Below are 72089 nucleotides of genomic sequence, written 5' to 3'. Positions count from 1 at the left end.
TTCTCTTAGTTGCCTCATGTATGATTTGATCGATGGAAAGGAGATTGTTTGTTAAATGGGGTACACACAACACATCATTGAAGGAGTTATCCCCAATGGAAATAGATCATTTCCCAATCACATCCATGTATGTATGATTGCCCATCAAAATCTGCGGCATGGTGCCAGGCTCAAATGTAGAGAACATAGACTGCGAAGATGTGATATGATGAGAAGCCCCTGAATCTAGAAGCCATCTCCCTAAATCGTGACTTGTAGTAGCACAAAGAGATTTTCCTTTTCTTGTCCCAAAAGAGTGAGTCTTCCCACTTGTTGAAGCCATGAATGCTTTCCCTTTCCCTTTTGAATGTGAGGAAGTGGAAGTTGATGAATCATCCTTCTTGTAGACATTAGGCAAATCAATGTTATGCATTTTGAGGATGTGAATGAGCTCATCAATCTTCTTCGAATGGAAACGATGCTCCTTATGACCAAAATATTTACAATAGGCACAAGTAGGTCTCTCTCTTTGGTGAATTGTCCTTCTTGGAAGAGGATGAATCTCCTTGTTGTGGAGAAGGTGATTCTTTGTCCTTAGGCTTTGATTGCCATTTCTTCTTGTTTGAGTTGTTCTTTCCTTGATTTCCTTTGTTCCCTTGATTTTCCACTAATGATTGAGACTTAGAAGCCTTAATAATTCCCATGCTTATCAACTTAGTTTGTTCCATCATCAAAATTTCAGTGAAAGCATCAAATGTAGGCATTGTGTAGCTTGCACCCGTTGTCATCCTATGGGTTTGGAAACTAGAAACAAATGTTGCATATTCTTATGGAAGCTTGCCCATCAAATTGAAGATCAATTGAGTATCCTTCTTATCAATGCCACAATCCTTGAGTTGTGCCCTCAACTCTTTTACCTTAGTGACATAATCTTGTATAGTATCAAAGTTCTTGGGATCTAACATGGTAAGATCACTATCAATTTGATATCCTGTAATCTCATCAACTTGACCATAAAAATCTTGAAACTTTTGCCAAGCATCCTTGATTAGAGTATATTTCTCAATATGAAAAATGAGATCCTTTGATACATACTTTCTTAAGGTACCAATTGCCATGATATTTTTAGTGAGCCAGTCCAAGTGACCAACAGGATCAGCCTTAGGATCAGCAGGAGCAACAATAGTTCCATCAATATAATGAGTTAGTCCTTTTTCCATAAGTTTACTCCATGTATTAATTTTCCAAGTAGCATAATTATCAGGAGTTAAGAGAGGAAACTTAGAAGAACCCATAGCAGAAAAAAGGAAAGAACACAAGAGCACAAAAGCACAAGAGACACTCCCCAAATTCACTCAATCAAAGTACCCCCCCAAAATGAAGATTTTGGCACTTTATATGTAGTGCGTGTACAATAGGCCACTTGCAAACAATGACAAGGTGGACTTCTGATTTTATTTTACAACTTCCCCAATAGGTTGAGAACTACAATGCAAAAGGCCAACAAGATAGATCTATGCAATACAAGTGCCAAATTGGCCAAAAAAGACCATATGCTAAAAGTTCAATTTTTACCAAAAATTATTACAAACTAATAGCATATTATGAGAGTAGACAAAAAATTATGCACTTTCAAAAAAATGACACCTAAAAAGGAGTTCGTATGAGCCCAAACGGAGTCCCAGAAGTTGTAAAAATGGGGATTCGATAGGCATAGTCACCAAAAACTAAGATTTCTGAAAAATATGTCCATCAAAATAAGAAAATAATTCCACCACGAGAAAGTATACAAAAAATTAGCCCATTTCAAAAAACATTGCACCAAAAAAGGAGCAAAAATGAGCAAGATATGGCCATTTGAAGTTGAAGTACAAAATCAAAAATCTCAATAGAGGGGGCCTGCCAAATTTTCAAAAAAATGATGACATTAGCAAACTACGAGCCTAAATTTGATGGTCATCTAATCTTTGCAAAAACTTCACCTCCCTTCTGATTGGGCATTCATACAGTACACACTGTTGATGTCACGTGATCTGGTTGGCTGAAATAGATGACGTGGCAGTGATGACGTGTCAACTGAGGTGGTGTGTACGATCGTACGGTATTGCCGATGTGGTGATATCCTCGTGGCAGGGCTACTGTTGATGTGGTGGTGCCCATGTGGCAAGCTGTGAGGTGCATGGTCTAGCAGTGGGGCTCGGATAGGGTTGTCGGGAAGCGGCAGTGGCAGCACTGATAGAACAAGCCACCGGGAGGGAGCCGATTGTCAATGCCAAGAAGCGGGGTTGGTGCCGGCAGGAACTCCGGGTTGTAGAACGGGTAGTGGAGAAGACACGGCCATGGACGACAGTGGGAGTTCCCGATAAGGAGGTGGTGGTGGCTATCGGAGAAGGACTCCGGAAGGATAGCGACGGCGGCGGGTACCACCCATACCACCCAAATTGGGCAAAAAATTTCCTCCAAGCCCGAAATTTGACTTTCACCAAAATAGGTTGAATTTATACTCAAAATTCATGGAAACACCCACCTGGACACAATGGCGAGGTCCGATCTAGTCTAGGATGCCTCCAAAAGATGCTACTCCTCAGATCTGTCTCTTGACATCACAATAATGCCTCTCAAAGATGAATCAATGACGCTCTAATGGCTCTGATACCATGTGAGATTTTGCCAAGATCAAGAGCTCAATGAAAAGTACAAAATAGAGAGACAAAATATAGGACAAGAATAAACTGTATTCTCATCAATAGATAAAAAATGGTTGTTCATACAATGTAGATGAGCCTTCTTATATAGGCAAGGCTATATGGATATCTGAGCACACAAATATGACATGTGGCTCAATAAGAAACAAGGGTAGGTAGGAAATAGGTGTGGTAGGTAGGAGAAATAATAAAATATTTCACATGAGGTGGATCACCCACCGAAGGTGGAATTATCACTCCACAATAAGTGGATATGATAAAGTAGTAACAAGATCAACACCATAAAAGGTGGAAATTATCCTGCACACACTATCCCAATGTGGCACAAACACCCAAGTGTCTCATACCCAAACTACTATGAAATGCATTACCTAAGTAAACAAGTAAAGTGTAATAATATCCAACATGAATAATTAATTACACCAACACTCATCAAGGTTTAATGCCTTTGGGTCTCATTTGGTCTTTCTTAGAGTCAAGGTCAACTTACCTCATCAAGAGATCTATCATCTCTTAGGAAGTCACGCCTACTCTACTACATACATATTTGGTTTTACACTTTGGACATTGCAAGTAAACCTCAGATTAATTTACATTCCATCCAACTCTTGGTCTTCCATACTTTTTCTATTTTCATCTAGTCCCTTACATCTTGGTCAAGACCTAGTTCATGGTTGAAACCCGTTCCCAAAAATCTAGGAGAGAAGCTAAAGAGGCTCAAGAGTCCGCAAATATGAGTGGCTATGAGTATGACAATGATATCTTTTTCAATTTTGATCATACCACATTACCTGACATGGACATCTATATAAACATTCAGAATGTTGAGAACCTAGATGATACAAACAACAAAGATGCACAAAATGACAATGTTGACAACATTTCAGTACACTTAGCAGAAGTGGAAGAAGATATCATTGATCCCCATTTTAATAGATTGGTTGCAGAGAATATGAGAAGAGATAGACAATATTTCCTACAAGTGATGGCACAAAGTGGAGCTAAGATACCTCATAATTTTGACATGTCCCAAATAGTGGAAAATTGACCTACTCAAGAAAGTCAACTCAACATGGAGTAAAGGAGACCTAATAGTGGAGGTAATAGAGGACCACGTTTTGTGCCTGAGTCACCATCATCCTTGTTTCAAAAACCTAAGGTCCCAAATACACATGGTCAAGCTTATGATACTCACGAAAGAACATCTCATGAACACTTTTGCCTACCCAGACCCTTATGGAAATCTTATGCCGATAAATATACTCAATTACATACCAACGTTAAGGACCAACCTCAAAACCAATTGGATATCCAAAGGCATGCTCAAAATTTGGACACAAGAACACCCCATGTCAAATTTGGGGGCAATACACAAGAGAAAACTCACGATATACCTTTTGACCCTATATCAAGTTGTCCCTACACACATTATCATTATAGACCTCCTCCATATGAACATGTTTACGATCAATACCATCCATATATGTAGTATCCTCCTCCTCCACCTAGTGGCTCGGGCATGGGATATGGTCCAAGAAGTCGGTCTCCACCCAAAAACAATTTGGAACAGCAAATAAAGGACTTACAAAAGAAGATGGAGGACATCAATACACCAAAACCAACTTACACAATGAGAGATATGTGTCCCTATACATTTGATAAAAGCATTCCAATGCCTCAATTTCCTACATACTTCATAACACCAAAGTTTGATAAATACAGAGGTAAAGGGGACCCTAAAGCACATATAAGATAATTTTTCACAGATTGCATTGAGGTAGCAGCAGAAGTAACATACTTGATGAGATTGTTCTCATAAAGCTTAGGTGAATGAGCTATGAAATGGTTCTCCCAACTTCCACCTGGAATTAAGTCATGGGATGATCTAGCAGAAGCTTTCATACAACATTTTTCATATAACATGGAGATAGATATATCAGTTACCACTTTGTGCAATACCAAACAGAAAGATGGGGATTCATTTTCATCATTCTTACAAATATGGAGGAATTTAGCTAGCAGATGCTCTTGTGAAATTCCACAAAAACAAATGGTAGAGATGTTTACACAGAATGTCAACAAAGAAATTGGTTGACTTGAGGAAAGCTTTTTTGTCCACTTTCAAGGACGTCATTGAGAAAGGCTTAGCAATAGAGAAGGTCTTAATTGAGAAAGTAATCATCAAGATATTCAAAGAAAATAAAGAGGATTTTAAAGGACAAGCCACGATTTAAGAACAAGAACAAGAACATAGTAAATGATGGCGTTGTTGATGCTAACATAGTGAGACCAAAAATCATTCTTTTAGGATCAAATTCTTCTACAAGCAACCAAGTAAATACTCAAGCAACTCCAAAACCACGAAGGAAATGCACCCCAATGGGAGAACCAATTCAGTCAGCTTTTAGGAAGCTAGTGGCAAACAAGATAATAACAATTCCAGACAATCCTCCATATGAGCCAAAAGTCAAACCAAATTGGTGGAATGATGATGAGTATTGTGAATATCACAAGAGAAAGGGACATAAAACAAGAAATTGCCATCGCTTGAAGAACATTATACAAGATCTTATTAATAGAGGTGGCATTGAGATCGAGGGACATACATCAAATCAAGAACATGAGATGTTTAAGGAACCATTCCCTAAACATGACAAGGGAAAATTCAAAGCCACAGATGAGAAAGATAACTATGTGTGTGAAAAAGTGGAATAAGTATATGTAAGTTGCAAGACACAACACTTCAATTAAGTCATTACATGTATGGTTAGACAGATATAAGCATGAATAATAAAACCATAACAAATCGACCAACTGCCTTCTAAAAGATGTGAGTATAGACTTGCTCTCATATTTGTATAAGCAATACGAGTGACTAGACTACACCAAGACGAAGGATTTAATCTATATGAGCATGATATTAAGCTAAATGGATGCAAGATTATGCTAGATGGATGAATAGTAAGCTATATGAATTCAAGCAATCATAAAATATGCAAAAAGAAATTAAACTAAGATGCAATAATCTCAAAAATCAAGCACAATATCTTCAATGACTCCAGAGCAAAAACTGTATAATAACAATAAATCTCTAGGGTGTTTTGAATGAGATATGAAGGCTGAATTTATAGAGAATCGCAAGAGAGATCAAGAAAAAGAACAATTTAGGATAATTGAAATAATTGAGAAATCAGATTTAGTTAACCTTGAGATAGATTCCAATTATAGTTTTATTGAAATGCATTCAGAAAATAAGTTTGAGTTTGCATTAGAGATATAATTCAATTAATTCCATGCACTTGAGATGAAAATAGGTAATTCCATGCAATTCTTTGATTTATTGAAGAAAAGAGTCTTTTCAATGCAATTGAACTTCTTTTCTTAAAAGCTTTGAGTTCCAATTTTAGAGAATGATTAAATTCCTTTTAATTACTTTTTTTATTTCAAGTTCTCAATTTAGAAGAAAGAAATAATATCTCAAGTTTGATTTCTCTTTCAATTCAATTATTTTATTTTATTTTCAATTTAACTCTTTCTTTGCATCTTGATTCCTCTTTTATGAAAAATTAATTCCTTTTTTATGATTAATGGCAAATTTATTAATTAATTAAATATGCTAATATATTTAATAAATTAAAATAGGATAATTGATCAAAATGATTTTCTTGGAATGATTTAATTAATTAAATAAATATGTAATCAATATAGAATGATTGGAACTTCTTTTGAATCTACCTCTAAATGTAATGTCACAACTCATTGAGGTAAGGTCACCTTGCAAGGTGCTCTAGCAAAAACTACCATTTCTTCATCGACCAAATCTGAGTATGACCTAGTAGAACAATTAGGGAAGACACCCACGCTTATCTCAATCCTAGAAGTGTTGCGTATCTCTCCTTCGTATAAAGCTATACCTGACAAAGTCCTAAGAGAAACCTTTGTACCCACTGATCTGAATGTGGACCAGTTTCAAGCCATGGTGGGATACCTTTCCATTCCACAGTCACTAAAGCTAACGACGCCTTTGTAAGCCAACCGCATAATGCACCTTTACACATTGATGCCTTCTTGCACAAACACCGAATAAAACAAGTCCTGATAGATGGAGGAGCCGGTCTCAATATATGTACTTTGAACACAATAATACAATTGGGATTTTTGGATAAAGCTGTGAATTCTACAAACAAAATTACCATCAAGGCATATGATGACGAAGAGCATTCATCTAAAGGCATAGTCACCTTACCTCTCAGAGTTGGGCCAGTTACAAAGGATGTGGTTTGTCAAGTCCTAGCCCTCGATCTCACATACAACATATTGCTAGGATGTCCATAGATACATAAGATGAGAGAAGTCCCATCTATGTACCATTAATGCATTAAGTTTCCTCATAATGGAGTTGAAGTGACAGTTAATGGTGATCCTAATCTATTTATATACTGCAATAATTTGAGGCCAAAAGATGAGACAATAATTCCAATTAATAGAGAGGCAATTCCATCATCTGCATATATTGATCCTGAGTCACTAAAACCTTCAACATCAAAACAAGGTGAGCTTAAAGGGAAATATCAGGATAAAGGCATGGGTGAATACAGTCTAAATCAAACCATGTGCTTGAGGCAAGTCATGGATTCACCAAAAGAATATGGACGACCACATCCTTCTAAATGGGTATCTATCATTACACTAAAATGGGATCTACTATATTCCAAAAGTGGGGTGAGATGGAAGAAGAGGACATACAAAATACTTCACAGAGACCCTAAAGAAGATATACAATATCACATGAAGATACCATGCAAAAAATATGCCAAAAGATTCAAAATCCTACAAAAGTTTGGGTATGATGGTAAAAGTCCTCTTAGCTTAAGAAAACAAGGTATCACTCAACCTTTGCAACTAGAACTGACATTTAAAAATTAGTGCTCAAAAGGGCTTGGTTTCATACCTTCTAGGATAAACACTCACAAAACTGAAGAAGCATTGCAAATAAGAAATTCCAATGATCAACAAGAAAGCCGCTATTCCACCGATTTCAATAAATGGGAATGGGGTTCAGACAAATCATCCAGTGATTATTATCTCACGAAAACATTCAGAGAACCAAAAGAACCCTCAAAACAAGAGGAATTTAATAGAAAATTCAAAGCTGGTCAAGGAAAAACCCCTCAGGATCCCAAACAATCTTTGTGTTTAGGTTCTAGGTTGAAATCATAAAGAGTGAGGACTCCCATTGCTGAATGGGCTTTTAGTAATGACAATTTGGACTCATTCATAATCAAGAAAGATGAGGAGAGTGATAGCAATGACCTCAACAATTACCTTGATATACCTGAAGATAACCGTATCTTCACCCTTACTCCCGCTAACTTTAAAAATATTGATAGCCTTCCCCTTGTTCACCGGCAACTTATAGATTGGGACCATGAAGGACCTTTACAACTCAACACATTCTAGAACGATGATGCTTTCATAGACTATTTGTGCATACAAGATGATCTTCCACTTGGGGACCATAAGGCAGGATATACTATAGAACTCAACAATGTGGCATATTTCAGTGAGGGTGTTGGGCCTTCTAGTCGCAAAAATGTAAAAATAAAAACAAATCATGGGTTTTACGGTGAAAACCACATTGTGGCATTGTATGACTCTAAAAAAGCAAAAAGAAAGGACGTATCTGAGGGTGAAAACCTCTCTGAGGTGTTCGAAGATGGAAGGCTTGACATTCTCCTGGCATCATATGAAGAAAAATCATCCATGTTGGTAGACAAGACTATCAAAATGAACATTGGTATAGAAGAGATTCCACATAACATATTCTTGGCACAATCTCTGATAGAAAGAGAATGACCAAAGTTCATAAGTTTATTCACAAAGTGACAAATCAATTTTGCATGGTCATATGCCAATATGCCTGGACTGGATCCTGATCTAGTAATGCATCATTTGATAGTTAAACTAGGAGCAAAGCCAGTGAAACAAAAATTGAGAAAAATGCATCCACAAGTGGCATTATTAGTAAAGATGGAACTTGAAAAATTGTTGGATGTCATATTCATAAGACTAATTGATTATCCTGAATGGATCTCAAACTTAGTACCAGTCAGTAAGTCAGATCGCAACATCAGAATATGTACAGATTTTGGAGACATCAACAAAGCTTGTCCTAAAGATGACTTTTTGTTGCCAACATAGACCTGATAGTGGGTCATGCGATGTTATCTTTGATAGATGTATTTTTTGGCTATAACCAACTGAAAATTGCACTTGAGGACTAGCACAAAATAGCATTTACTTGTCCTTGGGGAACTTTCTGCTGGAATGTCATGCCCTTTAGACTAAAAAATGCAGGTGCTACATACCAAAGAGCTATGACTACTATTTTTCATGATCTTATGCATGTAATTGTAGAAGATTATGTTGATGACCTCTTGGGAAAATCATTAGACAGAGACACACATTTGGACATCCTTTTAGTGGTCTTTGATCAGTTGGAAGAATACAAAAGATTAAATCCCAAGAAGTGTGTCTTTGGAGTAACCTCCAGGAAGCCCCTTGGATCCAATGTTTCAAAAAGAGGAATTGAATCTGATCCAACAAAAGTCAAAGCTATATTAGAAATGCCACTGCCAAGGAATATCAGTCAACTTTGATATTTACAAGGAAGACTCTTGTCCATACAAAGATTCATAGCACAACTTGTGGATAAATGTCATCCTTTTCAGCACTTTCTACACAAAAACATCAAATTCAAATGGGATGATAATGTCAACAAGCTTTTCAGATACTCAAAGATTATCTTCTAAATCCACTAGTCTTGATGCCACCAATTCTAGAACAACCCCCTGTTACTCTACATATTGATGAATACTAAGAGGGGGGGTGAATTAGTATACCAAAAAAATACTATACTTAAACACTTTAACAGTCTAGCAGTAAACCGGTTGTTGTTCACCAAAAGTGATAACCCAAGTATACCTGCAAATCTATCTATGAGATAGCCAATCTCAATCAATGAAACACCTCAGGGCTTGGACAACATGACAAGGATATGAATCCTTCTACTCTTCAGGCTCTGCAAAACCTAGATGAGTATACCTTTGATGCATTTAATCAAACCTATTACACACAAGACTACATCAATCAAAAGCAGATGGATCTCAAAAGGTTCAAAAACTAAGAGATAACTGCAGATGGGCTAGATCCACACTTGCAACTCAACATTTTGAATCATGAGATGGAGGGACACTTCCACATAACATAAAATATAAAAAGATATTCTGATTTTGGATTTTTAAATTGTGTTTTGACAACCTTTAAATATTACAAGAGACTAGTGCCTTATCCAGGCCACAGAGTCATGCATAAAACTGGATGAGAAATCTCAGATGCAAGTTCTTTTCAACATTAAATTTTCATGTATCAATGCCATACATTAATACAATCCTTTGCTCTGTCACAAAACCATACTTATATGTAGATATCCAATATGCATTCAAAATCATTAATGCTGGGTTTTAGGATTTAAATCCTTCCTTGAAGAATACCCAAAAGACAACATTACACTCTTAGAGGAATCTAAAAGAGACAACTCAAATTATCCTTGATAATATGAAATTATATGAATCTGAGTACATTTTGGAGACAATTTCATGGAAACTCACACATGCCTTGCATATGTGTGAACCTGCAAACTGAAACTAAACCTACACTAAAGACAACACTGAAAACATAGACGAACACACTGTCATTTGTATTGATAAAAGGATGCCATCACTGGAACCTGCAATTTCAGATTTCTCCCTTGGAGAAAATCTCTCAAAAACTGGAACCCCTACAACTAAGAAGAATGGGGAATAAGAAGGGGAGAGAAGACAATCAAATCTACAACTGAAAATTGCCAAGTGTCTCCCCTCTAACTGAATTTTGTTCCCATCGATATTGCTTCCAAAACATCCCACATTTGTCAAAATTAACTTCATAATCAGATTCCTCACTCCGAGAGCTTTCCGAAAACATATAACACTTTATATTTTGGCCAAAATTGAGACCCTGGGCGAATTAATCCTCAACATGGACCCATCATTTAAAATTTTCGAATTTCTCTATAGTTTAAACTATATCATTTACAATTTTAATTTTGATTTTTGCCTCCTTTTATGCTCTAATGCTTTGCCATGTGGCGGCCTCCGATTGGTCAATGGGGTTGATAGGATGCCACCTGGGATGACACCTCATCACCACCACGTCATCTGCTTCGTCACTGCCACTTGGCCGCCATGTCATCGCCACTGGACTGCCACCTGTGCGCCAACTGTGTGCCACGTCCCTGCCACGTCACTGGGACCTGCCTGCTGGACATCTGACTGTACCCACCACCTGGCTTTCGCAACTTTGCGGGGTTTAAACTGTGCGCATCTTCCCTTCGCAAAATAGCGTGCACCGTTGATCCATCTCGAACCTGCTCACTCGTTAACCCAGCCTTTCTCTGCAAAATTCTGCCTGTCTTCCTCGAGAAGCGTGCCTACGTGGGGTCCACTTGGTCGTCGCTTAGTCACCCCCTCCGTTGCCTCGGGATGCCTGCTTGCACGTGGGCCCACCTTGGGTGCCATCAAGCACCATCCGTCAAAAGCCTTTATGGCTTAGACATTATAGATGTGTGCGTTATTGCTTTTAAATATTAAAGAATTCCCTTCCATAGTCAATGTGGGATATTACTATTTTGCCTGGGACTGCGTTTTTGAAGCTTTTCTCCTGGGTTTTAATGGCTTTGCATTTGCTCAAGATTCTCTGAGCTTCCTTCTTCACCATGCCATGCAGAGGGATGGGATTTTTACACTTACCAAATGCATTTGTTTTCACTTGTTCATGCCCATTTACCATCATCCATGGCAGAAGGGGGTTTTGGCTGATTCACACCTGTGAGTATGCATTTTCAGAGAGTTTCTTTTGCTCTTAACCTGCTGCGTGGGAGGAGATTGCTGCCTTCAAACCATACCAATGTATTTGCTTTACAATTTTAAAAGCCTTTTCAACATTTTGCACGTGGAGAGAGAGGAAAATCAGTTTTAAATCTGCCATCATTTGCTTAAAAGTTATTAAATCCCCTTTTCATTGCTACACTCCTTAGGATCTGGCACTATGCTTGCCAACTTGCTTTGAAGTTTCTTAACTTGCCGAAACTTGAACATGCCCCCCCCACCAAAACATAACATAGAAGGAGGATGTTGGGAAGGTTGATTAGCATTATGGCTATCAATTGCATTAATTTCAAATATGCCAGGAGCATTTGCTAAAAGTTTGTGGAGCTTCAAACTATGTTAAAGAGGGATGTCTAATGACATTTGCTTGAGAATTGAAAACTTCCTTTCATTTGCCACTTCCTGTATTTGCTGGAGTTTATAACCTTTTCATTTACTTAAAGTTTCCAATGGCTTCTCATTAGCTACAACAGAGAGGGAGAAAATGGATACTATTGGTTTTACACCTACCAATTTTGCATTTGGTTGAAGATTTAATGCCTCTCCTTCAACGCAGAAAGGAGGCTATCAAAGTCTTTGGAGTGTGGTTTACACCACAAATTGCATTTTATTGAATTGTTTCAATGCTTTTTCTACAACCACGCAGCCCATTTCATTTTATTTTTAGCTCAAATGGTAACCACACAGGGAGGGCTGCCATTATATTTGTTTTAAAAGACTCCAGCTGCTGGCAAATCTGCATTTGAACTTTGCTTTAAAAAACACATTGCCTTCTAATGATCATGCAGGGAGGACATTACTGGCATTTGTTTGTTTGTTTAATGCCTTTTCCTCCTTCATGCTTGTTGAAGTTTTATATACTCTTTCCAGCATGCTCACGCAGAGATATATTAGCATGAAAATTGCCCATTTGCACTTGCTTGATGGATTTATTTGCTGCTATTTTAAACACCCACTAAACTTCATGTGGGAGGAGAAGGGTGTTGGCTGGGCCTGAAGCCTGCTGGTTGCTTTGGCTTGGGTTTTATTTTAATTCATTTTACCATTGTTGTCCACATGGAGAAAGGGATCACTCCTGCTGCTATCATTTGTTTGTCATATATTCCCTTTCCAACCCAAAATAGTGGATCCCCAAATTGCTCTCATTCAGAATTACAATAAAATATCCGGTTGCTCATCTTGAATGAGCCTCCAACAACATCCTTGATGTTAAAAACCTCTAATTCACCACATTCAAATTTGCATTTAGTGTTGGAGTCTCTCTACTCTCACTATCCAACTGGCGAATTGTGACTAAGCCAATATTGATACACCTCGCCATGAAATAAGAACACTTCACCATTAAAATTAATTTCATGGGCATGAGCCAGGTCGGGCCCCAAAGTGGGTCCGACTAAAAAAAAATTTGTTTTCAAACAACTGACTTCTAAAATGCTTCACGGACCTTAAACACACCTCTAGAAATGATCAGCATCGTTTTTGGATCATTAATCCACATTTTACAACCTTCAGGCAATTACGCCACAAATTTCGCATTTAATCGCGAAGACATAATTTTCAATGTGGTCAAAACTGTCGTGCCCAAACTTTAGGGCACAAAAACGGAACAACAAATTTTTTTTTTGACGTCATGAACTTGCTATAAATCCTAATACATAACAACTGTATCTAAAGTTTTGTCTTATCTAGGATGTAAATAAACTTACTTACTAAGGTTAAGTTAAATAACCAACTCGAGCGAGTGACTTGATTTGGTGAAGATTAATTTGCATTGCCGATTAGTTAGCTAGCTCAATTACCTAAGACAAGTTGTCGCTAATTAAACCAAGGGATAATTGGCTATCTTAGCGTATTAAATCATTCCAGGTCATATAATGATATTGCTAATGATTATTTGATGCTTATATAAAATTTATTATACGCATCCACCCGATGAGGGTTTCAATTTACTACAATGTCATTTGCCCTCTAAAACCGACAATAAGCTAAGGCCAAATTCTGATTTTCCCAAAATCCCCTGATTTTGTCGATTAATTTTCAATCCGACCAAAAGTCGGTCTCAAGGGCTCAGGTTCATAAATTTACAAATTACTCTTCTTTTATTTAAATTTTTCCTAACGTCCAATTATATGGGGGGGGTAAGTTCATTGGTTAATTAAATATATATATTGCTGGATTAAACATATAGTTTGTCCAACTATAGTAATCCTCTATATATTAACCCCCTTGAATTAATTAAAATTTAATTTCTAAAGAAGGGGGACATATAATAATTCAATTATTAAATTAACCCCTATTTATATATATTAAAATCAGAAGTCTAAAATCCCATAATAATTCAATTATTAAAATCAGGGTTTAAATTTCCATGATATTTCCATTATAAACTTAACCCCAAATTATATACTAAAATCTAACCTTAAAATCTCAATTTATATTCCTTATATATATATAAGATCACAGTATAAATTCTTAATTTACTAACCCTCATTATAAATTAAGAATCAAATTATAATACACCAATCTAAATCTCCCAAAAATATATATATATATATATATATATATATATATATATATTATTATTATTATTAAAATGCTAACCCTAACCCGAAATTGGGTTAGGGTTGCATTTTTTTTTTTATATATTACTCTTATTTTATATTATTCATCATTTCATACCCTAACCCGAAATGGGTTAGGGTTTATTAAACCCCTTTATTTTATTGTTTGTCCCCCTTTGTTGTTTTTGGTTTGGAGATCGCAGGTACGGCGGAGCTAGGGCACGGCGGAGGGTTTCGTAGAGGGGAAATGAGGGGAGGAGGAGGCACGGGCATCTCCCGGTCGCCACTGTGTTTATACACAGTGACGGCAGTGTCGTCCACTGTGTATAAGCACAGTGGCGGCCGCAGACCGTCCACTGTGCTTACACACAGTGGCGGCACCCTCTGTGCCGTCCACTGTGGGTAAGCACAGTGGCGCGGCCCGAGCGCCGCCCACTGTGTTTACACACAGTGGCTCGGCCTTGCCGTGCCGTCCACTATGGGTAAACACAGTGGCGCGGCCCGAGAGCCGTCCACTATGTTTACACACAGTGGTTCGGACGACATTGTTATTACAAGATTTTTTTGTTAATCATTTGAATATATTCGTGGGTTGATAAAAACATGTTATAAGATGTGGTTTTATTGAATATATCAAATATATATATTGTATATTATATATATATATATATATATATATATATATATATATAATATGCACAGTTTCATTTATGAATGCGGAAATATTTTTCTTCTACAGGCATTCGTAGGATATATTTTTTTTTTGATGCAGAATATATATATATATATATATATATAAAGAAGTATATTCTACCATTCTTCCATATGTTTGTAACAGAGATGCACAAGTCCAAAATGCATCCTTTATTTTGTTGTTACAGGGGTATGCACATACAGGGAGCTTATACATATATATATATTCTATATCTATATAGGTATATATTTTCAATATATATACCTATATACATATAGAGATATATATGACTAAATGTTGAAGTAATAGGGTTAAAAACCCTTATATTGATCTGAGGTTTTTTTTAACCATCTACATTCCATTTTTAGTCTTCTAACAACATTTAGAATAGATCTATTTATTTCTTTCTTTTATTTAAACTTTCTACAGCAATAAAGCAATACTGGTTCTCCTTTCTTTCTAATAGACATAAAATAACAGAATATAAAACTAAGCAAGTAAATAATAACCCTACTGCATTTCTTCTTTTTTCTTTCTTTAACATTTGCAGTAAATAAAACTAGTAAATATTGAATAAGAACTCCTAATGCATCCTTTTTTTTTGTTTTCTTTTCTTTAATATTGCAGTAAATAACATGTTACAAACCAGATTTAAATGTAGACTACAACAAACACAATAGTCATCAAATATAATAAAAGTCACATTTACATTGTTTTTTCCAGAATGATAGTTACAATAACCCAAATATGAAGATGGGTAAATAGTCTAACAGCCCCCTTTTCTCTAATCTTTTACACAAAAAATATTAACTACATTTATTTAAATAGAAACAGAATCATTTTAAGTCCTATATTTACATCTGCACTTTCTCTTCTTTTTTTTTTTTTGCTACAAATCATAAAGTTACATTTCTTTCTTCTTTTCTGCATTCAAATAAAAATCAGAAATCTGAAATAGAAGTCTGCAACACAAAATCTGCAACTCCTAGTCTTTTTCCCAAGCCACCTGCAAGTAAATTTTAGGACTGTGACCATGGGATGCTCACCTCCCAGCCTAGGCTTACCAGAAGCCACCCCCGAGCTAGGAGAATCAAGACCTAGACGGGTTACAACCAAGCAATACAACATAACAATAGGGAAAACACACAACACATACACTTTCCCATCCCAAGCTACACTATCACCACATTTGTGGAGATCAATCTATGGGTGGAAGTGGACCAAGTACCATTGGGGAGACTGCAGCCAAAAATATAACACAAGCCACCTCATGGCAACACAAAATACCCAACAGAATTCATCTCACACACCTTATGCCCCCCAAAGGCTCAAAGCCATTTCTCTCCCCTTATGACCCCCAAATGCATACACAAGGCTATGCAGCAAGGGTCACAAAGGACACCCTTGAGATCACTCTCCTTAAGGAGAGCCTCTCACCCAAGGCTGTCATGCTTCTTCCACCCCAAGATCATCCTACTCTCCCAAGAGTAGAAGATCTTGGACACTCCCAAAGCAAGAACACAAAACAGAAAAAGAAACATAGGAAAGAACTACACATTATTTTCTTCAACAACATTATACATACACACTTTCTTTACAAGCATTTCTTTCCTTCAACAAAACAACATAACTAAGATAAACAACATGAACAAGAGGAGATAACAACCAACCTTATTCTGCCAATAGGTATGCTAAACTTAGTTGGAGATGAGCTGCCCAATCCACACAACTTTCTGCAATCCTTGGCCCCCAAATTCCTCTAATTCCTAAAACTGGTTTTCTCTTTTTTTTTTTCCCAAGTTTTTCCAAAAATCTCCAAGAATGGAGAGTGGGTGATTAGCTCACTAAGCTTCCATTCTTAGCCTAAGAAGGCCCCTCTCACTCCTTCCAACCTCTTGGATAGAGTGAGTGATCTCCCATTGGGTTGGTCTTCCCTAGGTCTTACACACTCCCTAACCTAGGTGCCTAGAGAAGGGAAATGGAATGGGGAAGAGGGATTACTCTCTCCAAGAAGGTTATCCTACCAAGGAGGGCACTCCTATAGATGGAATTCGTCCATCTTGGGAAAACCACTTTTTTGGGTGGTTAAACAAGTCCTAAGGGAAAGACACATGGCCAATTTTGGCCTTCACCCATAGGTACCCCATGAGGCCTAATAGAAAAGCTCTAAAATTGACTCTAGGAGTTGATTTGACCTTCAAAAAGTCCACCTGAAGTTAACCTACGGGTCAACTCTGAGTTGACCTTCCTTGTGGCTCTCTAACCTAGATTTCTTGGTTCCTTCAAGGATAATTAGGGGATATAACCATTAACAAAAATAAAACTTTCAAAAAGGTGACATGACAAATTGCCAACACAACATACTACATAGGTGTCAAGTGACACTACAACATAATTCCACATCACAATAAACACATGGCAATTGTCCCTTAAACAATTTAAATATTCCAATAAATACAAATTACACTCATGCAACATTTTACATTTACGAATAAAATACAGTACATACGGGGTGTTGTCTCTCCAAATAGACAACCCCTGGTTTTACTAACGCACATTGGCCTAGGCTTGATTCTCCCTAATATTTCCATGGTCACATGGATATTTTCCTGCACATCTCAATTTAAACATTAGTACTTCCCAAATAGCCTCATATAATATATAAAATCACATAATCAGAATACAATACATTCATTCTACAAAGACTTGACATTATGAAATATAATTTGTCACAATTCAAAGCAATTTCCTCATAATCCTCAAAATTTGATCCATCTACAATATATGCAAACATTTTCCAAACATTATATCAAATCCTGAAATTCAGATAATAACCTGCATCATCACAACATTACCCTAATCTAGAATCATATAATATTCTATAATCCACAAGGCATAGAAATGAAGCATCCTCATATATCAATGTTACCAAAATCGCGGAATCATGAAAAGTTCTATATCCATAGTGTGTCCAAACTAGTATCCAAAATAGTTCCAAAATGAAAATAACTGAAGAGATAGGATGGGTTGGGGTAGGGCCTCACAAAAACACCTTTCTAGAGCTCGTCGTCTGATAGGCGTGTACTCTGATATACAAGGATGACTTCTACCAAATGGTTTCTCAAGATGAGTCCTGAGCGAAGAGATATTAATTTCCGAAAATGCCCAACTGGCTTTGTCGACACTGCGGACCTGATGAAGTCAATGTCCTGGCAACAAATAACGCCTTTCTCAAAAATATCAAATGACCTCCGTAGGCCCTCAAATTTGAAACATAGGTACCTTGAAGTACATATTAAATCTTTGAATCCTCAGTTTGATCACCAGACTGACAGGATGCAAACGGTGCACTCACCAAAATGGATACATTAACTGATATAACACTAGAGGTGCGGATAACTGAATTTGATGGCAAAATGAGCTCTTTTGAAAACCGATCAAACGGATTGGTAGAGCCTTGAAATTTGAAAAATAGCTCATCATTATACCAACATCAGCCCAGAACAAACATTATGGCATGATGTTTACTGAGGCAATTTTTACACTTATGCGAAACAGGGCTCCGACTAGCTATCGAAACAGGGACTTGCCAAAACACACAAACTGCAAATGGATTCGGCTTTGAAAACTGAGAAAATGGATTCGTCAAGACCCAAAATTTTGCAAGGTGACTCACATTAATGCATACAATTGAATCCATTTTGAATTTCTCCATGATGATCAACAGGGAAAAATATGTAATCGCTCAACGTAGGCTACTCAATAAAAACTGCATTTGTGCCTAAAATGCACTTTCAGCTCACCCCTCAAACTGGGTACCTCATAAACTTATCCAAATTGAATCTTGAAAGTTGCACATCACTAAATAGGCCAAATGAAAGGTGTAGGACATGAATCCCGAGCCTTACCCTATGAAAATCAACCGACTCCATTTTACCTCCTCACTAACTAGGCCATTCAAACTGACTTATTTTAATCATTTGGAAATGCAGGGCAAAATTTTGAAATGGGCCTATAAACTTGACTTAGTTTTAAATACTCCCAACACCGGTAAAACAGTTTAGCAAACAAACCGGTTAACACACATGCAAACCTAATAGAAAATAAGGCATTCACCCATAGAAGCACAATCACCATAACACAAGAGATTTTGACGTGGAAACCCAAATGGGAAAAACCATGGTGAGATGAAACTCACAAGTAACTATCTACAAAATAGTAACCAGACCGATTAAGGTCATACAATGTTCTTTACCAGAACAGATCCTGTTAGGAATCTCAATCTCTGTTAGGAGATAAGTACGATTAAAGACAACCTTGTGAGATGATTTCAGATCCATAGATGTGAACTGATAGTTCTAATACTTAATGTAAGTACAGATCAAATAGCCAACAAGATGAGGGGGGGGGTGAATCATACAAACTTAATCTTCTATAAAAACATCAGATTCAACCTCGGTAACATATACTTCAGTAATATAACGAAAATTGCTAAACATGCAAACTCAAAAGCATATAAACATCATAAACCTCATAACACCAGATTTAACGTGGAAAACCAAATAGGGAAAAACCACTGTGGGATTTCAGACCCACTAAGAAATATACTCTTCTAGAGTATGCTCGGTTAAAAGAAATCCTGTTAAAGATTACAAACACATTGCTAGATGTGACCCGGTTAAGGGATTTCCCTCAGATCTATTAGGATCTTCACCTTGTTAGAACTGACCTTGTTAAAGGATTTCAAACACTCAATCAGAATGTCACCTTGCTAGAGGGTTTTACAAATAAGACTGTTAAGTCCACACGGTTAAGAGATTTTCTATCACTTTCACAAAATAATAGTAATAAAAATCAATCTGCAACTTCACATCTAAAATACTAAAGTAGATTCTTATTTTCTCAATACAATCTAGACATAGAACTAATCTTGTCCATATGCTAGGCTTCTATACTCTATTATTCAAACAAATCTTCAAGCTTCTGTGCTCGGTAATCACTATGTAGCATCCCTATGCATACATTTGCCCGCATGCATTATTTATCAACAGTTCCCTATTTATAAACAATTTGCCAACCGCTTAATCTCTTTGATCACATTTCCCATGATCAATCATAGCCATTAGATCTTCAATCTTGTCCAGGGTCAATGTATCCTTCAATCTGAAAAATGTTTTACCCTACCTTGGAACTTGCATACATTTCTTGGAACTTGTGCTAGGGTAATGCGGTTCAATCTGCGTTGTAGATCTTCATGCCAATTTTCCTTTGCCATAGATTCATTAACAAACTTCATGCACGACATACCAATCATTTAATCAGCTCCAACTCATCAGCTTCCTTCATTAAATAACACATGTAACCATTTAATGTATTCTGTTGCAGCTCGGTTACAACTTGGTAACAACTTGGTAACAACTCGGTGAATACTAAACTTTACTTGGTAGACATTCTGCCTTCATTAACCAATAGCGATAACCTTAGGGTTTACTGACTAGGTTCTTTGCTCGATAACATAGTATAGTATTAACGTTACAATTTACAACATATGTATGATGTTAAAACAATCTAAACATCATGATCTCATCATTGTCTGACTCGGTAATAGTTGCCCATTGAATACCTTATTCATCCCCTTATTCATCATATTCTTTCTGTGTCTTTTACCGACATCTTTATACTCATCAAATCATACTTCTCAAGATATGGCAACATCATACTGAATTAGAAAATCAATTTCTTGACATCAATGACAAAATAATAATATTAAGACAGTAAATCATCCTTAGTCAGTTATATCCATAAGCATCAACAACCTTCTCAATATCCTTATTGAAATGCCAACAATCTCCCATTATCTGTTATAATGCCAAATGCCAACAATCTCCGCCTTTGGCATTGATGGCAAAACCAATTGATTTGACCTAATTAATTCGGATTGTTGTGAGTTGTTTGTGAGAGTCTGAAATGCTCTCTTCCTATCATCAGAATTCTCCCCCATACATTAGACTTCTCTTTTCTCAGTCTTTCTTTTCTGCTTTTTTTTCAGTCTTTTCTAGTCTTCTTCTCCAATCTTCTCCCCCTTTGACAACAATGCCAAAGTAAAGAACTAAAACATAATTTCTTCTTGTATGAAGTGAATTCTTGCTATAATGTGTCAACTTAGTCTCGGTTAGAGCATTTTGTCTTCAATTCCTGTTTCCTATATTGTATCATGCACTATTTCCTGCACATCTTTAGAAAACATCCTAAAGTGTGTAAATCAGCATCAACTCCTAAAAGATATTCTATAGAGTCATCGAATTGATGCTTTAACCGAACTCGGATAGTGAGTAGAAGATAGGGGTAGGACCCCTAACTTACTTCTGAGATACTCAAAAGTGTCCCTTGGTAGTGGCTTGGTGAAGATATCTGCTATTTGTTCCTTTGTGCTAACATACTCCAACACCAGTTTCTTCTCTTGAGCTTCTTCTTTAAGATAATGATATTTGATAGAGATGTGCTTTGTCTTAAAGTGCATAACAGGATTCTTTGAAATGTTAAGGGCACTAGTATTGTCACAGAATATAGTTACTGCTCGGTAACTTTCTCATTTATACCTTCCAACAGTTGTTTGATCCATGCTATGTTGGTACAATTCAATGCTGCAGCAACATATTCAGCTTCTGTTGTTGACTGTGAAACACATCCTTGTTTCTTGCTAAGCCAACTCACTAGTCTTTCTCCTAAAAAGAAAGCTCCTCCACTTGTGCTTTTTTTGTCATCAATGTTGCCTGCCCAATCAGCATTAGTATAAACTTTTAAATCAAATTCATTTCCTTTCTAATATACTAAGCCATAATCCTCGGTGCCTTTCAAGTATCTAAAAATTCTTTTGATTGTTGTCATGTGTGTTTCCTTAGGATCTGCAGAGAATCTTGTAACTATACCTATTGCATGTGCTATGTCTGGCCTGCTATGAACAACATATTGTACCTTTCCAATCATGGATCGGTAAAGTGTCTCATCAACAGATGCAAATTCATCATTCTTTGATAGTTTACAATTAGTAGTCATAGGAGTACTTACTGGTTTTGAATCCTCCATTCCAAATTTCTTCAAGATTTCCTTTATGTACTTGGATTGAGTAATGAAAATCTCATTTTTCATTTGCAGTATTTGTAAACCTATAAAATATTTTATCTCACTGATTAATGACATCTCAAATTCTTTTCTCATTTCATTTCCAAAGTTCTTGCATAAAGAGTCATTTCCACAAAATATAATATCATCAAAAAATATGGCTGAGATCAGTATTCCATTTTCATCATTCTTCATGTACATATTATTGTTCTCACTTGTCCTTATAAAACCAATCTTAATCAAATAAGAGTGCAATCTTTCATACCATGCTCTAGGTGCTTGTTTCAGACCATATAATGCTTTGTTCAATTTACATACCTGATCTTTACTCATCTTCAACAAATCCTTCAGGTTGTTCAATAAAAACTTCTTCTTCTAATATTCCATTCAGAAATGTAGATTTGACATCCATTTGATATACCTTGAAGTTTTTGAAAGCAGCATATGCCAACAATGTTCTTACTCCTCCAAGTCTAGCCACAGGTGCAAAAGTCTCACCATAATCAATTCCTTCTTCTTGGTCATAACCTTTGCAAACTAGTCTTGCTTTATTTCGAATGACCTCACTTTTTTCATTTAGCTTGTTTCTGAAAATCCACTTTGTACCGATTACATTTTTGTCCTTCGGTCTTGGGATTAGTGTCCATGTGTCATTCTTCTTGATTTGACCAATCTCTTCTGTCATAGCATTTATCCAATTTTCATTGTTAAATGCCTCTTTCACTATTCTCGATTCAAATTCAGATATCAGACATGTGTTCTATCTCAGTTTGTTCCTTGTCATCACTAGATCATCCTTATCTCTTATAATTTGACTTTGTGCATGATGTCTTTTGACATAATTGGCTAATACAAGCTTAGTAGGCTCTGTATGATCTTATTCATCACTCAATAACTGGATATTCTCTTCATTTTCTTCAACAGTTTTCTCGGTAGGACTTGTCAGTTGAACATAGATAAATTCATCATAATCTTCTGGTTCTTTGGAATTTCCTTCATCATTTCTTTCTGCAAATTCATCAATTTTCACATTTGCACTTTCTACTATTTTGTTAGATGATTTGATCAGACATTTAAATGCTTTGCTTCTAGAAGAATAACCTAGAAATGTTCCTTCTTCACTTTTCTGATCAAACTTGCCATTTCTATCATCTTTGTGTACATAGCATCTACTTCCAAAGATTTTAAAATAACTTACATTAGGTTTCTTGTCATACCAGATTTCATATGGTGTCTTCAAAGTACCTTTCTTTAGTTGTACTCGATTCAGGGTGTAAACTGCTGTGCTTATTGCTTCCCTCCAAAATGTTTGTGGCACTTTCTTTTCAATCATCAGGGTTCTAGCACAATCCACAATAGATTTGTTTCTTCTCTCAGCAATTCCATTTTGTTGTGGAGTTCTTGGTGCAGAGACTTGTCTTTTAATATCATGATCATTGTAGAATAAGTTGAACTCATTAGATGTGAACTCTCTTCCTCTATCTGATCTAAGACATTTTAGTTGTCTTCCTGTTTCACTTTCAACTTTTGCCTTGTACCATTTAAACATTTTGAAAAGCTTCTGATTTTTCTTTTAAAAACACTACTGACATCATCCTTGAATAGTCATCCATAAATAATATGAAATATTTATCACCATGATAACTTTGAACTTTCATAGGACCACAAAGATTAGTATGCACAAGATCTAAAATTCCCTTAGAGGTGTAAGACTTACTTGTAAAGCTTGATCTTGTCATTTTACCCATCTGGCATCCTCGGCACATAGCATTCTCAGGTTTTTCAAGACTTGGTAGACCTCTTACTCGGTGATTCTTACTTATTTTGATCAGATTATCAAAATTTACATGACAAAACCTTTTATGCCATAACCAGGTATCATCTATCTTTACATACAGACACTTGTTCCAAGTTGAGTCAAGGTGAAATGTATTACCTTTTGTTTGTGTCCCGGTAGCAACTAACTTTCCATGCTTGTCAGGAACTTTGACAATTCCTTTCTGAAATTCTATTCGGTAACCTATATTGTTTAGTTGTGCTACACTCAACAAATTGTATTTCAAACCTTCAACCCAATAAACATCATTGCATCTTGCATTGTCAAGAAGTGTTATAGATCCTTTACCTCTTACTAGACATGGTACATCATTACCAAATCTTACATAGCCTCCATCATAATCTTCTAACATAACAAACTTGTGTTTATCACCTGTCATATGATGTGAGCATCCACTATCTATGATCCAAGAATCATTAGTATTTATGTGAGATATTAGGGCTTTTCTTCATACCTTTCTTTATCTAATCCATCTTTGATAGCCACATAAACTACTTCCTCTATATCAATTTTATCTGATTTATCATCGTTGGATTCCTCGTCGGCTATTAAGCATGTCTTTCTATCTCTTCTTCTGAAGTCTCGGTGTCCTCTATAATGATTATCTTTCTGTATGTCATCTTGGTAATCTCTCTTTTTAGTAGAATCTTTGTCAAGACAGTTAGAAGCCATATGTCCTATCTTATCACAATTGAAAAATATCAAAGGTAGTTTTCCTTTATACTTACCTTTGCCTCTCAGTAACCTTCTGGCTAATAGTGCTTCAAACTCTTCCTGCTTTCTGATTTCCTCATACAGTTTGTGTACATCTTCCATGTTCTTGCAAAATCTTTCACTTGCTCCACTGTGATTTCCTTCAGAGTACCTATACTTTCTTTCATTGTAATCATTAGATTCATCAAGATGAAAATAACTAAATGCAGATTCAACTTTATTTACCAATGACCCACTGTTATCAAAATTACTTAACTCAAATGCATGTAGCTTACCATTAATAGCATCTAAAGAAACTGGCATATTAGGTACAAACCTCAATTCATTGATTGCAGAGACTCGGATTGCATAAGACGGTAGAAGGGTTCTTAACAACTTACTTGTTATATCCTTTTCTTCAATAGTTTCACTTGCTCCTTTGATTTGATTGACAATCTCCTTTAGTCTTGTACTGTACTGGGTTATGTTCTCACCTTCATTCATCCTTATAGATTCAATTTGTCCTCTTAGACTATCTACTTTTTCTCTTTGAACATGTTCATCACCACCATATACAGATATGAGCTTGTCCCTCATTGCCTTTGCATCATTGTAGCCTTCTAGATCATTAAACTCTAAGAAAGTCAATGCAGATGTTATTTCAATCATTGCTTGGATATGTTCTTGCTTTGCCTTTTTTTCTTCCATAGTTAATGGATAGGTGCTCGGTGTGATGAAATCATTCTCCAGATAATATATAGAATATTCTCCAACTCCTAATAGGTGCAGCTTCATCCTTTTCTGCCATGTAGAGAAACTTGACTTGTTCAGCTTCGGTGCATCCCTCTTATGCATCTTTGGATCTTTGCCTCAAGTACCTTTAAACTTTTCTTCTGGATTCCAAAGCTCTGATACCAATTGATAGTTATAATACTTAATGTAAGTACAGATCAAATGGCCAACAAGATGAGAGGGGGGGGTGGATCATACAAACTTAATCTTCCATAAAAACATCATATTCAACCTTGGTAACATATACTTCAGTAATATAATGAAAATTGCTAAACATGCAAACTCAAAAGCATATAAACATCATAAACCTCATAACACCAGATTTAACGTGGAAACCCAAATAGGGAAAAACCAATATGGGATTTCAGACCCACTAAGAAATATACTCTTCTAGAGTATGCTCGGTTAAAAGCAAATCCTGTTAAAGATTACAAACACATTGCTAGATGTGACCCGATTAAGGGATTTCCATTAGATCTATTAGGATCTTCACCTTGTTAGAAGTGACCTTGTTAAAGGATTTCAAACACTCTGTTAGAATGTCACCTTGCTAGAGGCTTTTACAAATAAGACTATTAAGTCCACTCGGTTAAGAGATTTTCTATCACTTTCACAAAATAACAGTAATAAAAATCAATCTACAACTTCACATCTAAAATACTAAAGTAGATTCTTATTTGCTCAATACAATATAGACATAGAACTAATGTTGTCCATATGCTCGGCTTCTATACTCTATTATTCAAACAAGTCTTCAAGCTTCTATGCTCGGTAATCACTATGTAGCATCCATGTGCATACATTTGCCCGCATGCATTATTTATCAATAGTTCCCTATTTATAAACAATTTACCAACTGCTTAATCTCTTTGATCACATTTCCCATGATCAATCATAGCCATCAGATCTTTAATCTTGTCTAGGTTCAATGTATCCTTTGATCTGAAAAATATTTTACCCTGCCTTGGAACTTGCATACATTTCTTGGAACTTGTGCTAGGGTAATGCGGTTCAATATGCGCTGTAGATCTTCATGCCGATTTTCCTTTGCCATAGATTCATTAACAAACTTCATGCACGACATACCAATCATTTAATCAGTTCCATCTCATCAGCTTCCTTCATTAAATAACGCATGTAACCATTTAATGTATTCTGTTGCAGCTCGGTTACAACTCGGTAACAACTTGGTAACAACTCGGTGAATACTAAACTTTACTCGGTAGACATTCTGCCTTCATTAACCGATAGCGATAACCTTAGGGTTTACTGACTAGGTTCCTTAGGGTTTACCGACTAGGTTCTTTTCTCGGTAACATAGTATAGTATTAACCTTACAATTTACAACATATGTATGATGTTAAAACAATCTAACCATCATGATCTCATCATTGTCTAACTCAGTAATAGTTGCCCATTGAATACCTTATTCATCCCCTTATTCATCATATTCTTTATGTGTCTTTTACCGACATCTTTATACTCATCAAATCATACTTCTCAAGATATGGCAACATCATACTAAATTAGAAAATCAATTTCTTGACATCAATGACAAAATAATAATATTAAGACAACAAATCATCCTTAGTCAGTTATATCCATAATCATCAACAACCTTCTCAATATCCTTATTGAAATGTCAACAATCTCCCATTGTCTGTTATAATGCCAAATGCCAAATGCCAACATGAACCTCCTTGTTAGAGGATTTATAAAGGCTTTTCTGGGCCTACCCGGTTAAGGGTTTCTGACTTGTCAAAGATGTGAGTAATCAACAAGTGAATGATCTAGCAAATGGCATAGTCTACTTGATTAGATCCATTGTAGCTCATAGCTAATGCTCTTCAGCATTACTTCAGTCTTCAGTAAATCCACACTCTATTGCAGTACACAGACTTGATCTTCTCAGTTAAGATAGCACATACAAGAGCTTCGATGGCCACCTTAACCTAACAGATACACTCATACATTCACTTTCAAAACCCTAGACATGATGTCCATAAAAGGAATCTGATTTCATATCGGTCCAATAGGATTACATTGCAAGTTCCTAGGTTCATTATATCTAGACACATTTGGCAACACGACAGAAAATCACCATCAAAGTGTCGATGGATGGTAACTCATCACAAAAATATACTGGTTGGTAACTCATCATAGAGTATTACCGGTTTATACAACTTTTCCAATTACCAGTTGGTAACTTAGAGTAATACTGGTTCAAACAGATTTTCGGTTGATAAAAATTGAAGACTGGGAAAAAGATAACTACCACTTCTGGCTCCTTTGCTCCACTCCACTTGAGATCCTTAAACCGCTTGATATCTCTATGCCACTTGGGTCTTTATACCACTTGAGATCGGTAAACACTTTCTGCATAACATCAATAGTCTAAAGACTATAACATGGTACCGGTTTGGAACAATTACCAGTTGAGCATAATTCATACATTCACAAAGTGATCTCATAGAAAGTGTGTGTCCATCAATGACAATCACAACATAATCATCAAAATGCCAACAATCTCCCCCTTTGGCATTGATGGCAACACTTAGGGAAAAAAAAAATTGACATCTAACTGTTCTACAACAAAATTATGCCATAATCAAAATTACTCCCCCTAACCATATACACTATCCCTTTTGCAGAAAATACAATGTATACTACTTCCTTACAGAGATAAACATGAAGGTATGCATAGCATGCATTAAAAGTAAGAATACTACTCCCCATCAAAATTTTAAAAACAGAATACTACTCCCCCTTTGCCAACAATGACAAAGTACAGCTGAAAAACCCTTGTTCCATTAGCATTAAAAACTGATTTAAAGAGTTTATGACAATAAAGAGTGAAACTTGTCAAAAATTGATTTAAAGTCCTGCATAAATATCTTCATGGATAAAGACCATGATTCAAGCAATGAGGTAGCAACCTCATTCTCCCTTTGCATCTGATAGACCTGCTCTTCCATGGCATCCAAGGTACTCATCTCTTGAGTGACTGTTAGGGCATCCAGATTTAGATAGCATTTCTGAAGAATTTGTAGTCTTGGCAGTAGGACCAGTTGAAGTTCCTACAAATTATGTGTCTGATTGCTTAGCTCTGCCTCTATTCTTGCAAACTGGAGTTGAAAACAATGAGCAGTTTGTTCATATGTGGAGAATGAATCATATGGCATCTTGAAGGTGCTTATAAATGACTGCATATCAGATTGTAGTTTGGCTTTCTGAGCAAGCACATCATCACATAATAGATGAGGTTGACATATCTTACTTAGCAATAATTTTCCCTCATCCATTGCATCTCTTATGTCCTTCTGTGCCTTCTGTAGATCAGACCGCAGCTCTCTTAACTTTTTCACCAAGGAAGTGTCCAAAGCCTTTTGATGCTCCTTCTTGGCATTTGCTTCTGCAACCTCTTCTAGGCTTTACACCTGGTCTTCTACAACTATCCATAGGAGCTTTAATTGTGCAAGAGAGGAATCGGTACTAGGGAGGTTGGTACCAGGCATCAAACTAGTAAGAGTTTCCACCGTAGCTTGGATCACATCTTGCTCTTTCTTCCTCCTTATTACTTCCAGATGTTCTTGGGCAACCTTAATGCTCTATAGCAACTCTGATTCATTTGCAGACTGGTGGTCAATGGGACTGGTAATGTTAGTCGGTTTGGCTTAACTACCGGTTGCCTTTGGGGTCTCCATCTAAGTGCTTTGTGTCGCTTTCTCTTTCTCTTTAGCTCTTTTCTTCTCCTCTTCTGCCTTCTTTTTCTCCTCTTCTTTCTGCTTCTCTTCATCTTCATCCTTCTTGTTCTTCTCCTCTTCCTGCTTCTTCTTCTCTTGCTCCTTTCTCTTCTCCTCTTCCTTTCTCTTATCCTGTTTCTTTTTCTTCTCCTCTTCCTTTTTCTTCTCCTTTTCCTGTTCGGCTTCCTTCTTCTTCTTCTCTTCCTCTTGTTTCTTATTCTCTTTCTCTCCCAGTTTTCTCTTGTCTTCCTCCTATTTCTCCTGACCCTTTGTTTCTATTGGTGCATTCGGAGTAACATTTTCACCTTTCAAGGCATCAACATCAATCAGGTCCAATTGAGTAGTGATCGGTTCTCCTTCACTGTCATATACTTCATCTAGTTGAGTGATTTTCAGTTCTTGCTCAGCTTTCCTGTTGGCTTCAGCCACTTGATGCAATCTTAAAGTTGATTGAGCAAGGGAGTGGGTATCTTTGACCACTTCCAAAACTTTTCCTTCCAACAACAGGAGTCTTCTTCTTCTCATGAAGAAGAGGCCCTTATATATCTCCACCACTTCATACAGTTCTATTTTAGGCACATTAGTGAAGTATTGTGCAAATACTTCCTCTCTTATTTCCCGTTCTTTCTCTATGGCAATGTGCCATTTGTTATCTAAAGAATTATATAAAGAATTAGGTGTCTCAGACTTAATTTCTGAAGGCCACCAGTCATTAATACATAAATAATTAATGACTTCCTGTTCAACTTCTTCCTTTTCACCATCATTAAAATCATCAAAGCACTCTTTCAAATCACCAAGTACTTTTCTTCTAATATTTTTAATAGTTCTTTGACAATGTGTCAAAGGTTTGTAAGAGGAAATATCTATATTTACCAGTGCCGATGTTGCCGGTTCATTCTTTGTCTTTTTCCTCATTTGCCTAGTCTTCTTAGGTTGTTCTTCAGAGATAGTGTCCTCTGAGTCTGGTGTACTGCTTTTTGTCTTCCGCTTCCTCTCAAAGGCTTTGGCGGGTGTCGCTTCTAGTTTCTTCTTTGCTGGTGACCGCTTGGTCACTTTGGGACTTCCTCTAGTAACTAGTGTCGATGATGAAGGCACTGCCTTTTCCTTCTTTACTGAGGGTTCTTCAACTGGTGTAACCCTTTCCAAATATGTTCTGGTTCTCTTTGCCTTTGGATCAAGGGGCGAGGCGATTAGGGTAGAGGCATACCCATCTAGCATGTCATACATTACCTTATATCTCATCGGTTCCACTTCTTCCTATCTAGGCTCAACTGCCTCCATAATGCACTCATCAACTCTGATGGTGAAGTAGTTGTCATCTTCATATTTCTTGACAATATCACCTAATATTCTCACCCTTTGGTTCATTTTGCATCTGAACTCATCAAATTATTTGTTCAGCACTTTTGGATAACCGGTTCCTACCACTTGTAGGCTTTCCTTGACTTGCTTTGTCACTGCTTGGTCAGCAGACCACTGAATATCACCTACTCCTAGAAAATAGCCTTGGAAGTAGAAGAACAACCCAACCAATAGTTGTCCAAACTTAAATCTCAAGGTATTGTCTCATTTGATCGACTTGAGGTTCAACAGAAATTGTCTTTACATACAAGTGCACAGATCAAACGATGCATCTTCCTTGATCATCTTGTACGTGGCATTTACCGTTGCAGCAGAGACAGAGTTGATTCTGCTGGCATGGAACATCCAGTATCCTATCACCATACAAGCATATTTGACCAGATCATCCTTGATGGAATTGACAGTCATTACTCATGAATCTCTCACTGAACCGGTGAGCTTAGTCATTTCTGTCTTGCTAATATTCCTTAGGGCTGGCACTTCACCGACATTGCAGAAACTAATGATGGCATGAATTGGTTCTGGTGTAATATCATGCGTCCACTCTAAGTACATTTTATCACTGTGTACTCTACTCAGAATAATGTGGATCTGATCATCTGAAAATTCTTCAAGGAAATAGATAGCATTGTGAAGTTTCTTATTTTCTAGAATGCTAAATTCTGGTTTAATCTTTTTGTCCTTCCCATAGAACAAACTCAACTGAGAATGGATCATCAGAGATCCTAGATCTTCAATCTTACAATCAATATAATTAGAAATGCATTCCTCCACTATAACACCAGCGGGTTTGAGATAGGGCATTGTATTTTGCCATCCGTTGAATGAAGTCTACAGAATTATCAAGTGCATTAGAACTAGCATGTGATGTGGAAGCCATGATAAACAGATAATTTTGAAAAATACCTTCGTAAGTTGAAATTTAGGGCTCACAATTCAAACTTCGCTACACACTCCTTTGGTTGCTGAAATACCACTTTGTGTTCTATACTTCACTAATAGATGTTTGCTTCTGATTCTTCTTCAAGATTTTGATAAATTCTTTGAATCGCAATCCAAATCGCTTTTCTTCACTCTGTGCTTGAAAACTTCTTCGCTCGTGAACTGATAAGTGAAAAATGACTTTGAGAAATTCTTTTAAACAAGTTCTTCACCTACCACAATAAATGCTCCACTATTAGGGCGTAAACCCTAATTTGCTTTTACCATTTCCGATCTTCTGCCAACTAACAGGTATCACATACCGGTTGAGGTCATTTACCGATGTAAACTGGGGGTTCGATATATTTCACCGTTTGCTCCTCCTAAACTTTTCTGATGCTTAGTTTGCCAGTTCAATGACTTCCTCACTAGGTGCAGAAACCGGTTCTACTTGAATCACTTCTTCTGGCTTCTTCTTCCAGGTTTTCTTCATATCTGCTTGAACAATTTCAACATCAATCTTTCCTTCTAGAGTGACTCGTATATCATCCAATATACTCTTTCTTGTTCTGCAAAATCTTGTTGTATGACCCGGTTTCTTGCAATGATAGCAAACCATTCCAGGTGCTCTCCAAGGTCCATTATTCATGTTTCCATTCTTCCTTCTACATGTTACAGCAGTGTGACCATGACCATGACAAATCCAACAGTTTTCTCTCCATTCGGTTGCCACTTGATAGCCACCGCTACCTACTTGATGACTATAGGTATTAAACTGATTTGGGTTCTGGTTCTCAGAGGATTTAGGAAAAACTCCTTGACTGCTTTGAGGATACCTTCTTACATTGTGCATGATAGACCTGCATTCAAATGCTCTATGCCCAAACTTGTTGCACGCATAACAATTACCATTGAATCTATTCGGTCTAGGCTTATCATTTAGAAAATAAGGAAAATTATTGTAAGCCTTACTTCTACATACATTAGCAGTGTGTCCTTCCTTGAGGCAATTAAAGAAAACAGGTTTGAACTTTTGCTTACCTTTATCCTTAGATTTCGATTGTTTCTTTGATGCTCCATCTTTTGTTCCAGAGGTCTCACCTTCCTCATAATCAGAGAAACCAAGTAAATTGGTATTCTTTACCAGTTTAGTTGATTCAAGCTTTTGTTCTAGCTTGACAGTACTCTTATTGAATTTGGCAAGTATTTTCTTTGTTTCAGTGAGTTCTTTGGAAATAGCAGCATTAGATTCCTTCAAGGTTGCACTCTTAGAAATAGCCATGTTTAGTTCACTTTGGATTCCTTCCTTTTCCATTTTATTTTCAAGAAGATGAGCAGTAAGTACACTGATCTCTTGCTTCAGGTTGGAGATCTCATGATCTTTGTCTTTTACCAGATCTTTAGCTTTCCTCCGGTTCTCAAGCTCTTGACACATTCTGATAGTTAGTCCTTCAAGTTCCCTTCTTAGGTTGGCATTGGACTCATTCAGTTTTTCAACTTCTTGAATTAGGGCTTCCATGTCCGCTTCATCAGAAGAACTATTTTCAGTTAGCTCCATCAGTTTTTTAGCATGCTCTCTTCTTTTTGCATGAGAGGCCTTATATTTGACCTTAAGTTCATCATAGGCTTGCTCAGTCTAAGTGAGCTGATGAGTAAGTTCCCTCATAGTGTATTCCCCCATATCTCTTTCCAAGTGGTTAGACTTATAGAAAGGTTGGCTCTGATACCAATTGATGAATACTAAGAGGGGGGGGGTGAATTAGTATACCAAAAAATACTATACTTAAACACTTTAATTGTCTAGCAGTAAACCGGTAAAATAGTTTAACAAACAAACTAGTTAACACACATGCAAACCAAATAGCAAATAAGGCATTCACCCATAGAAGCACAATCACCATAACACAAGAGATTTTGATGTGGAAACCCAAATGGGAAAAACCACGGTGAGATGAAACTCACAAGTAACTATCTGCAGAATAGTAACCAAACCGGTTAAGGTCATACAATGTTCTTTACCAGAACAGATCCTGTTAGGAATCTCAATCTCTGTTAGGAGATAAGTCTGATTAAAGACTACCTTGTGAGAGGATTTCAGATCCACAGATGTGAACCACCTTGTTAGAGGATTTACAAAGGATTTTCTTAGCCTACCCGGTTAAGGGTTTCTGACTTGTCAAAGATGTGAGTAATCAACAAGTGAATGATCTAGCAAATGGCACAGTCTGCTTGATTAGATCCACTGTAGCTCATAGCTAATTCTCTTCAGCATTACTTCAGCCTTCAGTAAATCCACACTCTGTTGCAGTACACAGACTTGACCTTCTTAGTTAAGATAGCACGTATAAGAGCTTTGATGACCACCTTAACCTAGCAACTACACTCTTGCATTCACTTTCAAAACCCTAGACATGATGTTCTTAAAAGGAATTTGATTTCATGTCGGTCCAATAGGATTGCACTGTAAGTTCCTAGGTTCATTGTATCTAAACACATTTGGTAACACAACACAAAATCACCATCAAAGTGTCGGTGGATGGTAACTCATCACAAAAATATACCGGTTGGTAACTCATCACAGAGTATTACCGGTTTATACAACTTTTCCGGTTACCGGTTGGTAACTTAGAGTAATACCGATTCAAACAGATTTCTAGTTGACAAAAATTGAAGACTAGGAAAAAGATAACTGTTGCTTCTGGCTCCTTTGCTCTACTTCACTCCGCTTGAGATCCTTAAACCGCTTGATCTCTCTATGTCACTTAGGTCTTTATACCACTTGAGATCGGTAAACACTTTCTGCATAACATCAATAGTCTAAAGACTACAACATGGTACCGGTTTGGAACAATTACTGGTTGAGCATAATTCATACATCCACAAAATGACTCATAGCAAGTGTGTGTCCATCAATGACAATCACAACATAATCATCAAAATGCCAACACATATCGGCTACACAAGTAGCACTAGGGGCACTCTTGGCGCAACAAGACAATGAAGGCAAAGAAAAGGCAGTATACTACATCAGTCATACTTTTGTTGGTTATGAGCTTAACTACACACCAATTGAGCGTGTGTGTCTTGCTGTCGTTTTTGCCTCATAGAAATTATGGCATTATATGCTAACTCATAAAACTAAGCTTGTTGCAAGGATAGATCCATTGAAGTATCTTCTTAATAAGGCAACACTCACTGGAAGACTAGCTAAATGGGTTATGATCTTGAGTGATTTGACATCGAATATGTGGACAGAAAAGAAATCAAAGGACAAGCTTTCATAGATCAGTTCGCAGATGCACCCATGACTGATGATGCTCCTCTAACTTTAGATTTCCCAGATGAATCCATTCTGATTGTATCACACATGAAGCCTTGGCAACTATACTTTGACGGCTCGTACACGTAGCATGGTGCAAGAGCTAGCATCCTCTTTATCACACCTCAAGGGAATTCCATTCCTAAATCAAATCGATTGTCATTTCCTTGCACTAATAATATAGCAGAATATGAGGCATTAACAACTGGATTACGAATTGAAGTTCAGTGGAAGATCTAGGAACTTTATGTTTTTGGGGACTCTCAACTTGTAATTCGTCAAGAAAATGATGACTACCAAACAAAAGATGAAAAATTAATGCCCTACAAGAAAATGGTAGATGACTTCAAGCAATATTTCATAAAAATAACATTTGAGCAAATACCAAGAGAAAACAATCGAGTTGTAGATGCCATGGCTACTGTTTATGGTAAAAATGGAAACAACAATATTGAAAGACTAAAATAGATTCAACCATGAAACCCTAGCCTAACAACAACAAAGATCCACCATAACATATGAAGATTGCCTAAGACAATGCAAATCAACAAAAATCACAAAGATGATACCATCACATGTCCATTAGGGTTTGAATCTCCATTCTTCATATCTCCATTAATCTTGCTTCATAAATTTTCTCTCAGATTTTATGTGTGCACAAGAGCTCAACAAAGAACGGAAATGTGGTTGCAAGTAGGCTTGATCGCATATGGAAGTTTGAATGCTAGAATTCTTGGGAGTCTGAATGCTTAGGAGGATTGATAATGAAGGAAGCATCTCCTTATATAGAAGACACTTTAGGAAATGGAGGGATAAGATTGAGAGGTGTAAAAGATAAATGGTCGGCTAAGATTAGAGGGTAGGTAGAGGAAATAAGAAAATAATGAGAGGGTAGATAGTGTAGGAATTAAGAGATGAATGACATGTGTCATAGATAGAAGAGGCTAATGAATTAATTAAATAAATAAAGATTCATTTAATTAATAGAAGAAGTGGGATCAATTAAATAAATAAGATATTTATTTAATTTAGGAAAAGGACAATTTAAATAAATAAAAGTATTTATTTAAATGAGGAAAGAGGGCTAGAAGAGGATAAATGAATTAATTAAATAAATAAAGATTTATTCAATTAATAGAAGAATTAGGCTTAAAATAATTAAATAAATAAAAATATTTAATTAATTAGACAGGACAATTTTAGGTGTCTATAGCTACTATTGCCTCGGTGATTGATCTACCGTAGAATGAAACCTGCTATGAGTTCTTGGTGGACAACCTTTTGGTCCCCTCATATGAGATCACTCCTGTCGAGATGATATGTGGCGTTGGTCTTGATTCACCTTTATATGGTTCCATTTTTACATACCTTTGTAACAATATCCTTCCTCCCGACCTATTTAACAACCAACGCCCTACTTTCATTCGCCAATCTTCCCGATATGTCATTTTAGCCGATACCCTTTACCATCGAGGTCTAGGTGGCACTCTTCTTAGATGTCTAGAAGGGGACAAAACTCAGATTGTGTTATGAGAATTTCATGAAGGTATATGTGATCCACATTCTAGTGGTCCCACCTTGGCCAAGAAACTCATTAGGATTGGATATTACTGGCCCAGTATGGAAAAAGATTCATATTAGTTTGTTAAGAAACATAAGCAATGTCAAGGAGACCTTATTCATGTGCTAGCACAAGAACTTCAACCGATTGCAACTCCTTGGCCCTTTTGTCAGTGAGGACTTGATCTCATAGGTAAGATTCACCCTCCTTCTTCTAATGGCCGCAAATTCATTATCACTGCCACATAATATTTTATAAAATGGATTGAAGTCGTTCCTCTAAACCCAAGTCACTGGAAAACATATTGCTACATTCATTCTTAACTATATCATATGTCGTTATTTTATCCCTCTTTCCATCATCATAGATAACGGATGTCCCTTCAAGAACTAGGATGTTCGTGAAATTTGTGATCACTTCCATATTAACCATTGCTTCTCCACTCCATACTACCCCCAAGGTAATGGTCAAGCTGAGGAGTCTAATAAAACCATTCTCAAAATCCTAAAAAGATAGTTGATGACAGTGGCCGAAATTGGCACATCCAACTTAATCCCGCACTTTGGGCTTATTGCACAAGTGTTCGCACACCTACAAGAGCTACACCTTATTCACTTGTCTATGGGGCCGAAGCTATCTATCCTATTGAGTTCGATTTACCATCTTTGCAAGTCTCTTTGCACAACATTATCAGTGATGAAGAGTACAGGGTCTCTCACTTACAAGAACTAGAACTATTGGATGAACGATGAAAAATTGATTTTAATCACCTCAAGGCTTATCAACAAAGAATGAGTCACAGCTACAATCATAAGGTTAAGCCTTGTACATTTGAGGTAGGTGACTTAGGTCTCAAGGAAAATCCTAAAAACCAGCAAGACAGAGAGAAGAAAGGCAAGTTCAAACCAAATTGGCTTGGTCCTTACATCATCACAGTAGTCTATGGGTCAGGTGCATATAAGCTCTCAACACCAGATGGAGAACCTTTGGAAGATCCTATCAATAGCATGCACCTTCACAGGTTTTATACATAGCTTTTCAGAATATCCTAATTCAAAAATGAATAAACAGAAAAATATATCAAAAAATATCAAAAATTCAAAAAATATCAAAAATACAAAAAATCCATAAATTATCAAAAATACAAAAAATAAAAATAAAAAAAATCGTTACTTGGTGAAAACCTGGCAAACAAGCGCCTTGTGAGACAAAAAAAAATTGAAAAATTGAAAAAAGTAAAGAGAAATAAATTTGTCCAACGATGAAAACCACTTTGGTGGTGCCCTGGGCAAGTACAATGGTGAAAACTGAGTCATCGGTGCCATTTGTAGAGACATTGCTCCTCCCTCCTTTAGGATTCAATCTCATCCTTCACTTTGCACACACTCACAGCCTATCCATCCATAATAAACTTACCCATTCCCATCATGGCTTGTTATTGATCTACCTAAGATTGGTTAGCCATTCATAATAATCCCTCATTTTCACCCCTTTCCATCCATAATAAATCAGCTCCTATCTGTGGCTAAGGCAAATCCTAAATCTAGTGATGGGTGTGGAACTAAGAGCATCACACATTCTGAGGAGTATAGTTTTCTTCAGTCTATCCACACACAATCCATAATAAAGCAACACTTGCATCACCAGATCCACAATAAAGTTTTGTCTTCTCCGCAATAAAGTATCAGCTTCCTTGATTCAGTCAGTTTCAGATGAAATGTAAACATAAGCAATGGGTTTCAACAAATGACTCAGACAACATTATGGTTTAGTGCTAACTATTCTTTTGTGAATAAAAACATTGTGACCACAATCAAATAGACTTATACAAGTGACAAGAGACACTAAACTTGATGACTACAGTGGATGTTGGTGTTGAGTCTTGGTTTTCTTTTCATTTTATCTTTTGGTGACATGTCTTTTAGCTTTTCCAGGATGTCTCTGACTACATATTTTATCTCTAGGATGTCTTTGACTAGAAAGGCAAGGATGGGATATGTCCAACTTTTGTTTTGTTGTCTGTGGATTGTCTCTTAGTAATTTTATGACTTGTCCAAGGATATGAGGACACTATGAGTCTAGTATGAACTGCGGCATTCCTTGTTTGCAACTGTTTGATCTCCATACAAATAGGTACAATGACTTTCAGGGTCGAACCTATATCTAGATTGTCATAACCTATTTACCATAATAAAGTTCAATGATGATGATAGCACAAGAAGCTCTTTCACTTCCATATCTTCTATCTTCCATCCCCCTTTCTTGATTGACTTCCATCATCCTTCTTGAGTCCGCGTAGCCCTCTATCACATGACTAAGTATAATGGCATGCCAAAAATATTTGCATTTCATGTAGTTTGCACCTGCATTACCACATATTAGCATTTCATACATACATATAGATATCACAATTGCACCATATCCTACACACAACACATGTTCGCATATTTTACATTCTCATTATATAGATAGTTATTTGCATTACCATATTCATCTGCATTTCATACATTCACATTTGCATAACATATAAAACACAAAAGAACAAATATATTGCATTTCATCAAGTACATATAAGAATCCATACATCATAGAATCATAAATTGCGTCATATAGAAACATGCATCACATAGAAGCAACATCACATAGGTACACATGCATATAGCTACCGCAAGGATGAATCATCTTATATATATATATATCAAAATCATAAGTGTCATGATACAATGATGTCAAAATAATATGGCTACAATCACCCAAAGGTGTCTACATCGTCATACAAAAATGGTACAAAAAACTGATACATAGGGAGTCGTCTAAGGCTATGATGAAATCCCTCCCTCTGAGCCAGCCAGCCTCGATGGAGTCTAATCCCTAGAAGTCCCCACCCTAGGATCATCTCCCCTACCCCCTCTATCTAGTGGTGGTGGAGGACCCATGACCCCACTACTAGACGCTTGTCTCCTGTCTCTCCCTCTAGTGGTCGTCGTAGTCCGCAATGGTCTTCGGAAGCTCCTAGCCCATTGATCAAGTGACACAACTCCATATATAGGTATCTCTAGTAGTCTATCTCCTCCCTTGCATCTAAAGTATATCACTCATGTAATTGAAAGATTCTCATATGCCCATACCTATAATAATGTCACTCCACACCCCAATCTCACTTATCCATGATACACAAACTGATGCAGCTCATAATACAAGTGTGCCAACAGACATGGCTCACATGAAAACCTAGTGTTCTCAATCACCAATGTCTCCAGAGTTCTCCCCCATCCCACAGCCAACCCTCATGTCACCCTGTCTGGACAGAGAAACCCACTGATAACTCCTGTCAGCACCACTGGTAGAGCCAATCCTATCGATGTCATGGTGTCTCATGCCACATGTCCTGCCCTCATCTCTAGTCCAGGATCCTGGAACACTCGTCTCAAGGCCTCTCGATCTCCCTCTCAATCGTAAGGAACCAACTCCCCATTGATCGGTATCTATAGTATCATGTACACATCCTCTGAGGTGACTATCATCTCACCCATTAGCAAATGAAATGTGCATGTCTCTGAGTGCCATCTCTCAACTAATGCAGTCAGCAACCCCATGTTCACCTGAAACTCGGGCATATATATAATATATCATAATCCCATGACCTCAACTTCTGCTCTATCCACCAATGTCAACTCCGGTCGTAATCCCTAAGTCGAAGGGAATCTCTCTTGTGAATCCAGCATAGGTAGGTCCTCTTGCAGTCAAGCAAATCAACTGTGTCAATCCTAGTAGTACTCCTTATTCATCACAAAATGTTGTTTTTTTATCCTAGTGCTTATATATCATATGGAACTATATCCTAGTAGTACTCCCTGTTCATCACAAAGTCTTTCTTTATCTTTTCTTTTAGGGCACCTACTTGAGTGTATCCTCTTGAGTAGCTTATCCAATTGATAATGTATGTTCCATCTCAGAATTGTCAATTTCAGCCTAATCCAATTAACAATATATGTATTATCACAGAATTGTCAATTTCTATGGTACTCCCTATTCATCACAAAGTGCCTCGCTATATCCTATCCTAGAGCCTCTAATTGAGTGTATCTTCTTGAGTAGTTTCCCGATTGGCAACATATGTTCTATCATAGAATTGTCAATCCCAGCCCTATCTGTTATCCTAGTATTTTCTAGAGGACCTGTTTGAGTGTATCCTCCTAGCAGCTTATCCAATCAACAACGTATGTTTATCCCACAACTGTCAATTCGATCTTGAAGACATAAATGCACATTCATGACACAAACGCACTTAAATACTGCACAGATGTTCTTACATTTCATAGACGTGCCTGGATTACACAGGCATGCCTCTATCCTGCATATATGTGTCTTCCCTACACAGACATTTTTGCATTTCACAAATGCGCTCGCATTTTTCATAGACACCTTTTAAACCATATACGTGTTTAGACTAAACACGAACATGCCTAACCTACCCAGATGAGCCTGGCACCAATGCAGACGTGGCTTAACATCTTTTTCCCCACTTGACAATTTCTCAAACATACCTAATATGCATTTATTGACCTACCTAGCATGCATTTATGACAACAATTGATGAAACAAGGTACAAGGAGTTTTTGTGGTCCTTACTGGCTCTCCTGCATCTGCTGGCCTCTAATATCAGTGAACACGATCGAATCTATGCACCAATGCCATCACTTCTAACTGCTCTCTGCACTCTGATCTCTTAGGTGTGTGGATGACAATGAGGATGTTTTCCCTCATAGTCTATCTTATAGACTACCCTAGCCTCAGTCTCCCACGTTAGTCTTCTTTATCCCATGACTCTGTCACTCTATCCTATCTTGTCATTCCTTTCTAGCCTTTCTTTCTTATCGAGAGATTGTTTGCAATCATTTTAGACATTTTCATCCAATCTCTCGAGGGGGCATATCATTCCCATCTTGGGGCAAACTTGTATCAGTTTATCTTATCTTCTTTGAAACAACACGACAAGCTGCATTGCCTCAAAGAGGGGCAAAATGTAGACACCTAAAATTGTCCTGCCTAATTAAATAAAAATATATTTATTTAATTATTTAAGCCTAATTCTTCTATTAATTAAATAAATCTTTATTTATTTAATTAATTCACTTTAGCCTCTTCTAAACCTTTTCTTATTTAAATAGATACTTTTATTTATTTAAATAGATACTTTTATTTATTTAAATAGATACTTTTATTTATTTAAATTATCTTTTTTTCTAAATTAAATAAATATATTTATTTATTTAATTGATCCCACTTCTTCTATTAATTAAATAAATCTTTATTTATTTAATTAATTCATTAACCTTTTCTACCCATGACACATTTCATTCATCTCTTAATTCCTACACTACCTACCCTCTTATTATTTTCTTATTTCTTTTACCTACCCTCTAATCCTAGCCGACCATCTATCTTTTACACCTCTTAGTCTTATCCCTCCATTTCTTACAGTGTCTTCTATATAAGAGGTTGCTTCCTTCATTATCAAGCCTCCTAAGAATTCTAATTGTCTAATCAATCTTATGCAATCAAGCCTTTTTACGATCAATCTATCAACTACATTTTTGTTCTTTGTTGAGCTCTTGTGCACACATAAAATCTGAGACCAAATATATCAAGTAAGATCAATGGAGATAGGAAGAATGAAGATTCAAACCCTAGTGGACATGTGATGGTATAATCTTTTTTATTTTGTTGATTTGCATTGTCTTAGGTAATCTTCATATATTATGGTGGATCTTTGTTGTTGTTAGGCTAGAGTTTTATGGTTGAATTCATTTAGTCTTTCAATATTGTTATTTCCATTATCCACTTTTCACCATACACAATTGCAACTAAGTAGCTGAAGGACAACCGGTAGTAAGAGTTGTAACGGGTAAGGGGGTTTAGCAGAGGTTTAACTGGTAGTTAACAGAGCTAAGGTTAACTGGTAGGAAGGCATCCAAGAGGGATAGAGTGCAGGGTGAGTATAAGAGGAAGTCAGAAAAGATAGAGATTGACTGGTAAGGGATCAGAGAGAGTGAATTGATAATTGGTAGTGAAAGAACTGGCGAAACAGAGAAGAGTTGTAACCAACAGAGAGAAATTGAATAGGTGTTACAAAACTCATTTGTAATAAGGTACTTTTATTGTAATAAGTTGTTATTTCATTGTGTATCTCTGAGTTGGAGCTTCGTGTAGGGGTTGATGCCCATAAATCATTAGGGGTTGGTGCTCCTTGGGTTGGTGCTCTAAACATTCTAACTATTATTTCATTGTGAGGCTGGATTGGAGCAGTAGACTCCAGCAACATTTCTCACCAATGTTTTTCCCACATTGGGTTTTCCTCATTTATCTGGTGTTGTGAGATGCATTCTTTGTGTGTCTGATTACTAGTGCCTTCATTGCTTTACCGGTTGCACACACATTGTTGGAAATTGTTTGAAATCACTTATTCGCCCCCTCTCAGTGTCATATTGTGTTCTACACCTCTATCCAAGGGGGACAAGAGCATCACGCCCCTATCCTACCCTATTTTGGTGCTCAGATAGGATCTTAAGGCACCATAAGGGCCACAATAGGAGGAAACTCAGGATGAAAGAGAAGAAAGAGTTCTCAGTCAACAAAGAGATGCAGTAGCTGAGATGAGGACCTAAAACGTGATCAAAATTGCAGGGGTCGTAATTTTAGGACATTACTTTTAGCCCCCACTTTAGCGGGAGTATGGCTCTCACCAATACTGTCGATAAAGTAGAAGAAATAGAGAGATGAAGATGAGAGATACAGAGAAATACCACAAGGAGTATAAGACATCACTAATCTTGAGGAACAAAGCCCCCAATCTTAGGGTCGTAACTCACTCAAACATATCCAAGAGCATACAAGACCAAAAGAACAAGACCGACCAAAACAAGACAAAGCACAAAAGACACACAACAAAGATGAAACACACAAGACCACACATCAACTAGCCAAAGAGACCTTGATACAAATGTCTCAAACAACTAGTTGAAACACAATGACCAATGCCATCACATAAACAACAATAATCACATAAAAGAGCAAAGCTGACATTATCCATGAACCAGCAATAGTAAAACTATGGGTTCATGAGAGGAAGGAGAGAGAGAGGACATGAATACACACTTTGGTGATCCATGAGAAGAAAGGTGAACAAGAGGAAACCATGGACATCTCACCCCTAGAATTAGGTGATCCATGGATAAAAGGGACATGGAAAAATAGCCCCTAAAGTATGTCTAGGTGATCCATGTAAGGGAGGAAGTTGAGAACATCATTAGTTCCACTCAACCTCATGTGTGTGTGTGTAAGTGAAGTTCAAAGCACCTCATAGGATTCTATGTCTGAGTATGCTACAACCTGTATAAGATGTATAGTACAAATCTCAAGAAAGGTGTGACATCTCACTCTAAGAGACCATGCTCTGGTTTCAAGAATAATCACCCTAAAAGAAAAAGTGGTGACATCTCGCTCTAAGAGGTTGTGCTTTGGTTACAAGAATGACCTACTATACAAAATAAATGTGGTGAGATCTCACTCTAAGAGGGTATACTATGGTTCTAAGAATGACCCACTATACAAGAGAAAAGTGGCGACATTTTTTTCTAAGAGGCTGCCCTCTAGTTCTGAGAATGACCCACTATACAAGAGAAACAATGCACAAGAGAAACATAGTATAAAAGGAGCAGTGCAGGTGCCCCCCCCTTAAGATGTCAATATTTTTCAATGTTGATATCTTAAGGAAAGTAGAACAAGGATACCTACCTTTAACACAAAGAAGATATCCATTATGCAACAATGTCATAAATCCAAGCAAGAGAGGGTATTCTCTTCAAGCAAGGGTAAGATAGTTGAAAAGAGATATCATCTATGTTCAAAAGAAATCTACCCCCAAGAGGAGTTGTCTTAGACAAATATAATATCTTCTATAATGAATCACAAAAGAGAACAAGAATACAATCCTTCCTCCTATTGCTAGGTGAAAGGGATTCTTGATAAAGGATGACTCACTTTTATGTCAATGTGGATGGATGAATTAATTATAGATGTACATTACCAAGTGTAAAAGAGGTAGTCAAGGAGTTTCACCTCATGTATAAGAGAGACCCCTTGAGAAAACAACAATGATTTCACACAAGGAAAGACATCAAGTAATGAAACTCACATCATCCCCAACATAGGAAAGAGTGGATCCTTAGAGAAATAAAGAAAAAGAGAGATCATTGCCCCCCATGTGTAGGAACAATGAGAAGAGCTTATGCAATCTTTTAGAGAGAGATTAAACATAAGTAAATGCACAATAAAATTAGATGAACATATGCAAGAAATGACATTAGTAAATGTAAAATACAGGTCTCAAGGAGTGGTAATCTTCTGAGGGAAGAGAGAAAGAAAATCACATATTCCTCAAGAGGGATTAGTCATAAGAACGTACCATTGTAAGAAATGATAATCACATATGAAAAATGCAGCCCCTAAAGAAAATAATGATAAATGAGATAAAAAGGAAGAGAAAGGAGAAAAATCCTTGCCCCCAAGTGAGAAGAACAAGGAGAAATATTACACATCTTTTAATGGAGATCATTTTCAAATGATATGCCTTCCTCATGGACTGAATCCTCTCAAGGAAGGTTCTTGTACTTTATAGGAGACCACTCCATGCTAGGGGCATATCATATTTGTAAATAATCAAAACCATAGAAGAGGTAAGTTTTCCAATAGATTTAAGAGAAGAAGAAGAAGATGTGTATTACTCATTAAAGATGCTCCTTTGTCAATCAAAGATAAAAACCAAAGAACAATTATATGCTCACATAACTTTATGCAAGAAAGGAGATTTAAAATTGAATAATATATGAATATAAATTAATGAAAAAAGAAGAAGAAGTGAGCCTCATGTCGCTACCCCAAAGTATTTAAAATTAAAATAATACCACCACAAATAATAAAGAGCCCCTAGTTAAGTTGGCTAGTTATGTCATAGGGTCGAGACCAACATGAGAACAAAAGAAGTTCTAAGGCACTATGTGCATATCAAGGAAGACAGGTAGATCTATTGTAAAAGAAATTTGTGCATGATCATATTGCTTTTGAACAAATTTCTTAAATGCATGACATTTCCCAAGAGAATGTGAATATGAATCATGAAAAATGCAATATTCCTCGCCTTTCACTTGCTTAAGATTCTTGTTTGGATTTTTAGGAGGAAAGAAAATATTCTTATGATATTTCAATCTCCAATAGATTCTCGTAGCTAGTCTATCAGGATGATAAATTTGTTTTAAATCATTTTCTTGACATAGAAGAGGAGAAATATTAAAAGAAGAAGGTTTATCATCCACAATTCTAATTTGACACTATTGATGCCATCTTGAATAGATTTTTTAAAATAAGGGCAATCATCAGCATTATGATCATGGGTTTGATGAAATGAGCAAAAAGGACATTTTCAAGAAGAAGCATTCTTGGGGGATCTTTTGATTTGTTGTTGTTGAAGATAGTTCTTAAAATTTTCAATCCTAAGGAGTTAATCCTTAGAGAGAGGAGTTTCACTTCCTAGGCCTTCTATAGTAGCTTACGTAAGTGGGTTTATAGGGACACAGATTCCTTGTTCAAATTTCCCAATTTCTTATCCGCTAAAACCTTGTTTTATTATATATTAAAGCCACAACTATAAGAATGTTGCAAATGAGAAGCTGGGGGAATAAGATCATTAATTTCTTTTAAACCTGAAGTATAAGGTGGAATGAGAGGTTTTGTAGATGAAGAAGGAATATCATGGGAAAGGATAACCTTCTTTCCTTTGTCAGGCTTATCCTTTTGGGGAGATTTGGGGTGAACATCTTCATCATCTAAAGGTTCACCTTTACTCATTTCTATGTGAGGCGAAAGATCATGAATAATTAATTGCATAAAATCATCCTCCCTACATATACTTTGATGTTGAAGATAAGTCCTAGGAGAATGAGGAGGGTCTAAAGATGTAAGAATACTAATATTATGATTTTGCCCCCCTTTTTCAAGGGTATTATGTGTATAAGAAGAAGATAGACACATTGTTTTCCAATGCTTGCTCTTTTTCAAAATAATCAATGGTTGCTATAGTAGCTCTTATCTTATTCCAATTGTTTACGGTTAGACTAAAGGATGTGGATGGGGAAGTTAGCTCAGCAGATTTATTGTAGTAGCATCCCATTCTTCAGGAGTTTGCAGATGTTTTTCCTAGTGAGATTCCAAATATGCCCCCTTGGCGAGATATAGATTTTAGGATTGATTTGGTGTCAGGAGCTGAGCCTATTTCTAAAGCTCCCTATTGAATGACCATATAGGAGTTGAATGAGTTGAGGGTTCAGTTGGAGGAGTTGTTGGTGAAGGGGTTTATTCATCCTCGTGTGTCCCCTTGGGGTGCACCTGTGTTATTTGTGAAGAAGAAGGACAAATCTCTTTGATTGTGCATTGATTATAGATAGCTTAATAAGGTGATGGTGAAGAACCGATATCCCTTGCCTCGGATAGATGATTTACTTACCAGATTAAGGATGCGAAAATCTTCTCTAAGATTGACCTTAAGTCCAAGTATCACTAGTTGAGGATTCAAGAGGTGGACATTCATCGCACAACTTTTCGTACTAGATATGGTCATTATGAGTTCACAGTGGTACCTTTTGGTCTCACGAATGCACCTTCAATTTTCATGAGCTTGATGAATGGTGTATTTAGGTTGTATTTGGACAGATTTGTATTAGTATTTCTGGTTGATATTTTGATTTATTCGATATTGGTTGAGGAGCATGAGGATCATGTGAGGCAGGTTTTGCAGTGTCTTAGGGAGAATCAACTATATGCCAATTTGGCAAAGTATGATTTCTTCCAGACAAAGGTGAGGTATCTTGGTCATGTGATTTCTGGAGAGGGTACCACAGTTGATCCCTTGAAGATTCATGTGATTGTTGATTGGCCAGCACCCACTAATGTGGGAGAGGTGCGTAGTTTCATGGGTTTAGCAGGTTATTATCGCAGATATGTTCAGGATTTCTCCAGGATAGCTCATCCTATCACTTCTCTTTAGAGAAAAGGGAAGAAGTTTGTTTGGATAGAGCAGTGTGAGATATCTTTTCAGATTCTTAAGGAGCATTTGATCATTGCACCTATTCTAGCAATACTAGATCCTTTGGGAAATTTTGTGGTGTGCACAGATGCTTCTTTGGAGGGTCTAGGAGCAGTATTGATGCAAGATGGTCATGTGATTGCATATGAGTCGCGTAAACTTAAAAATCATGAGCCGAATTATCCTACCCATGATCTTGAGTTAGCAGTAGTGGTTCATGCTTTGGTAAGGTGGAGGCACTTCCTTCTTCGACATAGATTTGAGTTGCATAGTGATCACCATAGTTTGCAGTATATCTTCACGCAGTCGAATTTGAATGCTAAGCAGAGGCATTGGATGGAGTTCTTGTGTGAGTACAACTTTGAGGTGAGATATATTTAGGGTAAGGAGAATGTGATAGCAAATGCAATATTGAGTCGCAGGAGGCATGAGATTTTAGCAATGTCTCATAGTGTGGATTTGAGGAGCCGTATTCTTAATGCCCTTTCTTCAGATATATGGTATTAGGAGATTATTGCAGAGGTTTCCAGAGGAAGAGCTCTTGAGGGAAAATATGCAGGTTACTCGGTAGAATCAGATGAACTTCTTAGGAATTTCGGATGCATTTATGTTCCACCATCAGATGGTCTTTGAGTTCTGATCATGTTAGAGGCACATCATGCACCTTACTCGGCACATCTAGGTGTCAAGAAGATGCACGCAGATTTGAGACAGATATATCATTGGCCTGGTATGTGGAGAGATATTGCAGATTTTGTGGCATGTTGCCTAGAGTGTTAGCGAGTGAAGGCAGAGCATCAACATCCCGCAGGATTGTTACAATCACATATGTTTCTATGATGGAAATGGGACATTATTGTTGGCATTTGTGCTGAGTATGTTGACATGATGATATTATGTTGTCATTGATGTCAATATGTTGGAGAGTGAACTGAAATATACTGAAAAGTGAACCGGTATATGTGCAAAGAAGTGAACAGGTATATTGAAGCTAAACAGTTTGCAAAGTGAACCGATATAGTGCTATAAACCAGTATATTGAGCAATAGGTGAAGTGGTATGTTTGTCCAAGAGAACCGGTATGATGAAATGTGAACCGGCATATGGAATGTTCTCTATGAAGACTTAACATGATATGACTACCAGTTGGTTGTCTTAGCTTAAGGATTTTCGGTTGAAGTGTTCCAAGCCTATATGACTCAACCGATGACATTGTGTGATGAGTTAGCAATGTAATGAAGATCAGATCATGGTGCCATGTCAGCCTTGTGCACGTAAAGGATCTTGCATGAAGGAGATTGATCCTATCTACCTCAGAAATGTGTGAAGTCCCTGTAAACGGTGGAGAACATGTGATGGGTTATCGCTTCCATAAAGCAGTGAAGAACGAGCGATGGAGAATGTCTCGAGATCTGTTCAAGACCGTTGTATTCAAATGCAAAGTGTTCAATGGCCAAGATTGAACTGCCTGAATTTCTTAACCTAAATGTTTAGGGTTAAGGGTTTATGCTGCCGACCTATCTATTTCCTATAAGATCGATGTTGTGTTTCATGCTAAGGTTGTTGGAAAATGGTGTGTGTGTATCTAAGTGAAGAGATACATGATTCTTTCCCAACCAGATGAGATAAGAGGATTGATTCCTGCATTGTGTGTGTGCAGAAGGAAGGAACTTAAGTGGATCTGCATTAGGCATTGAGTGCTATTATCAGATCATTGTAATACCTATTGATCTTTAAACACTTCAATAGTTGGAAAATCCCTTAACTGGGTAGCTTTAATCAGCTTGTTGTAAATCCTTTAACAGGGTGACTCAAACTAATTGAGTTCTTGAAATCCTCTAACAAGGTAACCTCTAACAGGGTTTAACCCTTAATCGGGTATTTAGCCATCCCTTAACTGGGTGATCTCTAATAGGATTGGTTCCTAGAAGAACCTGTTGTAATAGTCTTTAACCGGACTAGGCTCCTAATAGAGCGGACTTATAAAGAGTTCAAAAGCAGCTTGTGGGTATTCATCCCCACCATGGTTTTTCCCAGTTCGGTTTCCACATGAAAAATCTATGTGTCATGTGTAGTAATTTTCATGTGATGATTTAAGTGATTTGTGTCTAAAGGTAAAACATGTTGAGCTAGTTGTTATTATATTTATGATGATAGATTACCTATTCATGCATAAAGGTGAAATGGAAGTGTAGTATTAAGTTGAGTGGAAAAATAAGTGATTAACCGATTAACGCTTGTCATAGTCATTCCTAGCCTTACTGATTGCATTCTGTTTCAGACCGGTGTTACTGTCTACCAGACATTTGCAGTGTTTGCAGTCAAACTGGTTCAGGAAAAGATTTTGTGATTGTACTGATTCACCCCCCCTCTCAATATCAGTTTGGTACTTATTGTTCATCATTGAGTTATCAATTGGTATTAGAGCGTCCTCCAAGTCCTCTATGTTGTAAGCTTAACCTCTTAAGGGAAAGATCCTATTATAATGATGAAGAGAGAAGGTCCAAAGTTCAACAGAGATAACTTCAAAATTTGGAAGGACAGAATGAAGATTTACATCAGAAGCATGGGTGCTCAACACTGGAGCTATATTGAGAATATTTTTGTTATTCCTACTGGTACTCTCACCGATGATCAAAAGAGATAAATACAAGAGAATGGGCAAGTCATGGAAGCCCTAATCAGCAGCTTATCTAACATTGAGTTTATTGATGTCTAGGATAAAGATAATCCCAAAGAAGTATGGGACACTCTTGAGAATATCTATGGCAGTGATGAGCATGTAAAACAAGCTAAGGAAGAAAGCCTTAGAGGGAAGTTTGAAGACATGTAGATGGTTGAAGGTGAGACCATTCAACAGTATGGAATAAGGATCAAAACTGTTGTTGGAGATATCAAGAGTGCAGGTGGTAAAATGGAAGATTCCACTGTGGTAAGCAAAGTTCTGAGATCCTTATTACTGGTCAATGCAATAAGGGTTGTTGCTATTCAGGAGTTGAGATCAATAGACAAGACTAAGGTATCCCTAGACTCCATCATTGCAAAGTTGATAGCCTATGAGCTAAATAGTTTTGATGGCAATGTTCAAAAGACTGAATCAGCTTTTAGAGCTTCTATTGTACCATCCAGAAAAGGAAAAGAAGCAAGCACCAATGGTGAACCAAGACAGAGTAGAGAAATGGATGATGAGGAGATCCTGGTGGAATTTGAATCTCTTCTTGCCAGGAAACTTCCTAAAGGAACCAGTAAATATAGAGGTAAGCTCCCTTTGAAATGCTTTTCTTGTTATCGGATAGGACATATTTCTATAAATTGTCCTAATGGTGACAACAAGGACAAACCAGAGAGGTTCAATAAATTCAAAGGAGGAAACCAGAGAAACTTTTTTGTTGTAGTTGATGAAGGTGTCACAGATGAGGAATCAGAAGATGAAGAGAATGAAGATATTGTGTTTTTTGCAGTAAAGGAAGATGTGTCAGACAAGAAGGCTCTTATCTTCCACTTTGATAATTCCAATGAGTGGATTATTGACAGTGGTTGTTCTCACCATATGACTGGTGACCAGAGCAAGTTTCTATCTTTGGAAGAATATGATGGTGGTGTGGTTCACTTTGATAATGATGCACCATGTATGGTTAAAGGAAGAGGGTCCATCTCTCTGAATGGAAAGAGAAGTGCTGATAATGTGTATTGGGTGGAAGGTCTCAGACATAATCAATTGAGTGTTGCCCAGCTGAATGACAGTGGACTCACTCTAGAATTCAAAAATGGAGTGTGCAAAATCAAAGGAAAAAATGGTGAATTGATGGCCACCGGTATGCAGACCAAAGGTAACTTATTTCAGCTGAATGCAAATGTAAGTACATGTCTTATGGCTAAATTTGATGATAGTTGGATATGGCATAGGAGACTCTGCCATGTAAACTTTGATAACATTGTGAAGGCCAGTAAAACCAAGGTAGTCAGAGGATTGTCGGTGCTGAGCAAACTAGAAAACCCTTTGTGCAGAGAAAGTCAACTGGGGAAAATGTCTTCCTCAACTTTCAAAGGTAAATCTTTCATAGAAAATAATTTACTTGATCTTGTGCATACTGATTTATGTGGTCCTATGAAAACTAGGAGTGTGCAGGGAGATAGGTATTTTATGATTCTTACAGATGATTTCTCAAGAATGATGTGGGTCACATTCTTGAAGGACAAGTATGAAGCCTTTGGAAATTTCAAAGCTTTCAGAGCATTGGTAGAAAAGGAAAGTGGTAGAAGAATCAAATGCCTTAGAACTGATCAAGGGGGGGAATTCACTTCCAGTGAATTCAACAAATATTGTGAAGAGAATGGTAACAATAGGCAACTGTTTGCCCCCCGGACTCCACAACAGAATGTCTTAACAGAGAGAAACAACCAGACTATGGTTGAAGCAGCTAGAACTATGTTGATCCAGGGAAAAGTTGCTCATGCCTTTTGGAGAGAAGCAGTGAGCACTACAGTATACATAATGAACCAGGTACTCATCAAGAAAGGAAAGGATAAGATTCCTTATGAGTATTGGACTGGTAAGACACCAGTGGTAAGCTACTTTAGAATGTTTGGTAGTAGATGTTATATCAAGAGAAGTGAACATCAGAGCAAGTTTGATGTAAAATGTGATGAAGGAATATTCCTAGGATATTCCACCAAGAGAAAATCTCTCAAATGTTTCAACAATAGGACTTAGAGAATTATTGAAAGCATCAATGTTAGAGTTGATGAAAATTCTAGAAAACCTAAGGAAACCGATAGTAAGCAAGTGAGAGATGAACCGGTAGTAACCTTTTGGGAACCGGTTGCTAATCAGCCAAGTACTAGTAATAGTGTTCCTACACTGGTAGATGTTAATGTTGATGAAGATGAGGATGAAGAAGAAAAGCAGGAGGAATCAGTCAAGAGCATTCCTTGATATGTCAAACTAAATCATGATCCAAAGGAGATCATAGAAGATAAGGATGCAGGAATCCTTATGAGAAGAAAGGTCAGAGAGAATTCTTGTATGATCTTTGAATTTGAGCCCAAATCATTCAAAGAGGCACACAAAGATGAAGACTGGATCAAGGCAATGGAGGAGGAACTTGACCAGATAGAGAAGAATGGTACATGGTCTTTGGTACCCAGACCAGAGCATAAAAATGTCATTGGTACCAAATGGGTTTTCAGAAACAAGCTAAATGAGGATGACACAGTGGTAAGGAACAAAGCCAGACTAGTATGTAAAGGATATGCTCAAGAAGAAGGAGAAGACTATGGAGAAACCTTTTCCCCAGTAGCCAGATTGGAAAGAGTTCGTATGCTTCTTGCATATGAAGCTTTTAAAGGATTCAAGGTATACCAAATGGATGTAAAATCTGCATTCCTAAATGGAATACTTGAAGAGGAGGTGTATATAAAGCAACCAGATGGGTTTTCCCTATCAGAAGATTGTGACATGGTGTGTAGTCTACATAAAGCCTTGTATGGACTGAAGCAGGCACCTAGAGCCTGGTATGAATGCTTGCACTCCCATCTTGTGAAGATTGGATTTGAAAGAACAAGTGAAGATAGCAATATCTACTTGAAATCAGAAGGAGATCAGATTCTGATCTGTGAAGTATTTCTTGATGACATCATCTTTGGAGGTGATGACAAGATGAGTCATGAATTTGCTGATGAGATGAAAAAGGAGTTTGAAATGTCACTCGTAGGGGAGATTAAGTTCTTCATTGGACTACAGATTCAACAAATGAAAGATGGAATCTTTATTACTCAGCCCAAGTATGTCAAAGAGGTGTTGAAGACCTTTGGTATGGAAGATAGTAAACCGGTTGGTACACCAATGGTGACCTGTTGTAAGCTATCAAAAGAAGATGACTTGGCGGTGGTAAATAAGAAGGATTATCGATCAATGATTGTTAAGTTGCATTATGTAGTGCATAGCAGACCAGACATTGCACATGCAGTGGGTATTACCGCTCAGTTTTAGCAAAACCCTAGAGAATCCCACTTGGTAGCAATCAAGTGGATTCTTAGATATCTGAAGGGAACTATTGACTATGGGTTATGGTATCCATACAATAATGATTTCAACCTGAAAATGTTCACAGATGCTAATTGGGCTGGTAATGTAGATGACCGAAAGAGAACAATCGATGGTGCATTCTTTCTCAGTGGTAGACTGGTCTCACGGATGAGTAAAAAGCAAAGTTGTATCTCTCAGTCTACAGCAGAAGCAGAGTATGTTGCAGCTTTTATGAACTGCACCCAGACTATTTGGATGAAGCATGTATTGAATGGCTTCAAAGTTCCTGTATCTGAACCGGTAAGCATATTTTGTGACAATACAAGTGCAATTAACATTTCCAAGAATCCAGTTTTGCATGCTAGAACCAAGCACTTTGAGGTCAAGTATCATTTCTTGAGGGAAAAGGTTCAGAACAAGGAGGTTGTACTGGAACATGTTTCCAGTAAGGAGTAGTTAGCAGATATATTCACCAAGCCTCTACCAAAGGCTTCATTTACCCATTTAAGAGGTGAATTAGGGGTGTTGCCCCTTCAAGAGGTGAACTGAAAGTATGTACTCCACATCAGTCAAGTATTGCAGTGTCCAAATTTTTCCGGATTGATGTGTTGAAGGATGCTGCTCCTTAGGGGGAGCAACATAGTGGAACAGGAAAGCTTGTGCCTCCAATTTGGCATTGTTGTCAAAGGGGGAGAAGATGTGAAGCAGAGAAGATATCTACAACAATGGGGAGAAGATGTGAAGCAGAAAGAGAGATCTTTGTATATTGCCATCAATGCCAAAAAGGGGGAGATTGTTGGCATATGTGTTGAGTATGTTGACATGATGATATTATGTTGTCATTGATGTCAATATGTTGGAGAGTGAACTGGCAATATGCTGAAAAAGTGAACAAGTACAATGTGGTGAACCGGTATATGTGCAAAGAAGTGAACAGGTATATTGAAGCTAAATAGTTGGCAAAGTGAACCGATATAGTGGTATAAACCAGTATATTGAGAAATAGGTGAAGTGGTATGTTTGTCCAAGAGAACCGATATGATGAAATGTGAATTGGCATATGGAATATTCTCTATGAAGACGTAACATGATATGACTACCAGTTGGTAGTCTTAGCTTAAGGATTTCTGGTTGAAATGTTCCAAGCCTGTATGACTCAACCGATGATATTGTGTGATGAGTTAGAATTGTAATGAAGATTAGATCATGGTGCCATGTCAACCTTGTGCGCGTAAAGGATCTTGCATTAAGGAGATTGATCCTATCTACCTCGGGAATGTGTGAAGTCCCTGTAAACAGTGGAGAACGCGTGATGGGTTATCACTTCCATAAAGAGGTGAAGAACGAGCGATGGAGAATGTCTCGAGATCTGTTCAAGACCGTTGTATTCAAATGCAAAGTGTTCAATGGCCAGGATTGAACCACCTGAATTACTTAACCTAAATGTTTAGGGTTTAGGGTTTATGCTACTGACCTATCTATTTCCTATAAGGTCGATGTTGTGTTTCATGCCGAGGTTGTTGGCAAATGGTGTGTGTGTATCTAAGTGAAGAGATACGTGATTCTTGCCAGACCAGATGAGATAAGAGGATTAATTCCTGCATTGTGTGTGTGCAGAAGGAAGGAACTTAAGTAGATTTGCATTAGGCATTGAGTGTTATTATCATATCATTGTAATGCCTGTTGATCTTTAACCACTTCAATAGTTGGAAAATCCCTTAACCGAGTAGCTTTAATCAGCTTTCTGTAAATCCTTTAACAGGGTGACTCAAACTAATTGAGTTCTTGAAATCCTCTAACATGGTTTAACCCTTAACCGGGTATTTAGCCATCCCTTAACTAGGTGATCTCTAACAGGATTGGTTCCTAGCAGAACCTCTTGTAACAGTCTTTAACCGAACTAGGCTCCTAATAGAGCGGACTTCTAAAGAGTTCAAAAGCAGGTTCTGGGTATTCATCCCCACCATGGTTTTTCCCATTTGGGTTTCCATGTGAAAAATCTATGTGTCATGTGTAGTAATTTTCATGTGATGATTTAAGTAATTTGTGTCTAAAGGTAAAACATGTTGAGCTAGCTATTATTATATTTATGATGATAGATTACCTATTCATGGATAAAGGTGAAATGGAAGTGTAGTATTAAGTTGAGTGGAAAACTAAGTGATTAACTAGTTAACGCTTGTCACAATCATTCCTAGCCTTACTAGTTGCATTCTATTTCAGGCTGGTGTTACTGTCTATCAGACATTTGTAGTGTTTGCAGTCAAACCGGTTCGGGAAAAGATTTTGTGACTGTACTAATTCACCCCCCCTCTCAGTACCGGTTTGGTACTTATTGTTCATCATTGAGTTATCAATTATATCTATGGATTTTATAGTTGGATTACCAATGTCTTCATGCTATCATGATGCTATTATGGTCATTGTAGACAGATTGACCAAAGTAGCACACTTTTCTCCGATCAGGTCTTCGTATACAGCAGTGACAATAGCCCGAGTTTTCTTGGAAGGAGTTATGAGGTTGCATGGTATTCCTTAGTGGATCATCTCAGATCATGATCTAGTGTTCACATCAACATTTTGGATAGCTCTTTAGCATGATTTGGGTATGCAATTGAACTTTAGTTCAGCTTATCACCCCGAGACAGATGGATAGACAAAGAGGATGAACCAAGTATTGGAGGACATGTTGAGGATGTACGTGATGGATCAGCAGTCTTGTTGGGAGGATTATCTCTATTTGGTTTAGTTTGCATACAATAATGGTTACCATAGCTCTATTGTTATGTCTCCTTATCAGGCATTATATGGTAGACCATGTCGCATGCCCTTGAGTTGGGATCGTTTAGAGGATAGAGTGTGTATTGGATCAGAGATGTTGTAGGATATGGAGAAGCAGGTGGCTTGCATTAAAGAGCATTTGTTGGCCGCAGAATAGACAGGCGAAATATGTGGATGCTCATCGAGTGGACAAGAATTTTTCTATTGGTGATAGGGTATTTTTGAGAGTTCACCTGAGAAATAGTCTGATCCGTTACGGAAAAGGCTCTAAGTTGGCACCTCGATTTGTTGGACCTTTTGAGATTTTGCAATGGATTGGTCTTGTGCATTATCTCTTTACCTTGTTGCTTAGCTTATCTCGCATCCATGATGTCTTTCATGTTTCATTTTTGAGGTTATATCATCCTGATGTTTCGCATATGTTGGATTGGAATGTTTTGTAGGTCGAGGACGGGCAACTTTCTATGGAGCCCGTGCGCATTCTTCAACACGGAGAGATATCACTCAGAGGTCGGAGCGTATAGCAGGTAAGGGTCCAATGGGATCCGATTGATGATTCTTCAGCTACATGGGAGGATGCAGTGCGGATGAGAGAGCTATATCCCTATTTGTTCTCAGGATTCCAGGAGTAAGCCTAGGCAAAGGGGGGGAGAATGTAGTGTCCACCCTTGATTTGACTTATTTTGGTTAGAGTTGACTTTTACATTATGCTTGATAGACTTATCTAGACTATATTTAGATGATTTGGATGATGATTACTCATGTACTTTAGTGATTTATTATGGAGGTTAGACACTATTAGACATATGCTATTTTGGATTATCTATATGGATGTTGGTACTATCATGATTGATCATGTAATTTGATGATATATGTAGTCGATGGATTTTATATGCTCACTACGTGATGGATTATTGATAGATTAGATTTATGATGGTTTTGATGATGATTATGATTACCCTAACCATACTTCATGATCACATATGATGAGATGTTTATGATATGTGTTTGACTATTCTTTGACTGTCTTTGTGATAGAGACGATTTCACATCACTCATTGTGAGCAGGATGTGTCGTCGCGATTCTCTATCACTTGCTTGTTCTATATATATATATATATATATATATATATATATATATATATATATATATATATATATATATATATATATATATATATATATATATATATATATATATATATATATATATATATATATATATATATATATGTTCTATTGTCATTTTGTGGTTGCAGGATTTTGCAGGTACCAGACATTGACTCCACCTAGCTTCACAGGACTAAGCATTTCTTAGTTCCAATGGCTTCTGTGGTTCCGAGATGGCTTCATAGGTCTGAGCTATCACTTTGAGTGTCAGGAAGATATTTGGTTAAATCTTGGTCTATAGTTTGAGATATCTTAATGTGTTTATACCGAGGTATTCTTTGTTTCTGGGCGTCTCTTTCCATATGTTTTTCAAGCATTTTCGTTAAGTCAGTAATTTATTATTTTACCCGAAAGTTATTTGAGTTTTCCGTAAGTTTTGTGCAAAAGCATTCTTTCTTCAAAAACGTTGTTCTTTATTGCATTTGCGATGTTCTGTGATGCATTTGTGCTACTCTTTGTAGTGTAACTATTGTCTTAGGATGCATAAGCGTGAATCTGGAAACATGAGCACTGTTTCAGAATGCATATGCATGATTCTGGAATGCAAAAGAGTTGTCATGTGTTGCATTTGCATTGTTCTGTGTGGCATAAGCACTGTCCTACAGGGGAAAAGCGCTAACCTGACTATGTTTTGTATTTTCCCAATTTTGGTCATTTTTGAAGTATTTTTCCGAATTGATTTTGTACCAAAGGCTTTATTTGAGGACTATTAGTACTTTCCAGATTTGTCTTTTATCAGTCTTGATGTATTTTGATGGTTTATATATATTTACTCTCTATACCATTGTGGGTATTTTAGGCTCTCTTCCATTTGGATAGGCCATGGATGATTGAGATGATTTATATGTTGTTTTGGACCAGCAAGTGAGTAGGCCTTCTGTGATGTTAGTCTTTATTTGATGGCAGCATTTGATGTCTTGTTATGCCTTTGTTTATTGTTAGCCTAGAGGCTCATTTTGTTATATTGATGTTGTTGTAGCCTTGTTTATGTTGTAAGAATATGTGTGGAAGTTGTTGGTTGCTTTGAGTATTGTTTTCATGTATTTATGTGGTAGAGCCTCTTGTGATTTATTATTGGGCCATTTTAGGAGGAGTGAGCTTCCTTGTGATGACTGGGCTCATGAGAGATAGGCTTGCATCAGGTGCCTTGTAAGGATGCATGAAGTCTAGACTGCCAGGGCACATTGGAGTTTTCCATGACTTGTAAATAATTTGATAACCTAATAATTGATGGGTTGGGTAGTTAGATTAATTAATAAGATGATAAATTGATTGGTGCCTCATGACTTAGTCCTAGGGAGGATGTTTTAGGATAAGTATGAGAAGGCCGTGAAGAAGGTAAGCTAATCTCCCTTGAGTCTCTCATAGTTTGAGATGGCTCCACATGTCCATTAGGCTAGTCCCATGTGTTATTATGTTATTATGTTGTGAGGATGGCATGTGATGACACTCCACTCCTACACGTGTTTTCCCTTTATGATTTGTGATTATGCTTATTGGATACATTTATGTCGTGATGATTTTTATGCCTCTGGGAGTCATTCTTGTTGTATTATGTAGGATCTTTCTTAAGAGTCCTTGTGTGGTTAGTCTCCTTGGTTTTTAGCTACCAGCTTAGGTTTACAGTGTGTGTTGGGACCTTGTGTCATCTCCTAGCACGGGGGGTGGTTCCTTTGGTTCCACATGGTTGGGAGGTTGGTGCTTTTAGCCATTGGGATGTTCTCTTGGATTCTTCTTGTGTGGATGTGGATTCTCCTTCATGATGTACTATGGATGTACCTTGTAGCAGATCTATGTAATGGATAAGATGGAATATATGTAATATAATATCTTTGGTATATCATAGATGGAATCTTGAAAGTAGAAAGAGCTCTGCTAATGATGTATTTAAAGTATTCGTATTGTAAGATGAATTATAGTTGGAATTTAGAGACATTATAATTGTACTATTGTAGAGATGTGATTTTATGAATCATGGGAATAAGAGGATTATAGTTGGAATAGAATGGAAATTGTTTTATGGATTAGTTGTATTATTTCATGGAATGTTTAGAGGCTAATTAGAATGTTAAATAATGTTGAAAGAGAAATATTCATACATTAGAAAGTGAATATGTTAGAAGATGTTAATTGAATGTAATAAATGGAAATGATTTCACATAGATGCATTGGTAGAAATAAAATTATGCATATCATGAGCAATAAGTAATGTTGTAGATTGCATATCTCGTGGTTAGAGAATTAGAATATGATGCATTAATAAGGTGAAATATACATATCGAGTGTGTAGTATGTTATTGTGGATATGAATTTAGTAATGATGTTAAAGAACCCTAGAGAAAGGTTATTGATGTTGTGTTATTTCCGCTTGTGTTATTTGATGAACAAGCAATGAAGTATGTTCATATTGGTTAATTGGTTCATGAATATAAATAGATGTAGAGGTTATGTGTTGCATTAGTTGTTAATTAAGAAAAAAATTTATCTCCATTTGTATATTATTGTTTAGTTTCTTTAGGGTATTTTGGCTGGCATTGCAACTTGGTATCAGAGCCAAGTTCAACACTGGGTACTCTAGTTTTGATTGAGCCCATTGTGCATTTTAGCATTTGGCATGGGGTAGCCCAGTGGTTTTATCCCTGCTATTTATTTTCTTGTTATAGTTTCCTTAGATGTTTAGCTTATAGTCTCCTTTGCATTTTTCTTAGATAAGATGCCTGTTAGGGGTAGAGATCGTCGTCGTGTCGGTTGCATGGGTACTTGTAGGAACCCTTTCCCCGAGGTTTTTGAAGAGTCACACCATGAGGAACACAAGCAGGAGCAGCCTAGGGATGATCTAATTCCACAATTGGTGAATGTTCTTCAAGAGCTTCTTAGTCACCTAGGACCGAGAGAGGAGGAGAACCAGCAGGAGGGATCTCGTCATTCAGAGCATTGAGAGAGAGCATTTGTGTTCTCCTAGGAGGAGAATTGAGGTGGATTAGGAGGCGCTTGCAGCTAGTCATATCAGAGATCTGAATAGGACTCATCCTCCTACTTTTAATGGCTTAGGCAATGGCATGGAGGTAGAGACTTGGTTATTGGACTTAGGTAGGTATTTTTCTATGCACCAGTGTAGCAGTAACACTAAGGCGAGATGTATGATTTTGCATCTTCATGATTTTGCGATGACATTGTGGTACATGGATGAACATAAGCTGCAATTGGACATAGTGACGATATCATGGGAGTTTATCGTGGAGCGGTTTCATGCTAGATTCCTTTCAGACCATTGGAGCCAGAGGAAGGCCGATGAGTTCCATGATTTGAGGCAGCAGAGGATGACTGTGGAGCAGTATGAGTGCAGATTCTTTGAGCTTAGACAGTATGCTAGATATGCAGATGATGAGTCGATGTTGATTCAGCACTTTGTGAGAGGTCTTAATGATCATATTGGTGGAGAGGTTCAGATGCACAGACCTAAGACCTTGGAGGCAATTTTGGAGAAGGCGAGACTAGCAGAGGAGAATGTTTCATTAGCATCAAGAGGAGTGATTGGAGGATAGATAGTTAGTGCACCTGTTATAGGATCTACAATGAGAGGACCACAGCAGTAGTCTGCAGGATATGCTAGGAGCCATCCTTCTTCTTTTCATAGTGGTCAGCGGTTTAAGAAGAGGTTTTCTCAGGGATAGAGCTTTGCTCGAGGTGCTAGATTTCAAGTTGATAGGAGTCACAATCTCCAGCGTGATAGGAGACCTACTCCTTCTTAGCCAATGCAGCTTTTGCAACCAACTTCTAGTAGAGGCAGTGTTCAGCAGTCGAGCACATCACCAGGTAGCAAAGTGCTCGTTAGGAGAGATTGCTTCGCATGTGGGTAGCCAGGTCACATTATCATTCATTGTCCTCAATGTACTTCTCATATTTCAAGGCAACAGAAGCCAGCTACTTCTGAGCCTACAGTTGGAGATGCAGGTAGGTCTCATCGTGTTTTTGCGGTGGTTGATAACCATTAGGCTAAGCATCAGGCCACCATTGTTAAGACATCAGGTGTGATAGGTGGTATCTCTTGTTCAATATTATTTGATTTTGGAGCATCAAACTCTTTTATTTCTCCTTTTCTATTAGAGTGATGCAGGCTTTCTATGGAAAAGCAGGACGATAAGTGGCAGGTAGAGTTAGCTACGGGGTCCAAAGTGGTAGTGGATTCCCTTGTGCTCAATTTTCCTTTAGTTTTAGGAGATTGCCAGACTTTTGTGGATCTTCGTGTTATGTCTTTGGGATCTTATGATGTGGTTCTTGGTATGGATTGGCTTGGATATCACCAAGCATAGATAGATTGTAGAGGTAAGAGAGTGTAGTGGAAGGATGATAGTGGGAAGAGTGTGGAGATTGTAGGTATTCAGAGACCTATCTCTCTTCGCATGATTTTTGCTATGCAGATGAAGAGGTTTGTGCATAAGGGTTTCTAGTTGTTTGCGGTTAGAGTGAAGGATGTGGATGGGGAAGTTAGTGTAGCTAGGAAATGTGGAAATCATCAAAGCAATTCAATATTAGCCTAGTTCAATCACGAAAACTCAATTGCAATGACCAATCCTAAAAACATTCAATAAAGACATGAAAACAAGACATTCAAGATTGAAAACTAAGCAAACCAAATGTAGACTTGAATGTCTCCTTCATGTGGCTACATTGTCCTTCTTTATCCTTCAAATAGCTTTTGTTTGTGGATCTCACGTACTAGTGCATAAGCATGATGTGAAAGCAAGTAGACAAGATTGTAGCGCAAGAATACTCGAAGCATGATTGATTTGACCAGGTAGTCAGGGACCTTGATTGAAGAAATTCATCCAATTTATAGATAAATTGGAGAAAAGACAAGATTAGCATGAAAATGATATTAGAGGCAGTTAATTTCAAAAATGGCACAATTGAGTGGAAAGAAGAAGGTTATGACACCTTCTATGTCATGAATTATGACATATTGCCAATGCAAAGGTTAGAGGACTAGAAGCTTATGACATCTTGCTATGCCAAAAGTATGACGCATGAGAAATTCATGCTTCCACCGAAGCACAAAAATAGGGAGAAACTAGAGAGAAATTAATTAGGTGGAAATTGAAATTAGGAAATTAGAAAATGAGGAAATTAAAAATTAAGTGAATTAATTAACAATTTTTCATTCATCAATTAATTCACACAAAGAGAGGGAATTAATTAGCCAATTAAATAAATATTTAATTGTGACAAGAAGACTTAGGATAAATAAATAAATTATTTAACCTAGAGGAAAAATGCCAAACAAGATTAAATGAATAAATCATAAAACCTTAGAAGATGAATTCGAAATGCAAGGACGACAATTAGGTCTTGACAAAAGATAATTAATGTAGGGTTGATTTGATCATGATTTTGAATTGATAAATGATTTGATTGATAAATGCACCAATTAATGAGGAACAATGACGATCGATGTCAAATCGATCGCAAAATGACAAAAATGACAACAATTGATGACAAAATAGATTGCAAAATGACAAGACTGAAAATGACCATGATCGATGACAAATCGATCGCAAGATGACAAGATTAAAAACAACAACGATCGATGACAAATCGATCGCAAGATGACAAGATTGAAAATGACAATGATTGATGACAGATCAATCGCAAAATGACGAGATTGATAAGAGGACAAAACCCTAATTAGGATTGACGATGTCCAAAATGATGACAAATGAGCACACACATTGATGCAACAGGATAAGATTGACCAAAATCATGACTGAAGATTGTTATCGACAAGACCAAATTCGAAAGCGAAACAACTGAAGAATGTAGAAGAAGGACTCAATGCTCGCAAATGATAAAGACCAAGTGCATGACATAGGAGAAATGTTAATGCGACACAAAAAACCCTAAAATAAGGCAATGCGCAAATGTTAAAGTATGACTGTGCAAGCATTGACCATTTTTAGACGTCTACATTTTGCCCCTATTTGAGACAATGAGATTTCAAGCGTTGTTTCAAAGAACAATAATGAAAATGCCCTAGACAATAACAATGACATATGCATGCCCCCTCGAGGAATTGGCCAGAAACATCCACAAAAGAGGCCATTTGATCGATAAGAATGATAGAAAATGATAGGAGCAAACAGACTAACAATCAGAGACCGGATGCACAAAGGACAAGCAATTGAAGGTACAAAAGACCATGAGTAGCATAAGATGGAGAGGGTGCATGTCCATCGATGCACTGACAAAGATCTATAAATGAGACAAAGTTTGTGAAAATTGCTCATTTGCACTAGCCAAAGAGGAGAATTTGTTGCTCTGGAAAAGGACACTTGCAGAGAGATGGCGAACATTCCAATGGCAGATCACCTCAGAGAATGTGTACACACCTACAGACAACCAGATGATGCGGGAGCAGTGGTATGTGTCTCAAAAACCCATATTGTCAATTTGAGGAATTTGACTTGCTTGCAGGACATTGCGGGGCCCACAGGGAATGCAGAAAATGACTTTTGTGCTTGTGTGAGCGCATCCTGCGCTTGTGTAGGGTAACCTATGCTTATGTAGGGTACACAGGCACAGTTCAATGCAACACAGGTGCAGGATACAGCACACAGGCGCAGTTGTGCCCTAAAAACTTAAGTTTGGTCAAAAACAGCATGCAAATGATCCGAAAAAGGGGGGATAAGAAAAGGATAGGTCAAAATAGAGTAGAGACACCTTGATTTGGACATGAAACAAGGAAATGCAGCCCGTAGGAGAAAACCCTAAAACTGACAAAATGTGCCCCAATTCTGATGCAGAGTCGATAGTATCCATTGATCACGCGGGAGAACCGACTAGACTGCTTCATGTTATGACATAGACTCAGGAGCATGGATAGAGATACACTAGCAAGACTGGGAATATACTATATCACATTCATGCCCAAGATTAGGGCAAACACAGGACTACTTACCACATTGGCAGAGCGATGGCATTCAGAGACCTCCTCATTCCATCTGGCGACTGGAGAGGCAACTGTGACACTAGAGGATGTATGGCGTATCCTTCGCATTCTGATTCATGGAGAGATGGTAGAGTATGACCCAGTGACACAGAGAGATGCTTTGTGCAGATTATTTGAGTGTGATGCAGATGATCTGGATATCATAGAGAGGGAGATTGGCTAGGAGACAATGGCATCAAAGTATGATCGGTGATATGTGGTGATAGCAGTGGTGATAGCATGCCTACTAGCAGGGGATAGATGAGGACATGGATTCCCTATTGGATGGGGAAGAGTGCTAGAGTAGATGGCAACAGAGGGGATGGTGTATGCATGGGGACTATGTGTACTTGCTCTGCTATATTTTCAGTTGCATCAGATAGCATATCAGGGAGTGCAGACTTTGAGCTGTGGAGTCACGCTGCTACAGGTATGGGCATTTGAGCACATAGCCATATGTCAACCAATTGCAGAGAGATAGGTAGTACCACATTGACCATATGTGTATTTCTATGGAGGAGCACTAAGACAGGGTCCTTTTGGATACATATTGTATTGGCGACATGAGCTAGACAGATTGAGAGAGTTCACATGGAGGCCATATCTTGATTGCCCTGCATGGTCAGATGATAGTGATGAGCTACCATATTGTAGACAGGAGAGGTACCTAATTGGATGAACAGTGAATCACTAGAGAGTGATTGAGATGTACCTGCCAGAGAGAGTCAGACGACAGTTTGGAGAGAGGCAGGATGTACTTAGAGGGACTGCACACTTTGCCCGATCTCACAAAGAGACGAGTCAATGGGGGAGAATGATTCAGCCACACATAGCATATGCTAACTTCACACAGCTACAGCAGAGACAATGGGATTGGAGATTAGATGTGGTGGATGCCGGGACAGAGGAGTATGAGAGATGGTTTGCACAATGACGGCCAGTGCCATTGATAGATCCTAACATTCCAGTACCTAGGAGACAAGAGGACTTCCCACTCGCTAGAGAGGAGGAGGGAGATGATGAGGAAGAGGAGGATGAGGGTAGGGATGAGGATGAGGGGGATGATGAGGATGGAGATGATGAGGGGGATGATGATTATGAGCCAGATTCAGCCGATCAGGAGTCATTGCAGGATATACCCATAGAGCCGGAGACAGCTAGGATAGAGGAGATGGAGATGTGCAGGGCTACCATAGCAAGTCAGCATGATCACATTGCAACATTAGAGAGATAGAATGCTATCTTGAGAATAGAGAATGATCAGTTCAGAGCAGAGATAGCCAGACTTACAGTGGCTCGAGATACAGCGATAGCCTAGGCACAGCGAGAAGAATAGAGAGTCACTGAGTATATTGGGTCGATTAGGGATGCCAGTGCACAGGAGATGGCACAGATGGTGGTAGAGACTGAAGAGGAGATACGCCATTAGAGGACACTATATGAGAGTGCTATTCCACTAGAGCAGAAAGCAGCTTCATATTGGGCACGATCGAGGACAGAGAGTAGACCACGCTCGCGGAGGTCAGTGAGCAGCATGGGGGTGAGTGGACCTATGAGACCACCATAGCGAGGACCAGGGATAGGAGGGACATCATCCTTGAGACATGGCAGGGATGAGGAGGACAGAGGGAGCACCCAGTGACAGAGGCACATGCTCCTTATGACAGACAGTTGACTTTATGTAGTGTGATATTTTGTAGTCAGCCTGCGGGCCATACTTAGGACAGACAGTCCAATTTTGTACTCTGATATTATTTTGATATATGATATGATATGCATCGATATGATGGGATGCAATGTGTTATGACTTATGTTTATTTTCCATGCATGGATGGAGTATGCACTGTTTATTGTGGAACATGTATGAATACATTTTTTATGTGTTTTTTATGCATTTATAATATGAAATGGATAAAATGCTTGATGTGATGCTTGATGTAATGCAAATGTGCTAACCAAATGGATGCAGGATGCAGCATATGTTTTTGGAGATCGGAGCACTAGACCGGACTGATTGCCCAAACTGATGGAAGAAATGTTAGTAAGAAGAAATGAGACAGAGGATAGTTAGAGGCGAAGAAAAACTTGCTTTCACTAATGCACTTTGTAGGTGAGAACCTTTATTTTAATGTAGCAAAATGGATGCGTAGCATCATGGCATTGAAGGCCAGAGCTGAAATGCAACCCTTTTTGCAAAAGACAGACACATCGCAGACAAACAACAATCACAACAAAAAAAGAAAGGGACCATGAACCATCCCGTCACTCTAAATCACTCAGTGACATCATCGAGCAACATAGGAACATGATCGAAGATAAATCAATAAATGATAAGACTCACTAATTCCAACAAGTTAAACAAACATCTTGATCTGCATTGTCAAAAGTTGAAAGTATTGATAGGATGATCATGCTGTTTGGTTTCAGGACATGCGGTACTTTGTCTAAGATAGGACACAGTCTGGTTTCGAGTATACCACACCCTGTATAAGACCCATGATAGTGTGCCAAGGATGAATGATATTGATGTTGATCAATTGATATGACAATTGTGATCAGTTTGAATGTCTGGTTTGATTGAAAAAGTTCATCTATTAAGGTGTGATTTGCAGTAAAGCACAATTTTTGATTAATTGTCGTGGGATGTATGCTCAGTGATCTGTCTATGCACAGAGGGATCATTTATTGCAAAATTCTTGTTTTTGGATTTTAATGTTTTGAAATTTTTTTTGTTCATTTTTTCAGGACTTTATTTGATGTTTTAGGGATTTTTTCAGGACTTTTTTTTATTTTTAGGGATTTTTTTGGATTATTTCAGGACATTTTTCAATTTTTTATGATTTTGCCCCCAGTGTCTAGCAAGGCAAGGAATATGATAGGTGAATAAATAGGCTTTCTGAAATGTTGGTGGATAGAGGGAAGACAAAGGCCTATTATTATGGAGACAATATGGATGCAATTTCCAAGGGCTATTGCATGATGGGACAAGAGATTGGATATGACAATGTAAAGCAGTGACATGGCATGAGGGACATGTCAAGAGGTGTTTGAAACCATGTTTAAATTTTGCATCCTTATGTCAGATCAAGATCAAGGAATGAAAAAGAGTGTATGGATAGTGATAAGATATGGATAGGATAAGCAAGACCAAGAATGGATAAGGGACATGGACTGAAGGTCGAGATAGGATACGGGATAGTGGCAGAAAGTTGCAATAAGATAGGGAATATGGATGAAAAGTTATAATAAGCAAATGGATAAAGATCAAAAGCTATGATGGACTAAAAGCTGCAAATAAGATGCGTGATGCTCATGAAGATCCTCAGCCTTGTCAAGATCAAAGGTGGAAAGAGGAAATGGACATGAGGGACAATAGGATATGAAGTGTAATAAGATATGAAGGAGGAAACCTGCCCCCAAGTATGGTATGCAAGAAGTTCATAGATTATGCATGATGCCTGTTTGCCAGGTTTTCATCACGGTACTTTCCCAAGGTGCCTGTTTGCCAGGTTTTCACCAGTGGACGAATTATTTTTGCTTTACTTTTTTTCTTTTGTCTTTTTTTTTCACTTTTTTTTTTTTGTATTTTTGACTTTTTCAATAGAAGATGGACACATGATAGGGGATGGAAGAAGGACTCAAACATCTTTGTGTTTGGATAGTAGCCTTGAAAAAAAAATGGACCATGACCTTTAAAAGTATGCTCAAAGACGTTGGTAGGATAAGGACATGGAAAAAGAGATGAAACTAAGGCAAGGATTTATGCAAAGGATTGGACCAAAGGGATCGAAGGATGGAAAATATGAATTGGATAATGGATAGGGTATTGGAATAATTGGGCTTCACTAGATGGAAATGAAGGCAAGATCAACATTGGAACACAACTTGAGGGGTGGTGGATTGATGGAGGAAAAATGGATCTCAGATTGTGAGATTTGGATGGAGGAATAGCTTGGGATTTTGGGACATAAGAGCCCAAAATGGATGATGAAGGTGATGGAGGATCAAATTTGAGAGGTTTGGATGGAGGAATAGCAATTTTGGATGCCAATTTTGATGTTTCTTTAGGCTTTTGTGCTTCAAGGAGCCGCTTAGGGATCCACATGGTTTTTGATTTTTCATGCTTTTGTGGTTCCTTGGAGTGCATTGCTTGCACAAGAGATTTAGGAGCCCATATATATTTTGACTTTGCTTTATTTTGCTCAGTGAGCCTTTGTGGCCTTTTGGATTTTTCTTTTTCTTTATAGATCATATTGTTCTTTGTTTTGACATGTTGATTATATTGGACATGTTGATCCTTGAATACATGTGGATTTCTAGACTTATGACTTTTATGCTTGGCATCCAAATTGCTTGGAGGGGGAAAGGAATGCATGGATGGATATGAATAAAATGGAGTTATTTTGGATGGATGGAATTTACTCAGATTTTAGAGCGTAGAGCAGGTAAGGGTCCAATGGGATCTGATTGATGATTTTTCAGCTACATGGGAGGATGCAGTGCGGATGAGAGAGCTATATCCCTATTTGTTCTCAGGCTTCTAGGAGTAAGCCTAGGAAAAGGGGGGGAGAATGAAGTGTCCACCCTTGATTTGACTTATTTTGATTAGAGTTCTTTTATATTATGCTTGGTAGACTTATCTAGACTATATTTTGATGATTTGGATGATGATTACTCATGTGCTTGAGTGATTTATTATGGAGGTTAGACACTATTAGACATATGCTATTTTGGATTATCTATATGGATGTTGGTACTATCATGATTGATCATGTGATTCGATGATATATGTAGTCGATGGATTTTATATGCTCACTATGTGATGGATTATTGATATATTAGATTTATCATGGTTTCGATGATGATTATGATTACGCTAACCTTACTTCATGATCACATATGATGAGATGTTTATGATATGTGTTTGACTATTGTTTGATTGTCTTCATGATACAGATGATTCCACATCACTCATTGTGAGTGGGATGTGTCGTCGTGATTCTCTATCACTTGCTTGTTCTATATATATATATATATATATATATATATATATATATATATATATCTTGTATTGTCATTTTGTGGTTGCAAGATTTTGCAGGTACCAGACATCAACTCCACCTGGCCTCACAGGTCTGAGCATGTCTTAGTTACAATGGCTTATGTGGTTCAGAGATGGCATGAGTTTCCCCTCACATACTCTGGGTCTAAGTTGTTCACCGTGTGTAGTCAGAGTCTTGGCATAATTCGCCACGTCAGTTAGTAAGCTTGGCCTTTTGGTTTGGTGAGTTCAGTGTATGTCGGCTGATTTACTTGTTTATGTTAGAGTAATTATGTGGCTCTTGATGTATAGTTTTATATCTGGTAATGTGTATTCTAAAGTATTTAATTTGTAAGCTCTGAATATTTAATTATCAAGTATTTACATTTATTTGATAATTAATGTTTATTGATTTTATGATTATTTAATAATTGATGAGCTTTATTGTTGTTTAATATTTATTTAATATTTGTGATTTAATCTTTAATGGTATTTGATTATTTAATTAATTATTTGATCTTCTTTGGTTTGATATGTAATTGATATCTTACATTTTTTAGGTTCTTTAATTTATTTTATTAGCTTTTGGTTTATTTGATTTTAATCCCCTTTTTGGATTATTTATTTATAGCTTATATTTATTCCATAGTTTGACTTTTATTCCTAAGTGGAGTGTATGAACACATTAAATTAAATAAAGAAATAAAACAATCCCACTTAGCTAAATAAGAATATTTTATTTACTTTACCTACACTTCACTCTCATTGGTTAAATTCAAAATGGGTGAGTAAATTATATTATATGGTGGGTTGGTAAAATATATTCCAAAATGGAATATTTTGATTGGCCGAAATTGAGGCTAGGGTTTTGGATTATTGTTGCTTTTTATTTTCTTTCCTGTGAAGTTTATCGGGTTGGTTTTTGCTCTTCTCTGGAAATTTTTCCAGCAAGCTTCTTTCTTGGCTTGGGATTTCTTCTCTCTTGGATTTGGCTGGCGCTTGGATTTGGACTTGGTTGGCTTGTGGGAGCTCTTCTTCAGCTTCATTTTCCATTACTTCAAGTTGCAGGTTGGAGTTCTTTTCCTTTGCATTTGTTTTCAATGGCTTCTCTGTGTATGCTTGTGTCTGCATTGTTTTGTGTTTGGGTAGAAATGATATTTCATTCTATAGTTTTAATGTTGTTGAAGTTTAATAGTTGGGAAGGAACTTTATACTATTCGGGTTTTGTATAGTTGCTAGAAAATATGTTTTTGGTTTTCCCGTGTTTGCATTTCATGGCTCTGTGAATTTGCTGTGGAAATCTTTGGTTGATTAATCCTCTCCTGTATGAGATGAGATTGGTCTTCCTTGGTGAGTCCTTCAGTTGTGAATGTCGGGACTATCTTCATTTGATTCTCTGTGAGTTTCGTAGAAGTTCTGTTTGTTTTTCTATCAGGAAGATATTTGGTTAAATCTTGGTCTACAGTTTGAGATATCTTAATGTGTTTATACCTAGGTATTCTTTGTTTCTGGGCGTCTCTTTCCATATGTTTTTCAAGCATTTTTGTTAAGTCTGTGATTTATTATTTTACCCAAAAGTTATCTGAGTTTTTCGTAAGCTTTGTGCAAAAGTGTTGTTTTTGCAAAAGTGTTGTTTTTTATTGCATTTGCGTTATTCTGTGATGCATTTGTGCTGCTCTATACAACATAAGCGTTGTCTTAGGATGCATAAGCGTGAATCTAGAAACATAAGTGTTGTTTCAAAATGTATATGCATGATTCTGGAATGCAAAAGCGCTATCCTATGTTGCATTTGTGTTGTTCTGTGTGGCATAAGTGTTGTCCTACAGGGCAAAAGCACTAACCTGACTGTGTTTTGTATTTTCCCAGTTTTCGTCATTTCTGAAGTATTTTTCTGAATTGATTTTGTACCAGAGGATTTATTTGAGGGCTATTAGTACTTTCCAGATTTGGCTTTTATTATTCTTGATGTATTTTGATGGTTTATGTATATTTACTCTCTATACCATTGTGGGTATTTTAGACTCTCTTCCATGTGGATAGGCCATGGATGATTGAGATGATTTTTATGTTGTTTTGGACTAGCAAATGAGTAGGCCTTGTTGTGATGTTAGTCTTTATTTAATGGCAGCATTTGATGGCTTGTTATGCCTTTGTTTATTGTTAGCCTAGAGGCTCATTTTGTTATATTGATGTTGTTGTAGCCTTGTTTATGTTGTAAGAATATGTGTGGAAGTTGTTGGCCTCTTTGAGTATTGTTTTCATGTATTTATGTGGTAGAGCCTCTTGTGATTTATTGTTGGGCAATGTTAGGAGAAGTGGGCTTCCTTGTGATGATCGGGGTCATGAGAGATAGGCTTGCATGAGGTTCCTTGTAAGGATGCATGAAGTCTAGACCGCCAAGGCACATTGGAGTTTTATGTGACTTGTAAATAAGTGATAACCTAATAATTGATGGGTTGGGTAGTAAGATTAATTAATAAGATGATAAATTGATTGGTGCCTCATGACTTAGTCCTAGGGAGAATGTTTTAGGATAAGTATGAGAAGGCCATGAAGAGGGTAAGCTAATCTCCCTTAAGTCTCTCATAGGTTGAGATGGCTCCACATGTTCATTAGGCTAGTGCCATATGTTATTATGTTGTGAGGATGGCATGTGATGACA

The sequence above is a fragment of the Cryptomeria japonica genome, chromosome 1 (genome assembly GCF_030272615.1).
Source record: "Cryptomeria japonica chromosome 1, Sugi_1.0, whole genome shotgun sequence".
NCBI lineage: Eukaryota > Viridiplantae > Streptophyta > Pinopsida > Cupressales > Cupressaceae > Cryptomeria > Cryptomeria japonica.
The sequence above is the reverse complement of the archived record's forward strand: the minus strand, read 5'-3'. Positions refer to the sequence as shown.